We start from the raw sequence: 72,089 nt of genomic DNA, 5'->3' as shown, positions 1-72,089 counted from the left end.
AGGATGCGGTGTAAATTACAACAATTATAGTTGTAGCGGTCCAAACAACTTGTTATTTCCCGTTGCGATAACTAGGCCTGTACAGCTCAGTTGCAACAAAGCAAACAAGATCTAAATAACAATTAACAATATCACAAAACTTAACCAACATCTACATGAATCTTGAACTTTATGATTATAAAGAAAACACATTCTAATGTCTAAGATATTTTCATTTTTAAAGTGTTCTTTATATCTGACACATGAGATAATTTATAGATTAACAATTTAAAGAGTTAAAAAAAAAAATTAAAGATTATCCAACTATTAAAACTAGGAAAACGTTTCTTAAAACAAATTTAACTTAAATGAGCTTTCTATATACATTAGATGTGTTTTCTTTCTTTCTTTTTTTTTTGATACAGTAAAGGAGGCAAGCCTGGAAAGTGGAAACAGAAACAAATACAGCAAACATCAAGAAGGAAAACTAGGCTTAGGCCCGAAGCATACACCACTTTATGGGCATCTGCAGCATGTTTCCCAAATCAGGTGGCAGCTGCTTAGCAGCGAAGCTGGAAAAAAACAGAGCATTAGACGTGTTTCTCTGCCCCTCTCGGTCAAGCCGCCGGTTGTCCCCACTTCAAAGTCTTGTTTTCCCGGTAGACAATTCCATCGCACCTTTGAACGTTCCAAACCACGCTGGCTACGTTGGACAAAAACAAGAAAACAGAACGCTTCCTCCTCAGCCTACCCTCCCCCATCGCCCTATATATACTCTCATTGCCCATCCCAGAACCCCACACAAGCCTCAACCAGAGGGCCATCTTCCTGTGTATCAAAATGGCCTCCTCGACCTCCCTCCCTCTACTCTTCTTCCCCTTCCTCCTCCTCACCCTCTCCCACGCCGCCACCTTCAACGTCGTCAACCAATGTTCCTACACCGTGTGGGCTGCATGGGCAGCCACCGGCAACGTCGGCGGCGGCCAGCAGCTCAGCCAAGGCCAGACCTGGACGGTCACCATCAACGCCGGCACCACCGGTGGCCGCATCTGGGCTCGTACTGGCTGCTCCTTCGATGCCAACGGCAACGGGAACTGCCAGAGTGGCGACTGCGGCAAGCTCGCCTGCACCTCCTACGGCTCCGCACCCAACACCCTCGCGGAATTCGCCCTCAACCAGTACCAGAACCTCGACTTCAACGACATCTCCCTCGTTCAGGGCTTCAACGTGCCCATGGACTTCCGCTCCACCTCGTCGGACTGCAGCATGGATATCCAATGCACCGCCGACGTCGTTGGGCAGTGCCCCAGCGCGCTCAAAGTTGCCGGCGGCTGCGATGACCCATGTACCATCTTCAACACTCCTCAGTACTGCTGCCCTTCCGGCTCCAGCTGCGAGCCAACCACCTATTCCGAGTTCTATAAGGGCCTGTGCCCGAATGCGTTTAGCTACCCGGATGATTATGTCAACACCAGCTTCACCTGCCCCGGTGGGAGCAACTACCAGGTTACCTTCTGCCCTTGAGGCTTTGAGAGCATGGTCATCCATGCATGACGCTGTTTCGAGTATGTGATAGCTTTGGAATAAGGTGTTTGTAACCAAATTTACGAGCCATTAAACTGGCCTGTGATGCGTGCAGCATTATTGGAATTATAGAAATAATTGTTTACTGTTAGTAAATGCACTCTCCATCTTCAATATCTTATGGATGACTACAAAAATAAGAAAATGGTATAGCAAGTTGCTCTATTCGGCAATACATCTCCTCTCCAGTATGGCGCTAGCGTAATATCTGGTAAATGGACCAATTCCAGCGATCACTGGCCCCATCAGTTGCACCATCCCCTTTTGCCCTGTGGAACAAGAAATCCTGGAGTTAATGCCTAGAAGTTGATCTAACAAAGTGAATCACCACAAAATTCTTTCACCGGTCAACTGCTGGTGTATTATAAGTAGTTATACGAACTGAGAGAAACTATTTGGAAAGTTCGGAAGATAATGTCTTTTAATTTTTGAGTGAGAGACTTGGGCCGAGCGTAGTCCAATATACTAAAATAAAACAGAGTGCAAACGGTGACATTTCTGATTTCACCACCCCCGGGCCTCTTGATTCTTACTAAGGCAGAATTCATTCATGATATCTTTTAATGATTGTCAAAACTCACATATGCAAGTAATTAATATTTTAATAGATCCTTATTGAATTTGATTTAACTCTAAGACAGAATTTCCCAACATGCTGAATGGAACCTCGGGGCATAATAGCGATGGGATTGGGAGGTAATAAAAAACAATACAATTAAAACACAACAGAATCAACAACTCTCCCACCTCATGTAAACCTGTTAGGAAATAAATAATGCTGCAACAATAGAGCAATAAAAACGTTGGATAATTGTTTACTGTTAGTAAATGCGCTCCTCCATGTTCGGTATCGTATGGATGACTAATTACAGAGGGAAAAGACGAGAATACTATGGCAAGTTGCACTATCTATTCGGCAATCCATTTCCTATCAGATATGGCACTATCTAAACGTCTAGGAAATGGCCCAAGTCCAACGATCACTGACCCCATCAATCGCACCATCCCCCTTTGACATGTTGGATAAGAAATACAGGAGCAAAACGCATCGAAGCTGATCTTGCAAATTGAATCACTCCAAAATACTTTCATTAATCTATTGCTGTTCCAATATTAATTATTTACATGAACTAAGAGAAACTATTGGGAAACTCTAGAGAAGATACATCCATGTATTTTTTTTTATTTTTATGACCGAAAGACTTGGGTTGAGTCTAATCCAATTTATTAAATTAAAATAAAGTACAAACGGTTAGGCCCCTTGTTTCTTAGGTAGAATTCACTCATGAATTTTTTTATAAATTGACTAAACTCATGTATGTAAGTGATTAATATTTTAATAGATAACTTAAAGAATTAGATGGAATTACCCATATATATATATATATATATATATATATATATATATATATATATATATATATATATATAAACATCTTCCGTGTGTTACCTTCTATCATATATGGAACGTCGGGTCCCTGTTGCTTACAAACAGGTGCTCTGGCCAAGCCGAATAATATTGGATTTAGTATCCTCTGTACAGGATTATTAAGTTGGTCACGAGGAAAAATTTCATCGTGCATCAAGATTTTGGATAACCTTCGCAACAAAGTATGCTCCATTTGACGATTAGATTGCACTAATCCCAGAAGCCCATGGAGGAAGTTTCTCAGAACTTGAATTCTCTGTAAGTCAAGTTGCAATAGCTCACGTACTTAAATCAGTTGAAGTATGAAAGTGGAATTGGTGTTGTGTGGGAGGATGCAGAGAAGCATATAAGACGGTCAGTTTGGTGTTTCCAGATAATTTCCACGGACGTAGCGGTGGTTTTCCACTTCTACCAGCTATTTCTCAGCAGACCTTTCGGGACTTCCATCGAAGGACACTGTCAAGTTAGGCAAATGGATAACTTTCAAGGTTGTCTGCATCAGCAGTCCAAACACTTGGAAGACGCAAGTAGGGATGTTCACACGGATGATTTTTCTTAGCTCATAATTACCATGCGCCTTACACGCATCCAAAATTTATTTCTACATGGTGAAGATATGTACATGTTCTGAAAATGGATACAAGTGTGTCAGGTTGGATTAGGATTTGGCTTAGTCTGGAAATGCATATATTAATTGTTGGAGTTTTAATTTATGAAAAGATTTAAATTTTAAAAATAAAAAATCAATCATATTTCATATTTATCAGTTGCTTCAAAAGTTTTAAAACTTTTTGTATTTTTAGTCTAGCATCAGATTTGTGAAAGCAAGAATGAAAATCCTGTATCCTTGGTTGACAACCGTGCGCCATACTCACTGAACCTGCATCCTCGGTGTTTTTTTGGCCTGCACCTCTTTTGATGCATCAATCTTTTAATCTTAGCTGATCTAGATGTGATGTAACACATCCCATCAGGTGACGATTACAAAGGTGATAGGATGTACCTTGAAGAATCTGATAGAGGCAAGATTCAAACTTATCCAATGGATAGAAACCATGGAGGCTCTAGTGAAGGTAAGATCAATTACCGTGCTTGCCTAGCAGTCCATTGATAAAGTAGATATGATTGAGCAGGTTGCTCCCTAGCATATAGTTTTGGCATGACTACATATGAAGATGAGGTGATGGTATCCTCGAAGGTAGTTGCCCCTTGCCCTCGAAATAAGAGTAGGCTACATTGCAAGCTGGTTGAACTGTTGTTCTTCATTCACTAGTACTTAAAGATATCTAACTTTGGCAAAAGCGACTGGAGTTAACATGATTCCATCGACTTCTCTCTTAGCTACCATTTGCAAAAATCAAGTTAGTTGAGGCCCATCTCGGGCTTGTATATTGGCCTAATATTGACCAAAGCCTTATTGACTGTCTATTTGATATGATTTGCTCTTGCATTAACCTGCAGGACCTCCTTGTCTCAGCCTATAGATTCCAAAAGCTCCATAAGAAAATTTTCGGGCTCTTCCCCCTGATGAGCCTAACTCGGATTCTTCATATACTACAATACTTCCCAGTAAAATGGACTCATCTTCCATGAAGATAGGATCGATTTCTTCTTCTACAGGATATACTAGAATGTACTGTGATTTGGTGCATCAGCTTCCTTCTTTTTCAGAGCGAGACTCCCCAGGAAAGGTCATGTTTAATTAGTTCAAAGTAAGCATGGAAACAGATCTTTCAATCCATTCCACTATCGAAGCCGAAGATGCTGCATAACGATCCAAAAGTGGTCTTAGTATAGAGGCCGCTTTCTATGCCGTTGCTTCCTTAACTTCCTTCCATAGTGGTATAGTGGCAATTACATGATTATGTCACTAGAACTAATATGACAATGACTACGTATGGCTTCACTAATACTAGGGTTCCACTAATACATAGGGTTACACAATTAAGTCGGACCCATCTTGGATTCTAAGAACGACAATGATGACTCGATTGCACTAGGTCCTCCTGATTTTCCATTGCATAAGTCTAATGTGGCGGTTGTTGCAGCTACGGTTGTTGCTGCTGTTGGTTAGTGACCATCTACTATAAATTCTAGGGCAGCGGCGGTCAGCGATTGAACCTGCTGCATGAGCAGACTAAACTATTCACTGGTGGTCGACGGGTCAGGCTGTGGCTCTTGCTGGGGAGCCCTCCGAGAGCTCTATAAAAAGCCATTAGACTCCATGACTGCATCCTATTGGGCAATTGCAGTCGCTACCTAGGTTTTCTTAACTTCATAGCTGTGTGTCGTCCACTTGATCGATCAGACCTCCAAAGATAGAATCATAACCCTTCCACTAGCCCCAATCTATTGCCGCTAGGAACTAGTCCAACCTAGGCACTGAGTTGGTGGGGATCGCAAAGATCTCAGCTCGTTTGTCGTCCAGATCAGAGAAATCAGATGAGATCGTTGCATGTCTCCACGGTAATGTTCCAGTGGTTGTTGCACTCGATCAATGGTGATCCCGATGTCGAACACTCACGAGTCGGTATTGTATGATGGAGGAACGGCTTCATGCGATGCTCTGACGTAGGCTCCAACCTGAAACGGTAAAAATAAAGAAGTCCACACACTGGAGCATATTCGATGGGGATCCTTCGATGCCCAAGTCAGACACAACTCAAAAAGAATGGGAGGAGGCCTGAGATGGGAGAGAGGAAGCACAAGAGAGTCGAAAGAGAGCTTGTACGGAGGGTCTTCATAAATGCAATACATAGATAAGGATCGAAGCCCGCCGCCAAGTAATTTGGAGCTATATATATGCTAGTTGATGAGGCAATAAGTTTTTATTGGTTAGTTTGTTTCATCAGCATGGATCAATTCGGAGATAAATGATCCTAAATAGGTTGGTTTTGAATGAAAATAAATTTTTGCCTAGATTTCTTTTCCAGGCTATGAAAATCCATGAGGATCGTAGAGTCTGTCCCTGGCCTTTCAGGGAAAGGGTCCATCCAAATCCTGCCGCAGATTAGAACTCTTGCAATACATAAAGATGATGAATTTTTATTGATTGGTTTGTCTTATCAGCATGAATCAATTGTAAAATAAATGATTTTTAATTGGTTGGTTTTTTGAAAATAAATTTTTGTCCAGATTCTTTTTCCTAGGCTGTGAAAATTTTTGAGGATCTAATAATTGTCTGTCTTTTTTTCGTACAGTCAGTCCCCTGAAAGGTCCATCCAAATCCTGCCGCATATTCGAACCCTTGTAATGGTTATCCAGTTAGTGGATGGCTTAGAAATTTTTCAGATGACGTCGTTCACTCGCAGGCTTGCGCGCAGTACCATCTGAGAATAAAATGCCGTCGGCTTGCCCGTAACCTCTCTCTCTCTCTGTCTTTGTCTGCTGGCCAAATTTTTCCATGCTATAAGGACCCGCTGAGAGACGTCATGAAGATAACGCATGAAATTTTTCAAACGATGACGACAATAGTCTCCAATGCTATTGGGACACCTCCGGCTCAGAGGCATTATGGAAGACGACGCATGGCACTTTTCCAACAATGACAGGCAGTTTAGTCTCCAACCGCGTAGTGATCCCCTTCTCGGCAAGATAGCTCATATGTGAAAGCAGTAGAGTATCGCGTACTGCTCGCGCCGTGAGCTTACAGAATAACTTGACATTTATATACATAGAAAAGCCTCCTACGTACTTTAATGTAACATTAAATTCCGTTGCACTTGCGTAGACGGGAAAGCATACAAGTTGGATGATCAAGGATGATACTTGAGATCTGGGCGCGGAATGTATTTGCAGAAATTTTCTATTAGGAAGAGCATTTTTCAATGGTTGGGTTAAAAATTCTATTAAATTCATATGTTGGGCCAGTACAATGAACATGATCAAAAATATCCAAAAATAGTTTTGGAGCGAGTTGGCCTAAATTTTATAAGAAAAAAAAACTCAGTAGGTCTAGTCTGGCCTCTAATTCTGTAATTTTGCTGATTGTAATGATCCAACCCATAAATTTAATAGGATTTTCAGTCTACTCATTCAGACAGGTCCTTCCATGTGGTGCCGACTTTTGAGGTACATGCGAGGACACCATGGTCAGGCTCTGTTCATGGAAAACATCAACGTGAGTTAATTAGCATCAGATACCTGTGACTTATGAATGGGAGGATGCTGAGCTGTGGAGATGGATGGGTCATGAATTATTAACTTGCTAGTTATTTACTAAGGCTCATAATGGATCACTACATGATTTGTTCAAGAGCAAATTTGCATATATGACATCAAGAGTATCACGAGCTTTCCTTTCTTTTGCGAGAACACGGTGATTATTACTTAAGTTTGAGCTCGAAATGTATACATGACCTAACATGGTATTTCGTACAAGTATGTTACATACGGCACTCAATATTTTTTCTAAATTATTTTACAGTTTACTAAATATACTATGAAATATACTCGTTATGATATTTTTTTTAATAATTTGAGACTTTTCAATACCTCAAGCAGAAACACAAATTTAATTATTCTAAAGCCCAAAGAAAGGTCTGCAGTCCTCAATAGCTTACTCCCTGGGAGGCGTTCCCTGCTTTGGTTCTGTTCTATAGATATTAACAAAAATAAAATATAAAGATATAGATTATGTATTTTAAATATAAAGTATGGAATAAGAGAATATTTCTTACCAAATATGTTACACACAGAAATAGTTGCAGTATATGTAACAAGAAATAGTGGTTAAATTTTAATAAGTTAGAAAGTGAATTGAGCATACAAAAAATTTTAGACTCATGAATTAGGTATAGGTAAAAAAAAAATCAAGATTCAGATTTTAAGGTCTACCTCAAGATTGTGTATAGTGTTTTTTTCTTTTTTGGGCTAAAATCTCTTATCTCACACACACACACACACACACACACACACACACACACACACACATATATATATATATATATATATGCACTTAATATTCCAATCCTTATTAAAATAAAAGAAGGAGAAAAGGAAAGAAAGAGTGGAAGAAAAAGTTAGTTATGGAGGTTATTAATATCTAAGAATCATGCTTATCTAAGAGTCTGATTTTATTCAAAATCATTTATTATTGTTTTTATGATCGACATTATATCATAAAGAATAATTCAACTAGTAACATTCCAAAAATTGTTCCTATGACATTTCAAACTTTCACTTTTTCATATATTTTAAACTTTTAAAATATTTACTTATGCAATTATTGTAAAGAAAATGTATGTCATATCCATTTCCTCAAAAAAGGTATAATGTAAAGTGTGAAGCCGACCCTCTGTAAATGGCATTTAAGTTACTACATAAAATAAAAGCACAAAAAGTTTTATATGAATGAACTATGAAATATTCAATAATTTGAGAAGTACATTATATTATATAAAAATCATTCAAATAATAAAGCAAAGATACCATGCATGGAAGTCTGATTTATGAAAACAAATAAAGTTAGTAGTAAAGAATATATAGTTAGATACTAAAAATATCCGTAGTATGTTGGGTCAATTATTTTATGATTTTCTAGATTTTTTTGAATTTTTATAAGCAGCATTTTTTCATAATTTTTTATTTATAATATCCACAAGAAAGTCCAATCAGTTTTAACCACTGAAACAAAAACAGAGCAGGAAAGCTTAAATGGAATTTTTGTTGATGATTTAGTTAAAACAATTTTAGTTGGTCCATTGATATAACATATTTGGATAACTTAAATATATTTAGATAATTTTTACATATTTATATGATTTATAATCCATCTATTTTTTTTTGAATTTAGCATGTAAAAAATTTGAATTTTGTGCATACAAATTTGAATTATGTGGCTTATTTGAATTTGATTTAATATGCTTCGTTTATTTTTTTTGTGCATATATGCGATTTTTTATACAAATTTTTCTTTGTAACATACATAACTTCACAAAATGTCACGCTTTTTTTTTGTAGAAAATTTCTTTTTTAACATGTCCTAAAATGTCTCTATTTTTTTGAATTGCGGAGAGGGGTTGAGTTTTCTCTTTCTTTTCCATTTAATTGGTATATAGAGATAACGTTATAACGAGGCAATAGAATCCTCTGAGTAGGTTGTAGAAAATTCTTGATTACAACTAAGCCATGTGTCAGATTTATATTTGTCGTTTGATCAACTATATCGAGTGCATCTAGAAGATCAAGTAAGTTGGTTTCGAATGAAGATAAACTTGGCTCTTCTTGACTTTGTCCTTAGGTTGGCAATCGTCCACTCTAAGTTGAACAGGTTTGAAACCATCCTAATCCTCTCTCTTTTTTTTTCTTTTTCTTTCTTTTTTCTTTTTTTTTTCTTAGCAAAAGGAAAGAGTGGGGTGAGGAGAACCTCACCCGCGTAGCAACCCCCATTGGGTCCTCTCCCTGCTGGAGAATATTTAATGCGGGTAGAACCTTTTTTACTCATACCCTCCCCACCCGTGGTAGAGCCCCACCAGCATGGCAGCCCTGCTCTCGTGTGAGTAGTGACACTAGCACCACCTAAGTAAACGGCAGATCAGATAGCGACTCTACCGGACAAATCAAGCAGGGAGCATCCGGTCCTCATATTTAATCGATGTCCGCACATTTCGAACTTGAGCCATTCCGGTGGAATCAAAATCCCATTCCCACAGTGCTACCATCTCGGTGGTGCCTTCCTAATCATCTGGTGGACTAGAAGTGTTGTCCTGATGATCCTAATAACTAGTGCATGACTTTAATTTTATCATAGTCTTGCATACTTGCTTTGGAAGGTAATGCATGGGAGATTTTTCAACAATGACGACATTTGAATAATCTCCGGCAACGTTTTGTTCCCGTCGCCTGCATCCCAAGACTCCTTCAACAGAGTCACGAGAAAATTGGGAGGGCATGCGAGACTTATCCCTGGAAGACTTTTCCACACTTGACCTGCTTTTTGCCCGAAAGAACTTAACGAAGTCATCATTAAAAAAGATGACTACATGGCAGGGGAATAGAAAAACTCGTTCATTCATAAATGCAGCATTGCTAAATTCAGTTGTACCTACCGACAAGCACAAGCTCGCGAACAAGGTTTTTTTTTTTTTTTTTTGTCCTGATGATCCTAACCAGCATGGTTAGCCACGTAAGTGGCCACCCAATCTGCGCGCAGCTCCGACAGCTTCTCTAAACACATGCTTCACCTGGATATTCCTTTCGTCCCTCATCATCATTCAGATATCGCGAAGCAAAAAATGGTCACCAGCAGCGACCCTCAGATCTCTCTGGATCTAGGTGATGACCGTAGCCGAGTCACCCTTCAAGATGACCGACCCAACTGAGAGCACACACTGAGCATATCGAAGGCCCGCCCAGGCTGCCCTTAGCTCTGCACCAGAAATCGTGCAGTCAAATAATTGACAGCCTCCCACTGCCACGACCCTGAAGTTCGGATCCCTAATGATGAAATCCGCTCCACCGTTAGCGCCTCCATCCAGCACCGACCCATAAAAATTGACCTTGAGGAAACTACGGGGTAGGGGCATCCAGGTGAAAAACATCATACGAGGAGCTGCAGAGGCAGAATGGGAACCCCAGATATCCCAAGCTGTCCAAGGTCCTTCTAAGGAGGAAGCATGACTAATCTTTGCCGCCTGCGCCGAGGCACTCTCTGCCACAAGCCTTGGCGACTTGCTGTGCTCACCGAAGGTTTGAGCATTTCTTGCCAGCCATACCTGGAATGCTATGCAAGTCGTCCTAACCGCCTCCTGGCGTGTCAGTGGGTTGCCCGACCACCTACGAATGGTCCATAAGAATTGATCCCCCTTAGACTAACTCTTCCGCAGCAGCACCGCTGCACTCCACGCCGCCCTAGCTCATGTGCACTGAAACAGTACGTGGTCCACCGACTCATCGGCACCGCATGCCCCACACTCAAGGGGTAGCCTCAGTCCCCGTCCGCTGAGTACTGCTCTCGTCGGAAGCCGATCCCGGACGACATTCCATAAGAACAGTGTAACCCTCGAGTGGAGACCTAGGCGTCAGACCCAGGCACACTCCGGACCTAGCTCATGATCAGGCCGGAGCACTCGGAAGAGCTCTCCCACCCTAACGCCGGTACTACATGACGTGCTCCACACCTGAGTATCAGGACCACATACCTCGGAATCGGAAGAGACGGGACCCTCTCAGTTAGGTGTGTCCCAAATATTTGACCCAACCTAGCCTCATCCACAGCAGCCTTGCCAAGGTCAAGGAGGTCGCAAACCTGCAGTCCTCCACTACCTCAATATCAACCGTAGTCAACCAGAGTCTCCAAGGGAGGGCACCCACCCATGGGTCGCCAACCACATCGATACTCCGCCCATCACCTGTCAACCATATAGTATTCTCCATAACTGTTGGTAGAAATCTTGCGATCTCTCGCCACATGAATGAGCAACGATTTGTACTGTGGATCACCCCTACATTACCCGTCCGGCCATATCTGGCAGCCATGGTCTGACTCCAAAACCCCTGCAGCTCTAGCGTGAATTGAGCTGCATGTCGGGCAAACAACGCCTCGCGCCTCTCCAAAAGAGACAGCACACCAAGGCTTTCCTTACTCAACGGTAGGCAGATACTCTCCCATGCCACTAAATGCACCCCATGACCCCCTCCATACAACCCCCATAGGAAGCTTCGAAGTAGTCTCTCGATCCTCATCAGCACCATTTTCGGAACCACCGTGTTTGCCATTAGGTAGACAAGCATGGAACCTAGCACTGATCTAATCAGCGTCAATCTACCCATCATAGAGAGCGAAGACACCCTCCAGCACTCCAGTCTACTCTGAATCTTCTGCACCAGACCGGTGCACTCGGCTACCCGCAGCCTCCTACCCGTAATGGATACTCCCAGGTAGCTCCAGGTCCCATCCTATACCAGCATCTCCAGTATTCCCCGAATCTTCTGTCTGACCCTATACTCCATGCTAGGGCTGAAGGAGATGGTTGACTTCTGGAGGTTTACCTTCTGCCCTGACACTGCGTAGTACTTCGCTAATATTCTTCTAAGCACTCGTGCATCCGCTGCCAGCGCATTGACTAGGAGAAGACAATTATCTGCGAACAATAAGTATGATATAGGTCAAGACCCTGGGTCTAACTGGGTCGGGTCACGAGTCGACCCAACCCATTTGTAGCCTTATTTCTACTTAATAGGTACATAAAAATAGAGATAGATATTGAAATATTTAATCAAAAAAAAATGTATATAAAAATAATAGAAATAATGAAAGAAAAATTCTAACTTATTGCTAATGTATCTTCTTAAGTTTGAAGACTCCAAATAAAATTCTTACTATTTGGACCGTTTTTTTTTAAAATTTTTTTTTTTCATGCAGTCTTCATATTTTCCTTTTTTTTGTTTGGTTTTCTCTACAAATTTCTTTCAATTTTTACGAAATTTTGGTGAAAGCACTAACCCACTCTCTTTTTTCCGTTTAATAGGTACGGAGACATAGAGATTATTATTTTATCTTAATTATTAAATTAATAGCTTTCTACATACACAAAATAAAATAAATTAACTTTTAATGTTATCGGGGTTGTTGGAATCAGCAGTCCAAACACTTGGAACACGCAATTAGGGATGTTGGCACGGATGATTTTTCATTAGCTCATAGCCACTGATCGAATCATGTACCTGGGACTTCCAACAAAGGACACGGTCAAGATAGGCAAAAACGCTTCCTCCTCAGCCTACCCTCCCTCATCGCCCTATAAATACTCTTACTGCCCATCCCGCAACCCCACACAATCCTCAACCAGAGAGCCATCTTCCTGGGTATCAAAATGGCCTCCTCGACCTCCCTCACTATACTCTCCTCTTCTTCCCCTTCCTCCTCCTCACCCTCTCCCACGCCGCCACCTTCAACGTCGTCAACCAATGTTCCTACACCGTGTGGGCTGCATGGGCAGCCACCGGCAACGTCGGCGGCGGCCAGCAGCTCGACCAAGGCCAGACCTGGACGGTCACCGTCAACGCCGGCACCACCGGTGGCCGCATCTGGGCCCGTACTGGCTGCTCCTTCGATGCCAACGGCAACGGGAACTGCCAGAGCGGCGACTGCGGCAAGCTCGCGCGCCTGCACCTCCTACGGCTCCGCACCCAACACCCTCGCGGAATTCGCCCTAAACCAGTTCCAGAACCTCGACTTCAACGACATCTCCCTCGTTCAGGGCTTCAACGTGCCCATGGACTTCCGCTCCACCTCGTCGGACTGCAGCCAAGATATCCAATGCACCGCCGACGTCGTTGGGCAGTGCCCCAGCGAGCTTAAAGTGCCCGGCGGCTGTGATGACCCATGCACCATCTTCAACGCTCCTCAGTACTGCTGCCCTAACGGCTCCAGCTGCGAGCCAACCACCTATTCCGAGTTCTTTAAGAGGCTGTGCCGGAATGCGTTTAGCTACCCAGATGATTATGTGAACACCAGCTTCACCTGCCCCGGTGGGAGCAACTACCAGGTTACCTTCTGCCCTTGAGGCTTTGAGAGCATGGTGATCCATGCATGACGCTGTTTCGAGTATGTGATAGCTTTGGAATAAGGTGTTTGTAACCAAATTTACGAGCCATTAAACTGGCCTGTGATGCATGCAGCATTATTGGAATTATAGAAATAATTGTTCACTGTTAGTAAATGCACTTCTCCATCTTCAATATCTTATGGATGACTACAAAAATAAGAAAATGGTAGAGCAAGTTGCTCTATTCGGCAATACATTTTCTCTCCAGTATGGCACTAGCGTAATATCTGGTAAATGGACCCACTCCAGCGATCACTGACCCCATCAATTGCACCATCCCCTTTTGACCTGTGGAACAAGAAATCCTGGAGTTAACGCCTAGAAGTTGATCTAACAAAGTGAATCACAACAAAATTCTTTCACTCGTCAACTGCTGTTGTATTATAAGTATTTATACGAACAGAGAGAAACCATTTGGAAAGTCCGGAAGATGATGTTTTTTAATTTTTGAGTGAGAGGCTTGGGCCGAGCGTAGTCCAATATACTAAAATAAAACAGAGTGCAAACGGTGACATTTCACCACCCCCCAGCACCTTGATTAATTCTTACTAAGGCAGAATTCATTCATTATATTTTTTTAATGATTGTCTAAACTCATATATGCAAGTAATTAATATTTTAGTAGATCCTTGTTGAATTTGATTTAACTCTAGGACAGAATTTTCCAACATGCTGAATGGAACCTCGGGGCATAATAGTGATGGGATTGGGAGGTAATAACAAACAACGCAATTAAAACACAACAGAATCAACAACTCTCCCACCTTGTATAAACATGTTAAGAAACAAATAACTAGAGCTAATCCATTTAATATATATATCATAGATATTCACAAATACCTAGCTGATCAAATTATCAAAAACACAAAAGCAACACTAAATTTTACGCCGAAAATTAAACCTCCCCAATGTGGAGAGTATAAACCACGGGACCGTAGTCCACCCAAAAACTTTCACTATTAACCAAGAATGGGTATTACAATCTGTTCTCTCTAGCTAAAACTAGAGATATATATCACTACATAATTTCAAGAATAATATTCTTGGCAAACATCAACAATAAGAGAGAAAAAAATGAGAAGATCTCACATGAACAGTAGTTACATTTTTGCAGAATCTCTTTATGCTGGAAGATTGAAAATAGCAATCACATCGTATAAATTGAAGAACCACGTGTTTGAGCCTACTGTCAAAATTTTAACTCAATCGGACCTCGGATTGCCTTCCAATCGTCGTTTGATCAAAACTGCGCATAGTGAACTAATTCTACTCCTTCTCCGCTGCCGCCTTCTTTTTTTTTACGAAGACTCCTCACGCTGTCTGCCTTCTCAACATAAAAACTGTCCTAATGGGCCTCACATTTTGGGATGGGCTAAAAATAACATTTTAGCCCAACTAACATGGGCTAAAAATAATTAATTGAGCCCACATTTGTTGGGCTAAGTCTTCTCCAATATAGGAGGGACAACCCAACAAATCTCACCCTCCCAACTATGTGGAGGGATTCACCATCCCAGTGATCAATCGACATGTCTGTCCTATGTCTATTGTTAACCTGAATTAGCATACAATAAACAACACCTAAGTCCACAAAAAAGATTATTTCTTGCTTGTTATATATAAATTCTTTAATATCACAGTTGATTTTGGAAGCTAACCATCTTCTCTTGGAAGGTGACTCAGCGACAATGATTGATAGGATAAATTGACATAGCCGACATTTGGATGGATTATGCATCTTCACACAACTTAACGGGCCTACCTGGGACTTCTAACAAAGGACACGGTCAACTTAAGCAAATGGAAAACGTTCTGGGTTGTTGGAATCACCAGTCCAAACACGCAAGTAGGGATGTTGAAACGAATGATTTTTTATTAGCTCATAACCACTGATCGAATCATGTGCCTTACATTTGTCCATCACTTATTGCCTCATGATGAAGATATGTACACGTACTGCAAATGGCTACAGGAGTGTCAGTGCCAGCCGCCTGTGGTTCCCACTTAAAGTCAAGTCCATCGTATCTTTTCGTTTTCTCGGTAGACAATTCCATCCTATCTTTGAACATCGCCAACCACGCTGGCTACGTTGGACAAAGAAAACAAAAAAAACAAAACGCTTCCTCCTCAGCCTACCCTCCCCCACCGCCCTATAAATACTCTTACTGCCCATCCCACAACCCCACACAATCCTCAACCAGAGAGCCATCTTCCTGGGTATCAAAATGGCCTCTTCGACCTCCCTTACTCTCTTCTTCTTCCCTTTCCTCCTCCTCACCCTCTCCCACGCCGCCACCTTCGACGTCGTCAACCAATGTTCCTACACCGTGTGGGCTGCATGGGCAGCCACCGGCAACGTCGGCGACGGCCGGAAGCTCGACAAAGGCCAGACCTGGAATTTCACCGTTAAAGCCGGCACCGCTGGTGGCCGCATCTGGGCCCGTACTGGCTGCTCCTTCAGTGCCAACGGCAACGGGAAGTGCGAGACCGGCGACTGCGGCAAGCTCGCCTGCACCTCCTACGGCTCCCCGCCCAACACCCTCGCGGAATTCGCCCTCAACCAGAAGTCCCCACCTTACTACACCAACCGCGACTTCAACGACATCTCCCTCGTTCAGGGTTTCAACGTGCCCATGGACTTCCGCTCCACCTCGTCGAGCTGCAGCATGGATATCCAATGCACCGCCGACGTCGTTGGGAAGTGCCCCAGCAAGCTCAAAGTAACCGGCGGCTGCGATGACCCATGCACCATCTTCAAGACTGCTCAGTACTGCTGCCCGTCCGGCTCAAGCTGCGATCCAACTACCTATTCCAAGTTCTTTAAGAGCCTGTGCCCGAATGCGTATAGCTACCCGGATGATTATAACAACACCCAATTCTCCTGCCCCGGTGGGACCAACTATAAGGTCACCTTCTGCCCTTGAGGCTTTGAGAGCTTGGTGATCCATGCATGCATGACGCTGTTTGGAGTATGTGATAGCTTTGGAATAAGGTGGTTGTAACCAGATTTACAGCCCATTTCACAGGCCTGTAATGCAGCAGTAATAGAGTAATAAAAACGTTGCATAATTGTTTGCTGTTAGTAAATGCGCTCCTCCATGTTCGATATCGTATAGATGACTAATTACAAAGGAAAAAGAAGAGAATACTGTGGCAACTTTCACTATCTATTCGGCAATCCATTTCCTATCAGATATGGCACTGGCTAACTCCAACGATCACTGACCCCATCAATCGCACCATCCCCTAGCCTTTTGACATGTTGGATAAGAAATACAGGAGCAAAATGCATCGAAGCTGATCTTGCAAATTGAATCACTACAAAATTCTTTCATTAATCTGTTGCTGTTCTATTATTAATTATTTACATGAACTAAGAGAAACTATTCGGAAACTCTAGAAGATACATCCATGTATTTTATTTTATTTTTTATGACTGAAAGACTTGGCTTGAGTCTAATCCAATTTTATTGAATTAAAATATAGTACAAACGGTCAGTCAAGGTTACATTAACCAATAGGGGTGAAATTTAACCACCCACAGGTCCCTTGTTTCTTAGGTAGAATTCATTCATGAAATTTTTTATGATTGGCTAAACTCATGTATGTAAGTGATTAATATTTTAATAGATAACTTAAAGAATTAGATGGAATTTCTCTACATGCTACATTGAACCTCGCTCGGAGCACAATAGTTATCCATGTATATATATATATATAACATCTTCCGTGTGTCACCTTCTATCAGATATAGTACGTCGGCATCCCTGTTGCTTACAAACAGGTGCTCTAGCCCAGCCGAATAATATTAAATTTAGTGTCCTCGGTACAGGATTATTAATAAGTTCGTCCCAAGGAAAAATTTCATCGTGTACCAAGATTTTGGATAACCTTCGCAACAAAGTCCACTCGATTTGACGATTAGATTGGACTAACTCCCAGAAGCCTGGCCATGGAGGAAGTTTCTGATCAGAACTTGAATTCTCTTTAAGTCAAGTTGCAATAGGTTACGTACTCAAATCAATTTAGATTAAAGTATGCAGGTGGAATTGGTGTTATGTGGGAGGATGCAGAGAGGCCCCTATTGGTGTTATCTTGCAATAGGTCCAGCTTCACTGGACCGGGGCCCAAGCCCTATTCATTGAGGGAACCACCTTAACGGTCCCTCGAATAAGAACGAGGGCATAAGAGAAGCCGTAGACTTTCTCTTGTCCCCTCTCACACCTGCCTCTCTCTCTCTCTCTCTCTCTCTCACTCACTCACTGTCCCACTCCCACGCACTCTCTCTATCTAAATTTCACACGCTAGCTCTCTCTCTCTCTCTCTCTCCTATGCTCTTTCTCTCTTACTCTCTTCTTCTTCTCCTCCTTTTCTTTCTTTTTCTCTCTTTATATCTCACAGCTAGCCCCAGAGGTGATTGAATCGGCATCCAAAATATTCCCAAAGTACATAAAACTCTATTGTCCGTTGGAGTAAAGAAAGACAGCCATCATAAGACGTCTAAATAGGTCTAGGCCGAAAATATATAATTATCAATCTGATAATAACTGCAAAACACTTGCCAATGAACGTGTGTACTAGAGAATAAATAGCATCAATTATCAAAATCATTGGGAGTGGAATCCAGACACAGTGGCAACTGTCAAAGTGGACAATTATTATCTATTAGTATAAGTAAGTGAAAACTATACCTTATATAGATCCCTTCGACAATTCAAATCAAGAATTATAATTTATCTTAGTTCTTAATCTATCAGTAGTTTCTACTCTAGGAGTAGCTGTAACTTAAAATCTCTACTACTGCAGTCCAATGCTACGCCTCTATTTCTATTGGGATATATTTCTTTCAAGAAGTAATGTGACGGTGGTGAAAGTCTTTGAAGGTCCAGACACCTAGTTCCTTGCTACTCTTTGTCCTAGATCTCTTCAATTATCATCATGTCGGCTGATTCGACGTCGTTTGCATGCCATGCACCCACCATAACTTTGCCACCCAACTTGTGTGGACAAGTTCTCTAGCATGCCCGTTTCGTAGGTAGTGCGAGGGTGACTACACGGTGACAAATAGGTGAAACATTGACAAATTGTGATTATAGCTACCTAAGAGGTTAAGTGTTGATTTAAAGGCTAATCGTACGTGTTCTATATCATTCTTGTTACTAAGAAAAGTCATCAGCCTAATATAGGGGGTAAAGACCTAAGCAGTATCAGTGGTTATCAAGAAGTCAGGATGTCAGCAATGGAGATAAATAGTTCAAAAACTAAAATTGACTTTAGCAAATTTCAAGGGAAAGTGATCAAAATGGTGTTAATTAATCGAAGATCTCAGGTGTCAGTGTTAGAGAGAGACAATTGTTTAGATCCAGAGAAGGGACCTTTTCTGTGTTCAATGATCAACATTTTCATTTTCATCCCTTCTGCTAATTTTGTTATTTCTTTTTATCCTCTAGCTTTTATCCTTCATCCTCAATAGCATAGCGCTGTAGCTATGGCTTCCATCTCTAGGAAGGCAGCATCAAATAGCGGAAGTCCCTATAGATTAAGATGAGACATCGGAACGTACTACCATTTATCCTTTTTGGTTGGAACATCCAAGATACGCCGACGCATCTATGAAATCCAACTATTAATTGTTCCCCCTCTCCCACACTAAGGGCGGTCAGGCCTTATCCCAGCATCGTGGAAATAGAACCTGAGCGAGGAATGGTTAGGAAGGGAACGGAGGAGTTTGAGAGGTCAAGACATGTCGAGAAGGGGAGTGGTTGTGACTCAAACTGCACTAACTCGCCAACTTGGATGCAAGGCAAGTTGCTGCACTATAAAAAAAATTAAACATTAGTGACGCTTTTTACTGCCTATACCTGTGCTTATTAGCATCATTAGTTTTATTAGGGACGTTCTATAAAACGTCACAAAAGCGTTGACTATATGAGCGTTAAAAAAAAAATTGTAATTGCCGACGCTTACAAGCGTCCGCTAATAGCAACGCTTAATCGCTTCGCTAGTTAGCCACGCTACAAAGCATCGCTAATATTTTTTATAACAATGCTTTAAAGCGTCGTTATAATTATTTTTTTGGAAAAATATTTAAAATTTTTTTAAAACTCTGTATGTATATATATGCTAAAATAATCTCTAAATATGCCCCTTATAATATCTTCTCATACAAGATTTCTTTCTGTGTTACTGGATCCAAAACTAGAGGTGTGTTCTAAATAGGAGGGTTGATTACATGGAGTCGGCAATATGGACTCTCCATGAAATATCCATTCAGTGTAACCCTTTAGAAAACTATTGTACACAAATGTTCTTCAATAGTTTTTGGAGTGAGAGAAGAACTATTTACACATTTTCGATATGGATATAAAATCTTTTCTTTTATGTTAGATTTCTCATAAGCAAATTTAATAAAATTCTGAACTCCATCCAAATATTCGGCACCGGATCTCGACTTATTTATCCTATTTTTATCCATTCTATTAGAATATTGTTTAAACTGCAACTTATCTAAAAAAGATAAATAAAATTAGGGTATAAAGAAGGATGGCGTAAAATTTATTCAATAAAAAGATCAAAGAAGTGGATGCTAATGAACACGTGGCCGGAGAAAGATACATTGTTCAACCAAACATATGGATTCAAGTGTATACTTAAAAATTATACAAAAGAAGTGTTCTTTAATGGTAGTCAAAGATGTTTAGAATTCGTAATTAAATAGGTGCACTTGAGACAACTAGTTGTTGGGGATTTAAAAACATAAGAAAAACTAATGCCATTTTTACCGAATATAACTGCATTTAGGAAGAAAATAAGGAACTCTAATGGGTTGATACTTTGACTTAAAAGTTAGACAAGGTTCTATTATAATTTTGGGTTCAGGTTGGGTCTTTGGCATGAAAGAACATTTGATATTCTTTCGCCTGTGGGACCGTCCGATGGGGATGAGCATGTTGAGATTGGGGCGGATGGGGAAACAGAGTCGAAACTGAAGAGAGCCGTTAAGGCCAATATGCATGATTAATCAGAGTAGCACAACAATCAAAAAAAAAAAAAAAAACATAAGATAAGATAAGATAAGAAAAAGTGAATCATTAATCAACACAATGGAACCTCATTCTCTAATGGTGTTTGAATAAGCTAATCAGAGGCTCGAATCAATAATGGTATCAAGACTACAAAATCCACAAGAAATAAAAAATGAACTGCAGATATTTAATTCTTTTGGAAAATAAAATATAAGAAAGAAAAGAAGAACAACAGTCATCTTAGTACTGAAAACAAGAAAGCTCTCTGATAAAAAAGTTGGCATTGAACAAATTATGGATTCAAGAAACTGAGCAAACTAAATCTTCGGTTCATTGAACCAAATCAACAGAAAGGGACCAAAGGGTACAGCACAAATCCGAAAAGGAGAGCAAGGAACATTAAGAAGCATGAGCTGAACAACTCCCCAAGCTTCTCCGGGACAAAATCCTCGGTGCTCGGCCCTTGACATGAGGCCTTCACCAAAAATATCACCAAGGAGGTCAGTTGGTCGGTCGGCACCAGAGAGAAAGGAAGAGGAGAAAGATATCTGCAACGGATGGAGACGGAGCTCGATAGGAGGATTGGGGTTGGTCGGTCGGCGCCGGAGAGAAGAAAAAGAAAGTTAGGACTAGTGGGAAATGAGGGCTAGTGGGTCGCGTATTAGGGTTCTTTAATGGGGTGTTAGCCTCCAACGATGCTCATAAGCGTCGTCTTAGGTCCTTGCCTTCTGACGATACTTAGAAATGTCGTCTTAGGTCCTAGGCTTCCGACGATGCTTATAAGTGTTTTCTTAGATTAGTGTTTAGGCGGAGTTCAGTGGAAGTTAGTATTAAGAAAGTGTCTAGTGTGTAGAATTCTAACAAAGCTTTTAAGCGTCGTTTGCTCCTTTTCCTCATTCTATTTTTTTGGCCTCCAACGATACTTATAAATGTCGTCTTACAATTTAATTTCAACGATGCTAATTAGTGATGTCATAGTTTCATCCCTGCAGACACTACTTAAAAGTGTCGACAAATTTTGACGCCGAAGACAAAATTACCGACGCTTCTACCTAACATGAACATGTATATGTCGGCATTCTTCCCTTTTTCTGGAGTGCTGCATCTCAACCTAATGCTGCAACTTGAGTCATTGTAGCCCGACATTTTGTAGCGCTCCAAAACCTTTGAGTGGCCTAGTGGCAGAAAACTATGAGCCCCCCAAAAAAAATAGTTATACTGTAAAAATATTCACACATATGTTGAACTATTTGATTACAAAGAACATGTATTATAATCTCTAAGATATTTTTTATTGGAAAAAGGTTCTATATATTCATGCTTATACAAAATAATAAATCTCCTGCTACACTTTGGGAATTCACATGCATTTGCCATTAGTCCAATGATCTCCCTTGATGGCAACACGAGAAAATATATAGTTTTAATACTTTAAGGGGTTCAACAAAATTACAAAATTATCAAACCATTATTATTAGGGAACTTTTTTCTTAAAACAAGTTTAAATTTATTAGATCACCAAAAATAATCATTAATAAAAATTAAACTTAAATGAGCTTTTTATACCCGTTGCACGTGTTGAAAATGCCAATCTTAGAGACGCCGATGTACCGCGAGGACATTACCCTTCATTTCTCCGCTCCTCCCGCCCCAGCCGCCCGTGGTCCCCACCTAAAGTCAAGTCCATCCCATCTTTGACTATTACAAACTGCACCTGCTGCACTGGTTAATTAATATAAAAAAAAGTGTTACCCTAAAAAATGATCCGGCCTTATCAGTTGGATCCAGAAAGATTCAAGGAGTAACGGATGCAACCATTCTTTGCTCCAAGATATCTGTACAATATTGAGGAATAGAGAAGCCTTTCAGAACAAGCATATTTTTCGAGAAACCAATAGAGCTGCAAATTGAGTGGCTGCTTATATGGCCAGTAGTACTATATAGGTTGGAGATAGAAGTTATTTTGGGCACTCCGAAGCATTTTACTTTATGACTTTATTAGATGTACGGTATAAAAACTCCTACCGCCCGCCCCCAGCACCCCACACAATCCTCAACCAGAAAGCCATCTTCCTGGGTATCAAAATGGCCTCCTCGACCTCCCTCACTCTCCTCTTCTTTCCCTTCCTCCTCCTCACCCTCTCCCACGCCGCCACCTTCGACGTCGTCAATCAATGTTCCTACACCGTGTGGGCTGCATGGGCAGACACCAGTAACCTCGGCGGCGGCCAGCAGCTCAGCAAGGGCCAGACCTGGACGGTCACCGTCAATCCGGGCACCCCCCGTGCCCGCATCTGGGCCCGGACTGGCTGCTCCTTCGATGCCAACGGCAACGGGAAGTGCCAGACCGGCGACTGCGGCAAGCTCGCCTGCACCTCCTACGGCTCCCCACCCAACACCCTCGCAGAATTCGCCCTCAACCAGAACTCCCCACCTTACTACACCAACCTCGATTTCATCGACATCTCCCTCGTTCAGGGCTTCAACGTGCCCATGGACTTCCGCTCCACCTCGTCGGACTGCAGCCAAGATATCCAATGCACCGCCGACGTCGTTGGGCAGTGCCCCAGCGACCTCAAAGTAGCCGGCGGCTGCGACGACCCATGCACCATCTTCAAGACTGCTCAATACTGCTGCCCTTCCGGCTCCAGCTGCGAGCCAACCACCTATTCCAAGTTCTTTAAGAGCCTGTGCCCGAAAGCGTACAGCTACCCGAAAGATGATGCAACCAGCACCTTCACCTGCCCCGGTGGGACCAACTACCAGGTCACCTTCTGCCCTTGAGGCTTTGAGAGCTTGGTGATCCATGCATGACGCTGTTTGGAGTATGTGATAGCTTTGGAATAAGGTGATTGTAACCAGATTTACAGCCCATTTCACAGGCCTGTAATTCAGCAGTAATAGAGTAATAAAAACGTTGGATAATTGTTTACTGTTAGTAAATGCGCTCCTCCATGTTCGATATCGTATAGATGACTAATTACAAAGGAAAAAGAAGAGAATACTGTGGCAAGTTGCACTATCTATTCCGCAGTCCATTTCCTATCAGATATGGCACTGGCTGACTCCAACGATCACTGACCCCATCAATCGCACCATCCCTTTTTGACATGTTGGATAAGAAATTGAATCACTACAAAATTCTTTCATTAATCTATTGCTGTTCTAATATTAATTATTTACATGAACTAAGAGAAACTATTTGGAAACTCTAGAAGATAAATCCATGTATTTTATTTTTTATTTTTTATGAAAGACTTGGGTTGAGTCTAACCCAATTTATTAAATTAAAATAAAGTAGAAATGGTCAGGCCCCTTGTTTGTTAGGTAGAATTCACTCATGAAATTTTTTATGATTGACCGAACTCATGTATGTAAGTGATTAATATTTTAATAGATAACTTAAAAAATTAGATGGAATTATCCATATATATACATATATAAAAACATCTTCCGTGTGTTACCTTCTATCATATATAGTATGTCGGAGTCCCTGTTGCTTACAAACAGGTTCTCCGGCCAAGCAGAATAATATTGGATTTAGTATCCTCGGTACAGGATATTAACCTTCGCAACAAGATTTTGGATAACCTTCGCAACAAAGTCCGCTCCATTTGACGATTAGATTGGACTAACTCCCAGAAACCCGTGGAGGAAGTTTCCCAGAACTTGAATTCTCTGTAAGTCAAGTTGCAATAGGTTACGTACTTAAATCAGTTTAGATTGAAGTATGCAAGTAAAATTGGTGTTATGTGGGAGGATGCAGAGAAGCGTATGAGGCGGCTAGTTTGGTGTTTCCAGATAATTTCGAAGGACGTAGCGGTGGTTAATTTTCCACTTCTACCAGCTATTTCTCAGCAGGCCTGCCCGGAAATTCGATCCATCGAAGGACACGATCAAGTTAGGCAAATGGAGAACTTTCAAGGTTGCCTGCATCAGCAGTCCAAACACTTTGAAGACGCAAGTAGGGATGTTCACACGGATGATTTTTCTTAGCTCATAACTACCGATTGAATGATGCGCCTTACATGCATCCAAAATTTATTTCTACGTGATGAAGATATGTATATGTTCTAAAAATGGCTACAAGTGTGTCAGGTTGGATTAGGATTTGGCTTAGTCCAGAAATGCATATATTAATTGTTGGAGTTTTAATTTATGAAAAGATTTAAATTTTAAAAATAAAAATCAATCTTATTTCCTTAACTTCCTTCCATAGTGGTATAATGGCAATTACACGATCATGTCGCTAGAACCAATATGACAATGACTATATAAGGCTTCACTAATACTAGGTTCCACTAATACGTGGGGTTACACAATTAAGTCGGATCCATCTTGGACTCTAAAGACGAGAATGATGACTTGATTGCACTAGGTCCTCCTGATTTCCCATTGCACAAGTCTGATATAGTGGTTGTTGCGGCTATGGTTGCTGCTGCTGTTGGTTAGCGACCATCTACTGTAGGTTCTGGGCAGCTGTAGTCAGTAATTGAACCTGCTGCATGAGCAGACAAAACTGTTCATCGATGATTGACGGGTCAAGCTGTGGCTTCTGCTGAGGAGGAGCCCTCCGAGAGCCCTATAAAGAGCCATTAGATTCCAGGGTCGCATCCTATTGGGTGATGCGGTTGCTGCCTAGGTTTTCTTAACTTCATAGCTGTGTGTCGTCCGCTTGATCGATCAGGCATCCAAAGATAGGATCAGAATCCTTCCTCTAGCTCCATTTTTTTGCCGCTAGAAACTATTCTGACCTAGGCACTGAGTTGGTGGGAATCGCAGAGATCTCAGCTCGTTTGTCATCCAGATCGAAGAAATCAGATAGGATCGTTGCATGTCTCCACGGTAATATTCCAATGGCTGTTGCACTCAATCAATGTTGATCCCGATGTTGAACACATACGAGTCAGTATTGGATGGTGGAGGAACGGCTTCAAGCGGTGCTCTGACACAGGCTCCGACTTGAAACAACAAGAATAAAGAAGTCCACACACTGGAGCATATTCGATAGGGATCCTCCAATGCCCAAGTCAGACACAACTCGAAAAAAAAGGGAGGAGGCTTGAGATGGGAGAGAGGCAGTGTAAGAAAGTCGGAAGGAAACTTACACGGAGGGTCCTCGGAAATGCAATACATAAACGAGGATCGAAGCTCGTCGCCAAGTAATTTGGAGCGCTATACGCTTGTTGATGGGGCAACAAACTGCGTATCTCATTCGTAAATTAAATCTCGTCCATATTTCTCGGTCGTCGAATGCTCTAAGTATCGCATTTGTTAGGGAACAGCTAGCGAATATGGCTAAGTTGTTGCCAGTTATAGGAAGAGTTTAAAATATAGAGAACTCTCTGTTTATCTTTTGGGTCGACCATATATATGGCAAATTTTGAATAATCAGTCTTTGGCTAGGTGATGAGTTTTTATTGATTGGTTTGTTTCATCTGCATAAATCAATTTGAAGGTAAATCATCCTAAATAGGTTGGTTTTAAATGAAAATAAATTTTTGCCTAGCTTCCTTTTCCAGGCTATGAAAATCCACGAGGATCGTAGAGTCTGTCCCTGGCCTTTCATGGAAAGGGTCCATCCAAAATCCAAATCCTACGGAAGATTGGAACTCTTGTAATGGATGAAGATGACGAGTTTTTTTTGGTTGATTTGTCTTATCAGCATGGATTAATGCCAAGATCAATCATTCTAAATTGGTTGGCTTTGAATGAAAATAAATTTTTATCTAGATTCCTTTTCCCAGGCTACGAAAATCTACGAGGATCCAACAAGTGACTGTCTATCTCCTACAGTATGCCTCCCTGGCCTTTCATATGGAGAGCGTCGATCCAAATCCTGCCGCAGAATGGAACTCTTGCAATGGTTATCCAGTTAGTGGATGGCCCAGAAATTTGACGTCGTTCACACGCAGTCCTGCAATACCGTCCGAACGCAATTAAATGCTGTCCGCTTGACCGCACCCTCTCTCCCTGTAGGCCAGATAATTCCATTCTACAGGGACAAGCTGAGAGACGTCATGAAGATAACGCATGGCATTTTTCAAACAATGACGACAATTTAGCCTCTAGATGCTATCGGGACACCTCCGGCTCGGAGGCAGTATGGAAGATGACGGATTGGCATTTTTCCAACAATGACAGACAGTATGAAAGCAGTAGAGTATACCGTACTGCTAGCGCCGTGAGCTTACAGAATCACTTGACATTTATATACATAGAAAAGCTTCCTACATATAAGTTGGATGATCAAGATAATACTTAAAGAGTTCTGGGCGCTGAATGAATTTGCAGAAATTTTCTATTAGAAATAGCTTATTTCAATGATTGAGTTGAATATTCCATTAAATTGGTATATATGTTGGGCGGTACAGTTAGCATAATCATAATATTACCGATTGGATTAGATTTATTATATTCATAAATATCCAAAATCAATTTTCCAGTGAGTTGGCCTGAATTTTATTAAAAAAAAAAAAAGATCTCAGTAGGTCTAGGCCAGCATGTAATTCCATAATTTTATAGATTGTACTAATTCAACCAATAAATTTAATAGAATTTTCAGCCTAATTATTCAAACAGATTCTTAGATGTGGTTCTACTAGCAGGCCGACTTTTGAAGTTCATGCGAGGACACCATGGTCAAGCTTTGTGCATGGACAACGGCTATGCGAGTTAGCATTAGACGCCTGTAACATACGAATGGGAGGATGCTGACTTGTAGAGATGGATGGGTCATGAATTATTAACTTGCTGGTATTTACTTGAGCTCATTATAGATCAGTACATGATTTGTTCAAGAGTAAATTTGCATATATGGCATCAAGAGTATCACGAGTTGTTCTTTCTTTTGCGAGAATACGGTGATTATTTACTTAAGTTTGAGCTGGAAGGACGTTTGTTGAGCAACTTATGAGTTCAAAATGGATACATGACCTGACAATATATTTCATACAAGTATATTACATACGGCACTCAATATTTTTTCTAAATTATTTTACAGTTTACTAAATATACTATGAAATATATTCGTTTTGATATTTTTTTTGGTAATTTGAGACTTTTCAATACCTCAAGCAGAAACACATATTTAATTATTCTAAAACCCAAAGAAAGGTGTGCAATCCTTAATTGCTTACTCCCTTGGAGGCTTTTCCCGCTTTGGTTCAGTACTATAGATATGAACAAAAATAAAATATATAGTATGGAAGAAGAGAATATTTCTTACCAAATATGTTACACGGAGAAATGGTTGTAGTATATGTAACAAGAAATAGTGGTTAAATTTTAATAAGTTAGAAAGTGAATTGAACATACAAAAAAAATTAGACTCATGAAATAGGTATAGGTGAAGAAAAAAAAAATCAAGATTGGGCTAAAATCTCTTATCATATATATATATATGCACTTAATATTCCAATCCTTATTAAAATAAAAGAAGGAGAAAAAGAAAGAAAGAGTGGAAAAAAAAGCTAGCTATATATGGAGGTTATTAATATCTAAAAATCATGGTTATCTAAGAGTTTGATTCTATTCAAAATCATTTATTATTTGTTTTTATGATCGACATATCATAAAGAATAATTCAACTAGCAACATTCCAAAAATTGTTCCTATGACATTTCCAACTTTCACATTTTCATATATTTTAAAATTTTGAAATATTTACTTAGGTAATTATGGTAAAGAAAATGTGATGTCATATCCATTTCCCCCTAAAAGGTATAATGTAAAGTGTGAAGCTGATCCTCTATAAATGGCATTTAAGTTACTACATAAAATAAAAGCACAAAAAGTTATAAACGAATGAACTATGAAATATTCAATAATTTGAGAAGTATATTATATTATATAAAAATCATTCAAATAATAAAGTAAATCACCACAAAGAACTACCAGAAAATAAATTATATGTAAACTTAATATAACCATAATATCACGGTACAATCTCTTAAAAGAAGTTATTGAACTTTAAAAATAATTACAAATATGCTAAGAAATGACATTACCTTTAAGTAATAATACAAATGAGTTAGGCTTCGATCACGATCAAGTCAAACCCACTTCATCTTTAACTCTCCTCTGATAAAGATATACCATGCATGGAAGTATGATTCATGAAAACAAATAAAGTTAATAGTAAAGAATATATAGGCAGATACTAAAAATATCCGTAGTACGTTGGGTCAATTATTTTATGATTTTATAGAACTTTTTGAATTTTTATAAGCAGCATTTTTTCATAATTTTTTCTTTATAATATCCACAAGAAAGTCCAATCAGTTTTAACCTCTGAAACAAAAACAGAGCAGGAAAGTGTACATGGAATTTTTGTTCATGATTTAGTTAAAACAAATTTATCTGGTCTATAGATATAACATATTCGGATAACTTTAATATATTTAGATAATTTTTACATTTTTATATCATTTATAATCCATCTATTTTTTTTTTGAATTTAGCATGTAAAAATTTGAATTTTGTGGCTCATTTGAATTTGATTTAATATGCTTCGTTTATTTTTTTGTGCATATATGCGATTTTTTATACAAATTTTTTTTTTTTGACATGACTTCCAAAAATGTCTCTATTTTTATATAATTTTATGTAGTTTTTTGTGTAAAATTTCTTTTCTAACATGACTTTCAAAAATATCTTTTTTTTATTTTTTTTGAATTGTGGAGAGGGGTCGAGTTTTCTCTTTCTTTTTCATTTAATAGGTATAGAGATAAAGTTATAACGAGGCATTAGAATCCTTTGGGCAGGTTGTTGAAAATTCTTAATGACAACTAAGCCATGCGTCAGATTTATATTTGCCGTTCAACTACGTACATCGAGTGCATCTAGGAGATCAAGTAAGTTGGTTTCAAATTAATGAAGATAAGCTTGGCTCTTCTTGACTCATTCTTTAGGTTGCCAACCATCCACTCTAAGTTGAACAGGTTAGAAACCTTCCTAATCCTCCAGCGGACTAGAAGTGTTGTCATGATGATCCTAACAACTAGTGCATAACTTTAATTTTATCATGGTCTTGCATACTTACTTTGGAAGGTAACGCATGGAAGATTTTTCAACAATGACGACATTTTAATAATCTCCGGCAGCGTTTTGTTCCCGTAGTCTGCATTCCAAGACTCCTTCAACAAAGTGACGAGAAAATTGGGAAGGCACACAAGACTTATCCCTGGAAGACTTTTCCACACTTGACCTGCTTTTTCCCCGAGAGAACTTACGAAGCCATCATGAAAAAGGATAACTACATGGCAGGGGGGATAGAAAAACTCGTTCATTCGCAAACGCAGCGTTTTTAAATTCCGTTGTACCTACCGTCAAGCACGAGCCCGCGAGCAAGTGGTGGTTTTACTGGACTGGTTCTTTTAGCAAGCCGACGTTGGGCCATCATCCAAGGACATCATGGTCAGTGTTGCCGCTAAAATCCGAGATCTATTAAGATGACCGACTCCTGAGGCAAGATTGAAGTCAGCTGCAATCCAAATTAAAATGCCCCATACAGATGGATGATGGTGAAGTGGCTGACTAGGCTCTAAGATGCAAATCTGACCTAAAATAGAAATTTTCTTAGTGAAGATTTTTCTGTGGGAGAATCCTCTAATGCTCAAATTAGTTGAATTCTAAAAAACAGTGGGAGAGAGAGAGTGTTTCTAAAAATAAAGTGGAGTCGAGAGAATGGCTAACCTAAGGATTCTTCGATTTTTCTTATATAAAGAATAAGTTTGGTGTCCGTTACCAAGATTAATGAGACATGCGATAAATATATGGTCACGGCTCTTCACAACATCTAGTTATTGCACAGTAATGGCTTTTCGAGTTATGCATATGATAATAATGCTTTAATTAGGTAGTTTTGGGTGAGCTGGCGTAACCATCACCGAGATAGTGACCATAATCTTGATAGGCATTACTTACTTTCTAATGGTCTTTAATGAGACACGTGAACTCTCAATTAGGAGCGATATTGCACTTCGGCTAGTATTGAGGTAAAGTAGAGGTGAGGAACTTCAATCTACTCCGAGATCATGTTGGCAAATATTCACCATATCAGCTAGGTTATTGGGCGCATGGAAACGTCCATGGAAGAATTGGCACCAGCGATCTAGACGCTTTGCACAAACACTACGTACTTAAGATGCAAAGCCTACAATAGGTGCAGATATGAGCACGTCCACGTTAGAAGAGGCGTGTAAAACCAGAAATATATTTGTCAAGCTCATTGTGAGGAAGAAATGTGAACAAGGCCCAAGATGGTCTTCCCCCTGCACCATTATCACAGAATTATTGTACGGTTGATCAAATGTGCCATGGAACATTTTCACCCTGACAACAATTTCCAATGAATTGAGACTTTAAAATCCTTCAAATATATATTATCATTATCAATGTTTAAATTCCTAAAACAAAAAAAAAATAGAAAAAACACTCACGAGCAAGAAATATCCCCTTTGTAGATTAGATGAGACCCTTATATAGTGGTTCGGTTAGTTTAATCATTTGGAAGGAGGTCATTGTTTGGACAAGCTAAAATTGCTTCTTATTTTTAATAAAATAATATGGCATGACGTATAGAGAGTAGAGATGTAAACAGATAATAAATTATAATTTCTCTTCTTGATATTAAAAAAACAATACCTGTGTGAAAAAACAAATAACCAACGAATGTTGTCAAACAATATGTTCTACAAAATTAAATTATATTAATGTAACATGGTAAGTTTAATTACGTATTATGTTACATATATACCTCAATGATCTGAATATTGTGAAATCCTATCCAAATTTATAGTTTGGAAAGTGATTTGTAAGTTGTAACTTTAGTCTTATAGGCTGTTGGCATGCAAGGCACGTAGGTGATACAAGAGTCCAAGTGAAAGCCTTCATCTGTATCTCGTTCGCTCCTTGTCAGCTATCAAGTTCCAATCTTTGAACTTTCTCAGCGTGCCAAGATTCCCAAGCGATCATAGTGCAACGTGGGCAAAATCATATCTCATACAACTCTCTTCTTCCTCCTATAAATACCCCCTTCCTCTCCCAGGAAACAACACAACACAGCACACACCATAGACCTCCACTAGCTCTCTTCGTTATCCCAAAATGGCCTCCCCAACCTCACCCCCTCTCCTCCTCCTCCTCTTCTTCCCCTTCCTCCTCTTCACCCTCTCCCACGCCGCCACCTTCAACATCGTCAACAACTGCCCCTACACCGTATGGGCTGCCGCGGTCCCCGGCGGAGGTCGCCGGCTCGACCGCGGCCAGTCCTGGAACATCAACGTCAACCCCAAAACCACCGGGGGCCGCGTCTGGGCCCGCACCGGCTGCTCGTTCGACGGCAACGGCAACGGGCACTGCCAGACCGGTGACTGCGGTGGTAAACTCGCCTGCACGGCCTACGGCGCCCCGCCCAACACCCTCGCCGAATTCGGCCTCAACCAGTTCCAGAACCTCGACTTCATCGACATCTCCAACGTCGACGGCTTCAACGTGCCGATGGACTTCAGCCCCACCGGCGGCTGCAGCAGGGGCATCCGGTGCACGGCCGACATCGTCGGGCAGTGCCCCAACGAGCTCAAGGCTCCCGGTGGCTGCAACAACCCGTGCACCGTCTTCAAGACTAATGAGTACTGCTGCACCTCCGGGAGCTGCGGGCCAACCAAGTTCTCCAAGTACTTTAAGGACAGATGCCCGGATGCGTACAGCTACCCCAAGGACGATCAGACCAGCACCTTCACTTGCCCCGGGGGGACCAACTATAAGGTTACCTTCTGCCCTTGAGGTCCTGCTTTCCTCCATGCAAGCGAAGTTCCAAGAATATATATATATAGACTCTTGGGAGGCTGGGAGCTAGTAAACTGCTAATTACTATTCTGTAATAAATTAAGTGAATGTGAGCTCCATAAGCTTGCGAGATTGAAATAATTAAATAATAAGAGGTCCACCGCAGAACGTGCCATTACTTTTAAAACAGTTCACTTTTAATGGCTGTCGCGCTCTATGGCCTGCTTCACGCGAGGTCAAGCGATTTCCCATGGGCTGTTGGTTTTGTCGCATCTTATACGTTTGCTCCAATTTTTTAATTTGAGCAAAATACATAGAAAAAAAGAAAGAAAGAACATAACCGGTCAATGAAGAAATCGGCTATCAATTTACTGAGAAGGCAAAAAAAAAAAAATTAACATCCAATTAATCTTTTCTTTGATAGGAATTTAACACATATGTACTAGATAAAACAATTATGATTGCACACCGTTTGCTCCAATCTTTTCTTTGATAGGAATTTAATATAATATCTACTCGATAAAACAATTATGATTGATGAAATCAGTGGCACCCATCAAATGCGCTATCGTTCGTATAAATGAACCATGCGCATTGCATGGTTTGGAATAATAATTTCCATGGTGCGTGGATATCTTGGGTGGTGGAAAGTCCTTTTCACGTCTTGGATTTAGGAAAAACACTACAATATTACCCACACGGTGCACGAGGTATTTCTTTTCTAATTTCATCAAATATGAATTATTTCAAATTAAGTACTCTTTTCCAAATAAAATGTATACTTGAAGTCGGTTGTTTAAGCTCACATAATTCTAATGTTAAAAAAATTATAGATTAAAAAACAACATAATATAAAAGACTATTCAGTTCAAATGATATTAAACTTATAAATTTTATTTGAATAAGAAAATAAAGTATTATTGGTGGCGCCCAGTATTCTCGATTGGAAAATGAAGTCAAATTGTTTAAGTGGTATGGTGGTAGAAAGTAACAATCATTTTTGTCTCTTTTTTTTCAGTGAGGTGTTTTCTTATAATTTTTGGTCTCGGATTTGTTTATAATTTACTTGCATATCTTGAAACAATATTTTCATCATCAATTGTTTCAGAATGCACATTATTCAGCAGAACAGGATCACTAATTATTTTCTTCCCAAATATCTTTTTTCTTCGTGGTCCTATCCACAACGGCACTTTCATCTTTATTATCTTCAATCTGTGAAAAGAATGTGTAATTATCAAGTATTAAGAAAAAATATATAAACATAATCATCTATAAACAGAAGTATAGGAATATATGAGTCACGATAGATTTTTCTTGATTTTTATTGCCTTCTAACTCCTCATATGCATCATTGGAAAACACTTTAAGCATAGTATAGGACTTTATCCTCCCTCTTCAAGATTGTATTCATCAACATTAATTTGGAGTATATATATTTTTTCTACGTTTTTTTTTGATATTTAAGAAAATGCCAAAACCATCATCTTTCTGTATGAAGAAAAATGCATAACATGGTATCATCATCCAAACAATAGAACGAACTAGACATAAAATATATGTTGCACAAATCTTATCCATACATAATTCTATTTACGAAAGAGCAGAACCAAATAAAATATTTAGAAATATAACTAAGAATAAAAAATTGTAGGGTAAGAATAAAAAATATTATTTCTTTAACTGACATGAGTAAGAGATATTTTATTTCTTTTCGTGCTCTAATAGATATATATTTATCTTTTATCTAAAATGAAAAATATATGTTAGGACTGGTGGTCCATGGAATTTATTTAACTAATATCATAAATGTTTAGAAAATATTACAGAAAAGATACATGCATTAATAACATGAATTAAATGATAAAGTTACTCTGATTAAGAAATAACCTTACTAAAATCTCAGTGCCTCTGCGTCGCCCCCTTATAAGGAATTTTTCTTTTGTCATATTATTTCTCTTTATGTCGCATGAATGTACTTATGGCATGATGGGCTTCGTGATGGATATGGTTCTGATACAGTAACTCTCTTGACATTTGGAACTATTTTTTTGGCATAAAGACTTCAATTTTTATTTATTTGAATTGACGCGAACTCTTAATTTATTTTTCCTTCCCTTCTATTCCTCCTCGTATCCTGTCCATCACGAAATCTACCCACATTCATTCCTTGCTTTTTCCCTTTCAAATCACAAGATCACCATCTTTCCCACTATAATCCTCTCCTTCTCTTTTCTAACCCCACTCTTCATTTCTTATTCTAATGTGTTCAACTCTCTATCGCTGTCCAAAACGATGTGTCTCGTCCTATTCTTGCCTTCTCTTCTAGCCACTACAACTAGCCATGGGCAGCGATCCAAGTGGTGGAAGAGAAGGGAACGGGAAGAAAAAGGGGTGGTGTGGCGGCCGGAGGAGAACTAAGCCGGGAACGACACTGTCTCTTCAGTCTCTCGTCTCCTCACTCTTCTGCTTCGGTCTATGCTTTTTTAAATTCGATCTGGTCAACAAAGGGTGGTGTGATTTTGATCTTTTCCGATTAAATTTGGATTTTCTCTGGTATTGTTTTTTTCTTGGTCCTTAATGGAAGACTCTCGGCACAACAAATGTTTTCTCTCCGAGAGATGTTTCTATTCTAATTGTCAGAATCATGCACAATCTCAATCATTATATTATGTACGATCTTGGATATCACTGTTGTCACATATTACATGCACAATCTTAGTATATCAACTTAGAGCAATCTCCAAAATTATGAGATCTAATTGTTATGTTCAAATTTAGTATTTATACCAAATAATAAGATTTTATTCTTGTATTATATTATATATAGTCTCTAGTATCTTTCCTATGATCATATGATTTTATTATTTTATTCTACTATATCCGGTCCGATCTCTCAGGCTCAACTTATATATAAAGCACTAGTGCTATCTAGTCCCTGGTACCTTTCCTCTTCACATTTTCATTGTTCGATTGATGAGGTATTACGTTTTAGCTCCAACCCATCTCATTCCTAATTCTTTATGAGTTATCATTGATTTTATTGTTCTGTGTCTTATTCAAGATATCCATCCTACTATCACTTTTTTCCGAGCTTGTGTTACTCTGAAGAGGCATCTACCAAAAAAAATTGGTAGTACTTTTTTTTTTGGAAGGGCCGTCAAAAAACTTCCTTCTCTATCAATGGATGGAAAGAGAGATTTTTTTTTTTATTTCTTCCGAGCAGCTATAGTGCTTCGGACCCTCTGTGGAAACCTCAAAGATTGTTGAACTGAACTCTGGGGTTATCAGATAATGATCAACAATCACTCAAAATTATTCTTGGATCCAAAGTTCCACTTTTGCGAGATTTGTTTTCTGAGCAAACTTTGACCAACGTTGGTCTAAGCCTAGCCAATCCAAGAAAAGTTATAAATGAATGAACCATGAAATATTCAATAATTTGAGAAGTACATTATATTATATAAAAATCATTCAAATAATAAAGCAAATCTCCACAAAGAACTACCAGAAAATAAATTATATGTAAACTTAATATAACCATAATATCACGGTACGATCTCTTAAAAGAAGTTATTGAACTTTAAAAATAATTACAAATATGTTATAAATGACATTACTTTTAAGTAATAATACAAATGAGTTAGGCTTCGATCGCAATCAAGTCAAAACCACTTCATCTTTAACTCTCCTCTAACAAAGATATACCATGCATGGAAGTCTGATTCATGAAAACAAATAAAGTTAGTAGTAAAGAATATATAGGTGGACACTAAAAATATCCGTAGTACGTTGGGTCAATTATTTTATGATTTTCTAGATTTTTTTTGAATTTTTTTAAGTAGCATTTTTTCATAATTTTTTCTTTATAATATCCACAAGAAAGTTCAACCAGTTTTAACCTCTGAAACAAAAATGGAGCAGGAAAGTTTAAATGGAATTTTTGTTCATGATTTAGTTAAAACAAATTTAGTTGGTCCATTGATATAACATATTTGGATAACTTTAATATATTTAGATAATTTTTACATATTTATATGATTTATAATCCATCAATTTTTTTTTGAATTTAGTATGTAAAAATTTGAATTTTGTACATAAAATTTTGAATTTTATGGCTCATTTGAATTTGATTAAATATGCTTTGTTTATTTTTGTGTGCATATATGCAATTTTTCATATAAATTTTTCTTTCTAACATATATAACTTCACAAAATGTCACATTTTTTCTAGAACATTTCTTTTTTGACATGACTTCCAAAAATGTCTCTATTTTTATATAATTTTGTGTAATTTTTTATGCAAAATTTCTTTTCCAACATGACTTTCAAAAATCTCTAATTTTTTTAATATTTTTTAATTCTTTTTGAATTGTGGAGAGGGGCCGAGTTTTCTCTTTCTTTTCCATTTAATAGGTATAGAGATGAGGTTAAAAGGAGGCATTAGAATTCTCTGGGCAAGTCGTAGAAAATTTATTAATTCCAACAAAGCCATGTGTCAGATTTATATTTGCTGTTCAAGTGTATCGAGTGCATCTAGGAGATCAAGTAAGTTGGTTTCAAATGAAGATAAACTTGGCTCTTCTTGACTCTTGTCTTTAGGTTGGCAACGGTCCACTCTAAGTTGAACAGGTTAGAAACCTTCCTAATCCTCCGGCGGACTAGAAGTGTTGTCATGATGATCCTAACAACTAGTGCATGACTTTAATTTTATCATAGTCTTGCATACTTACTTTGGAAGGTAACGCATGGGAGATTTTTCAACAATGACGACATCTTAATAATCTCCGGCAACGTTTTGCTCCCGTCGTCTGCATCCCAAGACTCCTATAACAGAGTCAAGAGAAAATTCTGAGGGCATGCAAGACTTATCCCTGGAAGACTTTTCCACACTTGACCTGCTTTTTGCCCAAAAGAACTTACGAAGTCATCATGAACAAGGATAACTTACATGGCAGGGGGATGGAAAAACTCGTTCATTCATAAATGCAGCATTGCTAAATTCCGCTGTACCTACCGAGGGGCACGAGCCCGCGAGCAAGTGGTGGTTTTACTGGACTAGTTTTCTTAGCAAGCTGACGTTGGGCCATCATCCAAGGACACAATGGTCAATAGATCGGCCGACTCCGGAGTTAAGATTGTAGTCAACTGCTATCCGAAGTAAAATGCCTCGTGCTGATGGATGATGGTAAACTGGCTGACTAGGCTCCTAAGATACAAATTTGTCCTAAACTAAAAATTTTTTTACCGGAGATTTTCCTACAGAGAATCCTTCCATGCTCAGGTTAGTTGAACTCCAAAAAACTATGGAAGAGAGAGAGAGAGAGTTTCTAAAGAAAAAATGGAGTAGAGAGAATGACTTACCTAAGAATCCTCCGATTTTCTCTATGGTTAGTGTCGACATGCAATAAATGTATAAACGGCTCTTCACAACATCTAATAATTATGAATATGATCATTATTGCAAAACACTTGCCAATGAACGTGTGTACTAGAGAATAAATAGCATCAATTATCAAAATCATTGGGAGTGGAAGCCAGACACAGTGGCAACCGTCAAAGTGGACAATTATTATCTATTAGTATAAATGAGTGAAAACTATACCTTATATAGATCCCTTCGACAATTCAAATCAAGAATTATAATTTATCTTAGTTCTTAATCTACCAGTAGTTTCTACTCTAGGAGTAGCTATAACTTAAAATTTCTACTACTGCAGTCCAATGTTACACCTCTATTTCTATTGGGATATATTTCTTTCAAGAAGTGGCATGACGATGGTGAAAGTCTTTGAAGGTCCAGGCATCTAGATCCTTACTAGTCTTTGTCCTCTCTTCAATTATCATCATGTCGGCTGATTCGATGTCGTTTGCATGCCCTGCACCCCCCATAATTTTGCCACCCAACTTGTGTGGACAAGTTCTCTAGCATGCCTGTTCCTTAGGTGGTGCGAGAGTGGCTTCACAGTGACAAATAGGTGAAACATTGACAAATTATGATTATAGCTACCTAAGAGGTTAAGCGTTAATTCAAAGGCTAATCGTGTTCTATATCATTCTTGTTACTAAGAAAAGTCATCAGCCTAATATAGGGGTAAAGACCTAAGCAGTATCAGTGGTTATCAAGAAGTCAGGATGTCAGAAATGGAGATAAATAGTTCAAAAACTAAAATTGACTTTAGCAAACTTCAAGGGAAAGTGATCAAAATGGTGTTAATCGAAGATGTCAGGTGTCAGTGTTAGAGAAAGCAGACAATTGTTTAGATCCAGAGAAGGGACCTTTTCTCTATTCAATGATCAACATTTTCATTTTCATCCCTTCTGCTAATTTTGTTATTGCTTTTTATCCTCTAGCTTTTATCCTTTATCCTCAATAGCATAGCGTTGTAGCTATCGCTTCCATCTCTAGGAAGGCAGTATCTAATAGCGGAAGTCCCTATAGATTAGCGACGCTTTTTATTGTCTATACCGATGTTTATAAGCATTATTAGTTTTATTGGTGATGTCTTATAAAGCGTCGCAAAAGCGTCGACTATATGAACGTTGCAAAAAAAAATTGCCGGTGCTTGGAGAAAGCATCGCTAATATTTTTTATAACAACGCTTTAAAACGTCGTTATAATTAATTTTTTTTGAAAAAATTATTTAAAAATTTTAAAACTCTGTATATATATACATGCTAAAAGCATCTCTAAGTATGCCCCTTATATCATCTTCTCATACAAGATTTCTTTCTATGTTACTGGATCCAAAACTAGAGGTGTGCTCTAAATAGGAGAGTTGGTTGCATGGAGTCGGCAATATGGACTCTTCATGAAATACCCATTCAGTATAACCCTTTAGAAAACTATTGTACACAAATATTCTTCAATAGTTTTTGGAACGAGAGAAGAACTATTTACATATTTTCGATATGGGCATAAAATCTTTTCTTTTATATTAGATTTCTCATAAGCAAATTTAATAAAATTCTGAACTTCATCCAAATATTCGGCACCGGATCTCCACTTATTTATCCAACTTTTATCCATTCTATTAGAATATTGATTAAACTACAACTTATCTAAAAAAGATAAATAAAATTAGGGTATAAAGAAGGATGGCATAAAATTTATTCAATAAAAAGACCAAAGAAGAGGATGTTAATGAATACGTGGCTAGAGAAAGATACATTGTTCAACCAAACATATGGATTCAAGTGTATACTTAAAAATTATACAAAAGAAGTGTTCTTTAATGGTAGTCAAAGATGTTTAGAATTCGTAATTAAATAGGTGCACTTGAGACAACTACTTGTTGGGGGATTTAAAAACATAAGAAAAACTAATGCCATTTTTACAGCATATAACTGCATTTAGGAAGAAAATAAGGAACTCTAATGGGTTGATACTTTTGACTTAAAAGTCAGACAAGGCTCCATTATAATTTTGGGTTCAGGTTGGGTCCTTGGCATGAAAGAACATTTGATATTCTTTCGCCTGTGGGACCGTCCGATGGGGATGGGCATGTTGAGATTGGGGCGGATGGGGAAACAGAGTCGAAACTGAAGAGACCCGTTAAGGCCAATATGTATTATAATCTCTAAGATATTTTTTTATTGGAAAAAGGTTCTATAAATTCATGCTTATACAAAATAATAAATCTCCTGCTACACTTTGGGATATCACATGCATTTGTCATTAGTCCAATGATCTCCCATGATGGCAACACGAGAAAATATATAGTTTTAATACTTTAAAAGGTTCAACAAAATTACAAAATTATCCAACCATTATTATTAGGGAACTTTTTTCTTAAAACAAGTTTAAATTTATTAGATCACCAAAAATAATCATTAATAAAAATTAAATTTTAACCTTCTTGTATTAGATCCGATCCAATCCGAATGACTGGTTGGGTAAAAAATTGTAGGCATGGACCAAGTTCTCCAAGTACTTTAAGGACAGATGCCCGGATGCGTACAGCTACCCCAAGGACGATCAGACCAGCACCTTCACTTGCCCCGGGGGGACCAACTATAAGGTTACCTTCTGCCCTTGAGGTCCTGCTTTCCTCCATGCAAGCGAAGTTCCAAGAATATATATATATGGACTCTTGGGAGGCTGGGAGCTAGTAAACTGCTAATTACTATTCTGTAATAAATTAAGTGAATGTGAGCTCCATAAGCTTGCGAGATTGAAATAATTAAATAATAAGAGGTGCACCGCAGAACGTGCCATTACTTTTAAAACAGTTCACTTTTAATGGCTGTCGCGCTCTATGGCCTGCTTTACGCGAGGTCAAGCGATTTCCCATGGGCTGTTGGTTTTGTCGCATCTTATACGTTTGCTCCAATTTTTTAATTTGAGCAAAATACTTAGAAAAAAAGAAAGAAAGAACAAAACCGGTCAATGAAGAAATCGGCTATCAATTTACTGAGAAGGCAAAAAAAAAAAATTAACATCCAATTAATCTTTTCTTTGATAGGAATTTAACACATATGTACTAGATAAAACAATTATGATTGCACACCGTTTGCTCCAATCTTTTCTTTGATAGGAATTTAATATAATATCTACTCGATAAAACAATTATGATTGATGAAATCAGTGGCACCCATCAAATGCGCTATCGTTCGTATAAATGAACCATGCGCATTGCATGGTTTGGAATAATAATTTCCATGGTGCGTGGATATCTTGGGTGGTGGAAAGTCCTTTTCACGTCTTGGATTTAGGAAAAACACTACAATATTACCCACACGGTGCACGAGGTATTTCTTTTCTAATTTCATCAAATATGAATTATTTCAAATTAAGCACCCTGTTCCAAATAAAATGTATACTTGAAGTCGGTTGTTTAAGCTCGCATAATTCTAAAGTTAAAAAATTTATAGATTAAAAAACAACATAATATAGAAGACCATTCAGTTCAAATGATATGAAAAGAAATGGTCAGGGCTATGCAGGTGCCCATTGAAAAGAATTAATCTGTTGTGAGCTTGCCATGCCAACGACCTTGTTGAAGATGCTTTTACTTCAGTCATCCGGGTAAATGTCGAACTGCGATACTGTGTCGATTCCCAACTTCAATATTTGATCATTTCTTCTTCTTCTTTTCTTTTTTGCAGGATGCCCACAATGTAAGTTTCATGTATGATAAGCTATTCGAGTAACTGTGGATCACAGTAATTCTTCCATCAATTAATCCTACATGCATTAAACCCAATACAGTGTAGATCTCCCCAAGAAAATCACATAGTTCCATTTCAAAGTCGACAATTATTTGTTTATAGTAATTCTGGTTAGATTCCATATTTTGTCTAAGGAAATATTTGAATAACATAATCTTGATTTTTGGTAATGTTGAGATATATGGAAACACTCCATATATCTTCTTCCTTTGTACCTTTAGACTTGTGTACTTTTGTACTTCTGTACTCTTATACTTTTGTACTTGTATATTTTTGTGCTTCTGTACTTCACCTCCTTTGAACTTACTATACTCCCTATAAAAGAGTCATTCTTTGTACATATTAGAGTAACTGAGATATACATAACTCTCTCAATTCTTTTCGCTTTCTCCTTTTCTTCATAGTATCATAGCTGCTAGAATTTTGGTGCCTCCACAAGCTTCTCCTTTCATGAGAGTTCATCCTAGCCTTGCTTGGTTTTTCCCTCTCCTCTCACAGTTCCCGAAGCTCTTCATGTCCTTTTGAAGCAGTTCGAAGATCGATCTCGGCAATCCAACACCGTAAGGCTATTCACCCAACACCGATCTTCAATCCGGCAAAATTTTACGTCCAACCGTCGCCTCACGCGTCTACCACTCCAGATCCAGGCAAACCTCATGCATGGCACTCTTCCCACGCACGCCTCACCTCAATCTTAGCTACATCATCCTCCACGTAAGTCTTTGACTATTGACTTTGACTTTTGGGCCTCTCTTTTCGCAACAATTATGGCTTCCCAAAACGATGTTACTCATCCTATTGAGATCATTTTGGATGGGACCAACTACAATCTATGGGTTTCCACTATGACGGTTTTTCTCAAAGGAAGAAAACTATGATGTTACGTCTCTGGGGGACTTCCTAAGCCTGAGAAGACCTCGTCTGAATCCACCATAGAGTATGCGACCTGCTTGGAGGAATGGGAAAGCAATCAGTATAAGATTCTCTCATGGTTCATCAACACTTCAGTTCCTTCCATTCACAGCCTCCTTCCAAAGCTCGGAAGCACTAAAGTTGTGTGGGACTTCTTGGCGAACCGATACAACTGCACCAACGACGCATCACTCCAGTTTCAGATCGAGACCAAGCTCTACCAGATGCGTCAGGAACCAAGTCAATCTATAACTGATTTCTATTCTTAAGTCACTAATCTTTGGGATCAATTGGCTACTGCATAACCACAGCTGCATTGTACCACCGACATAGAGCTCTTCGCTCAATATCGTGATTGTAGTTAGCTCATGCACTTCATGATGGCTCTACGAGATGATTTTGAATCTATTCGGGCCTTCCTTCTCCATCGTGCACCATTTTCTACCATAGACATCGTAGTTACAGAACTAATCTCTGAAAAGAATCGCTGCCCTACAATGAAGTTGCAGTCTATTAAGATTGTTATGGCTGCTGCTCCCAAGCCTTCCTCCAATCATTCTGCACCACAGCCCAATCATTCTCCAATCTTTCAAAAAGCACTTCTGCAAATATTGCAAAGAAGATGGTCATGTAGTCCAATATTGCCTAAAGTTGCAAAAAAAAAGGCTCACGAGTCTCGAGGTGCCCTCCGACATGCTACTGCAGTTGCTTCAACTACCTTATCTGCTTCTTAGTCTTCTTCTTAAACCAATGTGCTTACTACAACTGAAATTGAGGCTTTAATCCACCAAGTTTTGACTCGCGCCCTATCTATCACCACGGGTAAATCCTTCTGGTTTATAGATTCAGCCTGTTGTAATCATATGACATTTGATCTCATTCTCTTTCCTACGAAAACAGTCCTCAGGCCTAACCACATTATTTACACTGCTAATGGTTCTCATTTACCTGTTAGCCATATTAGATCAATTTCTACTTCTAATCTCACAATTGGTAATATATATTTGTTACCTAAGTTGTCTTTGAACCTTCTGTCAGTTGGCCAACTTTGTGAGTTGGGTTTCGAACTTCATTTTACTAATCGGGGTTGCAGGACCCACGAACGAGTCAGTTAATTGGGACGGGCCATAAGATTGGATATTTGTTTGAGCTAGATCACTTGCAGATCCCTCCCACAGTGTCTCCAACTATCGTTGCTCTCACCACCTCCTCCAGTCTTTGGCATTCTCGCCTCGGTCATACCTCATTGCCTCGCATCCAATTGTTAGCTTCCAATGGTTACCTTGGATCAGTAGATTTTACTAAATTTGATTGTCTTTCTTGTCAATTAGGCAAACAAACTCATTTACCTTTTAATACCAACGACTCATTTTCTCTTGCTCCTTTTCATCTTGTTCATTCTGATATTTGGGGACCAACTCCAATTTCCACTGAAGGGGGATCCCACTACTTTGTCATTTTTGTGGATGATTATTCTCGTAACCCATGAATTTATCTTTTGTATAGGCGTTCTGAATTATTTGACACTTACAAAAAATTTTATAAAATGGTGCAAACTCAATTCTCTTGTACCATTAAAATTTTCCAATCAGATAACGCTATGGAATATAACGAAAAATCTTTTCTTGAGTTCTTGCAGCAAAATGGCACTGTCTCTCATCGCTCTTGTCCCTACACCTTCCAACAGAATGGACGAGAAAAATGTAAACATCGTCACATCTTGGACACGATAAGAATATTGCTCATCTCTGCCTCTCTTCTTAAACATTTTTGGGGTGAAGCTCCTCTCACCGTTGTCTATACTATCAATCGTGTCCCATCACCCACCATTTACAATAAAACTCCCTTCAAGCTTTTACATGGTAAACTCCCTGACTATAGCGCTCTTCAAGTTTTTAGTTGTGTTTGCTTTGTTCTCCTTCCCCCACATGAACGCACCAAGTTGGAGTCTCGTTCCCAGCTTTGTTGCTTCCTTGGTTATGGCATTGAACACAAGGGATACCGTTGTTATGATCCCGTAACCAAGCGCCTTCAGCTCTCTCGTCATGTGGACTTTTGGGAACACAAATTCTTTAGCAGTGTCTCCTCTTTTCCTTCAGCCTACTCCAGTAACTCGCCCATATTCACTGATCCATTTATTAATTTGTTTTCCGAGTCCACTAACCATTTTGCAAGTGATTCAAGCTCTTTAAGTGATTTGTTTTCGGCCGCTCCCAATAACTCTAACATGTCCGTCAATCATCATGTGGCATCACATGCCCTTGAGTCACCCTAGGACCAACCAACTCCACCTGAGCCCTCCCAAACTGTCGAACCCCACCATTCTAGTCGAGTAAGTGCACCTCCTCCACATTTGGAGATTACCATTGTTTTTCTTCCCTTGCCACTCTTAGCCTCGCACATATCGTGAGGCTAGTGCTGACCTTCTTTGGCAAAAGGCTATGTCCAAAGAATTAGATACCTTTACCAAAACTCATACGTGGGATCTGGTGGATGTACCTCCTGAAAAGTCTGTGGTGGACTGTATGTGGACGTACAAGATTAAGACTAAAGCAGATGGATCATTTGAACAATGCAAGGCCTGTCTTGTTGCGAAGGGCTTCACTCAAGAGTATGGTATTAATTATGAGGAGACATTTGCTCCTCTTGCTAGACTTACCTCTATTAGATCTTTGATTGTAGTTGTTGCAATTCAGCATTAGCAGTTATTTCAGATGGATGTCAAAAATGCCTTCCTCAATGGTGATCTTATAGAGGAAATCTATATGAAGCCTTCTCCTGGCTATGAGCACCTTCCTCACAAAGTCTGTTGTCTTGGTCATGCTCTCTATGGTCTTAAGCAAGCTCCACGGACTTGGTTTACCAAGTTTAGCTCTGTGATTGCACAACAGGAATTTGTACCCAGTTCCTATGACTCCGCATTATTCCTCCTATGACTGATGTCGGCACCATCATTGTCCTTCTCTATGTGGATAATATGCTCATTACAGATGATAACGCCACTGGCATTCGAGCTCTTCAGGACTATCTTAGTCAGCAATTTGAGATGGACTTGAGTACTCTCCATTACTTTCTCGGCATTAAGGTAACCTCCTCCTCATATGGCTATTATCTCTCTCAGGCCAAATACGCTTCAGATCTTATTTCCATAGCAGGCTTGACAGATAGTAAGATGGCTAGCACTCCATTAGAGTATAACGCCCGACTTAATCTCACTAATGGTGTGCCTCTGCCTGCTGTCACTCTCTACAGACAGCTGGTTGGCATTCTTATCTATTTTACAGTTACACGGCCAGACATTGCATATGCAGTCCACATAGTTAGTCAGTTCATGCACCAACCTCATTCTCTCCATTATGCCGCTGTCCTTCGAATTCTGCGTTATATTAAGGAGACTTTCTTTCATGGTCTACACTAATCTCAGTCTTCCTTTGACCTGCGGGCCTACTCTGACGCGGACTGGGCTGGTAACCTTACCGATTGTCGTTCAACTACTGGCTACTGCTTCTTACTAGAGTCTTCTCTCAATTTCTGGTAGAGTAAGAAGCAGACAGTTGTTACCAGTTCCACCACTGAGGCTGAGTATCGCGCAGTTGCTGATGCAACTTTTGAGCTCTTATGGCTTCGCTGACTACTGACTGACATAGATGTTCCTTCACTGTGACAATCAGAGTGTCATTCAGATTGTTCATAATGATATCTTCCATGAGCGCACCAAACATATTGAGATTGATTAATTGCCACTTTATTCGGCAACATCTCAACGATGGCATTCTCCACTTACGACCCGTTACTTCTGCAGATCAGCTTGTTGATATCTTTACGAAGTCTCACCCACCAGGTCGTCTCAGTGAACTTACCAGCAAACTCGAGTTAGTTTCTACGTTACCACCTTAAGTTGAAGGTGGATGTTGAGATATATGGAAACACTCTATATATCTCCTTTCTTTATACCTTTGTACTTGTATACTTTTGTACTTCTATGCTCTTATACTTTCGTACTTGTATACTTTTATACTTCTATACTTACTTTCTTTGAACTTACTCCCTTTGGCCTCACTCCCTATAAAAAGGCCATTCTTTGAACAGATCAGAACAACTGAGATATACATAACTTTCTTAATTCTTTCTTCTTTCTCCTTTTTTTTTGGGGTAAATATTTCTATATCATATTTTTTATTTTGGGTAAGCACTAAGCAATGCATAAAATTTTGTAAAGTAACAAATCATAATTAAGCTATTTCTTTTGCCGGGAAATTATGGAATATAATAAATCACCCATGATATGCTCGGATACACTGAATATAATAAATCACCCAAGATATGCTCGGATACTCTCCAACGAGTTTATTCTTCCTTGTATAAATACCATCCACAGCCAACGTCGTAGAGATACAGAAATGGCATCCGCAATTGTAGCCAACCTCACTATTCTCTCTTTTCTCTTCCTCTCGGCCTCTACATCCCATGATATGCTCGGATACACTGAATATAATAAATCACCCAAGATATGCTCGGATACTCTCCAACGAGTTTATTCTTCCTTGTATAAATACCGTCCATAGCCAACGTCGTAGAGATACAGAAATGGCATCCGCAATGGTAGCCAACCTCACTATTCTCTCTTTTCTCTTCCTCTCGGCCTCTACATTCATAGATGCAACCACCACCAACGCCACCAATCCACATGCCTTCATCCAGTGCTTCCTCAATAGCACTAGCTCTAGTAACTCCACCTCCAAACTCCTGCACATCCCAAGCACCACTTCCTACGCCGATGTCTTCAACTCCTCCATCAGAAATATAAGGTCCATTACCCCTAATGCCACAATGCCGGCCATCATCTTGACACCCACCAATGCCTCCCATGTTCAAGCTGCGGTCAAATGTGGCAAGGCCCAAGGCCTCCGCATTAGAGTCCGGAGCGGTGGCCATGACTACGAGGGACTATCTTCCGTCTCATCTGGCGATCCCTTCATCCTCCTCGACCTTATCAACTTTGCATCGGTCGCGGTTGACGCAACTGATGGCACCGCATGGGTTGGAGCTGGTGCAACAATCGGCGAGTTGTACTACCACATCAATGTTGGGGCCAAGAACCAAACTGCCGGGTTCCCCGCGAGCATTTGCCACACCGTCGGCGTCAGTGGGCTGTTGAGTGGAGGTGGGATTGGGACCATGATGAGAAAGTACGGGACCTCCGCCGACAATATCGTCGACGCAGTCGTCGTAGATGCCAGTGGCACGCTCTTGGATCGAAAGTCCATGGGTGAGGATCTCTTCTGGGCCATTAGAGGAGGAGGTGCAAGCAGCTTTGGTATAGTCCTCTCATTCAAGATCAATTTAGTCTACGTTCCCCCCACGGTCACTGTTTTTCAGGTTCAGAAAACCCTAAGTGAGGATGTAACTAAGCTAGTCGGGAGGTGGCAGAAAGTGGCACCGAGGCTTGATGACAATCTTTTCATTAGAGTTCTTGTTAATGCCATCGGCAACAAGGAGAAGGGGAACCGCACGATCCAGGCTTCGTTCCAGTCTTTGTTCCTCGGCGGGCGCCAGGAGCTCCTCTCCATCCTTGACAAGAGCTTTCCTGAGTTGGGAGTGGAGGCCAAAGACTGCACTGAGATGAGCTGGATGAACTCTACTCTCTACTTCGCAAAAGCCCCTAAGTTGGACCCTACCTTCTTGTTGAATAGGAACCCATATTCCAACAGCTCCTTCAAGGCCAAGTCAGACTTTGTGAAGAAGCCTATCCCTGCAGAGGGTCTGGAGAAGATCTGGAAGTTCTTATTAGAAGCAGTGGATGATTCTGTACAAATGGTTATGGATCCTTTGGGAGCGAGGATGGATGAGATAGAAGAGACTGCCATTCCTTTTCCTCATAGGAAGGGGAACTTGTACAATATCCAGCACTACTTGGGTTGGCCTACGAACGAGGATAGCCAGAAGCATTTGGATTGGATGAAGAGCTTTTATAATTTCTTGGCTCCTTATGTTTCTAAGAGTCCAAGAGCTGCCTACTTAAATTACAGGGATATAGACCTGGGCAGGAATGAGAAAGGTAAGACAAGCTACCGTAAAGCTACTGAATGGGGGCAAAGGTACTTCTTGAACAACTTTAAAAGATTGGCACAAGTGAAGGCTAAAGTTGATCCAGATAACTACTTCCAGCACGAACAAAGCATTCCACCATATTCTATAAATTAATTAGATCATTTTCTGCAAACTGAAGAGTTTTTTTGTATCTCTCAATAAAATAAATAAGATGGGTGAGCAACATTTTCTTGTTCTGATTTTGATTCATCATGTAATGCACACACCAATCCAACCCATTACAACTCTTGAAAAACCAAAGATCAATGGTGCATGATACTGAAATCTCGCACCATCCTCGCTGCCTTCACCATTTTCCACCATGTCAATGGCGTAGAAAATTGAAGCTAAAGGAATTATTGAGACCATATGTTTGAGGTAAAAGGCCACCTACAATTCATCTATTGCTTGTAAATTTATAGTACACAAGGTCAAAGATAGAGAAGAAAAAAAAATAAAGAATAATTTACAAATAAGGTATACTTTCCTAGACTACAACATAGTGGAAAGGAAAGTTTTTGAATAGCTGCACAATATGCAAGAATTCCTTAGTCAACTTGATGCTCTATGATTCTTGGGTTGCATGATTCTAGTCAACTTGATGCTCTATGATTCTTGGGTTGCATGATTCTCACTAATGAGAAAAAAATTTGAATAGTTGCACAATATGTTAGAATTCCTTAGTCAACATTATGCTCCATTATTCTTGGGCTAATGATTCTTGCCAATGTGGAAAGTTCTTGAATAGTTGCACAATATGCAAGAATTCTTTGGTCAGTGTGATGGTCCATGATCCTTGAGCTCCATGGTTGAAAGGAATGATTTTCGCCAATATACCTCCGCGAGATAGGGGATCCATCAGATACACCTATCTTTGGAATGAAGAAAGGTGAATCATTGCCACGATAGAGGTATGGTGAGCACAATGGCAAACTGGTCTTGAGTAGACACATGAGAGACTTTTAAAAAACCTTTGGAAACTTTCTCCTACACAAAATAGCAATCTATAGCAATCTGTTTCATCCTGGAGTGAAACATGCATGGGATTAGCACATACATACGTGATGCCAATATTATCACAATAAATTATCATGTAAGTGGGAATGGAGAGATCTAATTGTATAGAAGAGACTAAACCCAAGCTAATTCCAAGATCGTGGTAGCAACATCTTAATACTCAGACTTAGTAGATGAGCGAGTAGCAGACCGTTGCTTTCATGAACACCATAAAATAGGATTGCTTCCCAAGTACACGATGTAATCCATGGTAGATTTGTGATCATCTTGCCATCCGCCCAATCAGCGTTGGAGTAGGCATAAAGGAATGGAGAAGAATGTTGCCTAAGCAGTAAGCCATGATAAGTGATTCTCTTGAGATATCGAAACACATATTTGATGGCACTCCAATAAGTTTCCAAGGGTTGATAGATGAATCGAAATGATTTGTTGACTACAAACGGAATATTACGTCGAGTGAAAAAAAGATATTGAAGAGCACCAACAACTTATCTATATTTAGTAGCTTCAATGCAGGGAGAACCATCTAAGAGAACCAGTTGTAAGCAAAGGAGCAGCAACTTTCTTAGCTCCCAGCATATAGGTATGATCAAGTAAATCTCAGATATACTTGTATTGAGTGAGAAAAGGATCAAAGGATATAAGTATAACTTCAACACCCAAATAATAATGAATGTACCCTTGTTCTTTTTGAGAGAATTTTTTTAAATGAGCTTGAACAAACTTGTGCAAAAAAGAGTTATTACTATAGGTGAGTATTAAATCATCCACATAGACAAGAAAATATGCAGTAATGCCACCATGAAAATAAATAAATAGGAAAAAATCAAACTTTGATTGAATAAAGTGATACTCAATAACGAAGGAGCTAAAAGCGTGATACCATGCTCGAGGGGCCTGTCTGGATGACTAGCTTAAGGACCATGGCACTTTTGATGATTGGAAGGATGGGTATTATTGGTTCGATTATGACTAACCTTGTTATGGTGATGGTAAGTATTTGATTTTTTTTGTATAGTTGGCAGTGGCTATAGGAACTTCACATCTAACTTTCTCTCTCTTCAAATACTACTCAAATTCAATGAGTTGGTCATAGAGTTCTTCAAAGGCATTGGGAGTCACTTGAGCTCTAAGTGCAACATAAATCTCCTTAAATTTCAGGCCTAGGTCATTGAGAGTATGAAGAATCAAGTCATCCTCATCAATTGAAGTATTAACAAGAGCAAGTTCATCGGCACTAACTTTCATAAATTGTAGGTATTCAACCATTAAGTGAGTATCATGCTTAGTGAGCATTAGACACTCCTTAAGACTCATAACACATAAGCGTGTCTTGTTTGCAAAGAGCGTACTAGCTTCTGCTATGCTTCACAGGAGGTCTCTGCAAAGGTGATGAGAGCCCTGACTGAGTCAGAAGTGGAGGCTATTGTTGCATGAAGCAGCAATTTGTCCTAACAAAGTCAATAAAAATAAGCTGGATTTGGGCTCCTTTTTCAATCACTGACAGCTGTCATGGGTGGAGGGGATATGGTTCTGATGCACCATGATTCTTGGGCTGCATGATCCTCCATGATGCCTTTTCTCTATTTGCAACCCAAACCACAGTTTTCCCGGTATGTTGTTGTACCAAATTCCGAGATAATAAGTGCAAAGATACTTACCAGGATTGAACAAGCCTAATGCAAAAACTCCACCAGCAGAGTCTATATAGTCTGGTTCATCAAGATAGATTCTCCGGTATGTGTTTTATGGCATGTACTAGCTCATGAGATGATAACAATGATAAGAAAGTAGAAACTAGGAGAACTAAAAAAGTTAAAAGGATCATGGCAATACTATAGTGACTTTAAAATTGCTGGTACTCCTTAAGGACTGACCTATTGGCCAAGTTTCAGAAAAACAAACAGATGGACACCTGATCTTTGAGCTTCAAATCTACTATCTAAACATGATGTGAAGAATTTTCTTCTATGAAATTTGTTTAAAGCAAATGCTGTGAAGAATCAGGTGCAGATTCATTTATTAATAGGTCGCTGAAAGGAAGTAACCATACAGCTTCCTATTTCAAACCCTCTCATAAACTAATCCTCTCCCGTCCATGTCAAGAAAGCTGCATTACTTTTAGTCCCAGTATAAATAATCAGAAAAATAGAAATATAGTAGAATTTATCGAGATAAAAAGGGATACGACACCACGAATATTGCTTAACTTGAGGGGGGGGGAATGCCCAGTAGGACTCCTTTGATTGATTTACCAGCCTTCACACCAAAATTTAAATATTATTCTGTTATCTTAATTAAACAAAAAGAGAGAAAAAATGAACTCAAAAGAGAATATACTATCAAAATGACACCAATACAAATAAAATTTTATTCTAATGACCTTTACTAGACGGTCTGACCCACGAATATCCCTTGTTGAATTATTGCTCCCTAATCGCTGTGATGGTTCTTTTTGTATTTGTGACCTCCCAGATTAAGGTATAAAATAAGTGCCCATGTATAAAATAGACACTAAATCAACTAAAGATCGTTACCCATAACCAAAAGGAAAACTTTAATTTAATTTTTGTTTCATTGTTCAGTACTCCATCTAATAAATAGCATAGCATTCTAGAAAACAAGTGATCCTGTTGAGAAAATAATTTTTGTTCAGTGGACAATTTTTTGGATTAACTGTTGCTTATAACAATAATTATTTTTGTAAAAAAAATTATCAAAACGCTTGTTACAATTAAGCTAGAATAAAACCCCGGAGAACAGGATTAGAGGCGAGTGGAGCGTGTCGAGCATAAAAAGCAAGGTGAGGCTTGGTGTCAAAAACCTAGAATTCGGCAAGCAACAATGGTTTATGGAGGGACATCCGTGCTCTCAAGTAGTCAAGTGGTGGCGCCTGAGCAATGTTAATGGAGGAAAAGCTGGTGCGGGATATTTATAATATGTTATCTTAATGAACTATTGGTGTTTATAAGAAGGCAATAGAAAGCTTTTGACATAAAGCCATGTGCCAGCTGAGAGGCCTGCCATGAGATGAGATTCAAAGTAATACGGTGGAGGAATAACTAGCTAAGCAGTAGTACTTTTAACTAGGTCTTGGAGTAAGAAAGTAAATATGAATTTTTAAAGGCTACTTAGGGATAACTAGTTTCTTACCTTGCTTCCAAAGGCTCCCATCGTCTCTCAGATTCATCGAGACACTCACCTGCCAAAACCTACCAAACTTGCCATTGCCGATCCCTGGAATCAAAGATATCCCTTATCTTTAAGTAGAGTTGTATACAATCCAGCATGAAGAATAATTTTAGAGCAACCACAAGTTAACATGTTCTTATGAACGTCTTTTATTGATTGATGATAAAAGGACAAGCTCCTTATAGCTCCAAAGGCCTCAGCTTCCCTTTCCCATTCTTATCTTATGCTGCTTTAATAATAGAATATGTACAGACTCTGTAACCAGGATGCAAAGAATTTCGAGAATACCAACTTTGAACATAAAATTGAAATAAAATTCCAAGTCTCTGCAGCAATTACATCTTCCACGGATCAAAGAGGTAAACAAAAAGATGGCCTTATGCGCTACACGACACCACTACGAGAAATTGTGTTGAAGTTACTTCGGCAAACTGGCAACGCAAGCAGAACATTGCAACAAGTATACCAGTATACAAACAGTTGCAAAAACCAACGCAAGACTATTGACCATGCAAGTCATCTGGTTCTGAAGAATAAAGATCTTTACAGAAGAAAAGATTCGACAGAATTGCTGGTGGCTTGATTACAATTAATGCAACAAGATACGACAGCCAAATAACACTGCAGATTTTGCCATTCATATTAATGCAAAACCGAGAACGGCATTCAGAGTAATCCAGAATACATCTCTCTCCAGATTCACTCCTGTCAAAGTCAAACTAATGAGTTCAAAATGACATCTTCACCTCTCATGCGGTATAATGATTTGATGTAGCAAAATTTATTTGCACTTCAAGAATGTTTAGCTTCTGCAAGACTTGTCAGTGCGTTGAGTCTAGAGGAGAGCAGTGGAGGTAAAATGCACTCCAAGAGAATTGGCCTTAGAAATGTTTTGTATGGCACTGAAAGAAAATTCCTTTACCAAAATCGTATCCAAATAAGCACAATTTTCACCAGGCCCCCACACCCATGCCATAAGAACTTGATCAATCCTGTAGTTGGGTGCCCCTTGAACCAAAATCAGTAGAACTTTCATTTATACCAATTAATCAACTGAGATCCCATCGGAATGACGTAGCAAGTATGATCTCAATGAAAGCAGAGATTTAGACTACAATAAGTTCAACCAATAATCTTCAGCGTGTCGAAGGGCAAGAAGGAATGCTGCTCCAAATTAAGGATCATGCATTGGAGACAGAGACTGGCATGACGTGACCAATTGTTTGCATAATCAATATGGAAAGAAAAATCATCTTCCCTGCTCATTAGCTTATCTAAAGAGTTCAAATGAAATTGCCTGTTGTTCCATGCTTAGATGAGAAAACCACTTCTTTACTTGCGTGACATAACCATATTCAGTAGCATCTTGTGAAAGTTCTGGGTGTCCATCAACAATTTCTTCAAAATTGAATGGAAGAAGATTTAGCAAAGCACCAACAGCTGAAAATTGAGTGGGGATACTCCTTTTTTGGGTAAGGCTTGCATCTAGAATCCTGGACAAACTACATCTCAGCTCTGCAACTCCAATCTGGAGATAGCCACCATCATCGATGCCAAATCTGGCAAACAGAAACGAATGGAATGAGCATTTAAGACTGTAAAATTCCAAAGCATCATAAACTTTAACATAAAGCAAGCAAGGAAAAAGAGATTGATCACCAATTGGCAATAAATTACAGAAATAAAAACAAGAAACAACAATTTTCAATCTGAAACATTTGGTGTCTCCGCATCAGAATCATGTGGAATAATAGGCAGCATTTAGACCTCTAAGAATATATACAACTAAGTTATTTAGCCAACAAGCACAAACTTTATCATCCATCCCTAGGAGTGGAAATAGGTTGGCCAGCTCAAGTTCATATATCAGGTGGCTATGGGCCAGACACAAACACCTCTTGACCTGTGAGAAGGTTAGAAGTGCCCCATCCGAACATGTCCCAGGGTCAATCCAGCTGACTTGGACCTAACCCATATGGATAGTCAAAAAAATGCTGTCCATTTTTTTCTTTTCTTTTTTTTTATAAAAAAAAAAAGGCTGTTCTGGACAGCTGACTGCACCAATAAAAACTATTCATTATATATTTAAGAGAAAATAGTCAAACATTTTTTTTGCCGTTTTGGACAGCTGACAGTCAAACCATGCAGTTCACATGGAGCTAAAATTTTTAGAAGGAAAAATATAGCCAAACCTGCCGTTCATATCGCTCTTCTTTGAAACTATATTATATAGAAATTTTCTATCTACATTCCCATGACACGACAGTTTGAGAACTGTTGATCCAAACCCGATCAACCCACTGGTGGGTCTGGGTCAGCTTATACCGCCGGACCCACAAATGCAACACGTCAGGTTATGCAGGTAGAGTCGAGGTTAGGTCCGGTCAGACAAACAAGTCTAGGTCAAGATTATGTCAAAGTCCCACATGACTTGTAAAACAGATGCCATGAGTTTATTAGCTAGAGCCAGTCCTCCTCCCAACAGCTTAAACTTTTAGGTTGCGAGTCCGTGACAAATTGTATCAGAACCGGGTCCATTGCATGTCATAATATTTATTAGTCATGTGGACCTCTCATTGGGGGATACCAAGATCGAGGAGGACCTTGTAGGGTCGAGTAGGGCCGATAGGCCCTCCTCTCTCGTGTAGGAGAGGACCATGAAAAGTGTGTCATGAGATTAGACTGGGGAGATTGTCATAGTCCCACATTAACTAATAAAAGGGATGGCACATGGGTTTATTAGCCTAGGCAGGTCCTCCTCCCAACAACTTAAGGTTTTGGACCTGTGAGTCAATGATAATTACCACGCCTATCCCTCTCTCACCCATCTCCCCTTCCAGTCTTTAGGCATGTAGATACACATTAAACCTACTTCCCAACCCATAGTAGAGGGTAAATTATGAACTAAAGAACAGAAATCTGCTGATATTAATGCAAGGATAGAGGAAAGAAGGAAAAGGAAGCACTGGAAGGGATCGTGATGGAAACCCTCATTTTTCTTTTTCCACCTCTAGTTTATTTTCTACAAACATAACACAAGTAGGAACCATGTACATACAAACAATAGGCATTTCCATTATTCATCACTATCGTTTCTCTTGAATATGCAAACATGTGAACATAAGATGTAACGTATAGCAGAAATCAATTTAAAATTTTGAAAACCAGGTCCTGCAAAATTGAGACATACCTTCCCAGCTGACCTACTAATACAAAAAGAGCAGCTAAAAACTCCTCAGACTTGCAGAACTCCAGCATATTTACAATATGAGACACGATTTTGTCGTATGTCCAGTCCCATCTCTAAGTAACAAACACAGCAAAGGAATTAGTCAGAATAATGTTATTCACCAGACATCAGCAAAGAAATAGGAACCAGCAACTTGAATCAGATATCTACAGCATGTTTAATGCAGAGAATTTAGATAATATGAAGAAATAACTTGGAGAAAAGTTATATTCGGCAGTGCAAGCTGAAAGCAGTCAAAGACAACTTGACAACCCATGTCTGTGTATTTGCATTAAAACCCAAAGGTTAAATTTAAAATTAAATTAAAAAAAACACCAACTGGTACGTGATCTGTTGTATTTATGCAACATCTCCATTAGTTTAGATTGAACATTGAATGCTAAAAAGCTGGACAAGTCTATGCTAGTGCAACCACATAACATGATTAGTACTGTGTTCCCAAGTTTTTTCTGTGTATTGGGAAGTTGGGGTCTTTCCTTATTCATTAGTGCACGCATGTTGATATGCAAGTGTGCATGTACATTTTCTTTCATTTCCTTATTTTTGGTTTTTTTTTTTGCAGGGGTGGGGAGTGGGGGCAAGGATTCGTTCTAGGAAATAGACCAATAGAAAGCGAGAGAGCTAACTGTAAGGTAAAGTTCATACCATGTAGCACCCAATCAGCTCCACCAAAGAAATTATATCTGTAAAGTAGCAAAAAGAGCTCTCAGGAAAACAATCAGACCGATCAGCAGCGAGCTTTCCAAACTTGTATATACTGCAAGATCCAACGCACTCAGTTTTCAGTCCACTGACTTTAGTTTTACTGACTGTCCCTCCATCATTTCTCTCAGAGCATGACTGGAATGTGCCGATTGAAGCAGTTGATTTTTTTCCATCCAGATGATTGATATTACCAGCCAAGGCATAAAATTGTAGCTCATCCAAAAGCGAACAAGCAAAATTATCCATACAAAATTCATCCATAGCAAATGGGCATTGCTCGCAGGGAGGAAAGATAAGCATATGTTGTGTTGAATGGAGACAAGAAGCAGAATGTGCAGATTCATTCCCATGCTCAACTAGTGAAACCACCAATCTAATAGCATTTAGAAGAAACTGACAGTCGTCCAGATTAAAAAATTTCTCGCCACATACAAAAGCAAAAACATGCAGCGCCAATAGAATCCAGGAAATATCATTTCTACACGTTCGAAGAATTCTGTAAGACAACTCCAGAACAATGCCAATGCAACCTACTGCAGCAGAAATAGATGCAAATATGACACAACCAGCAATAATTTGATCAACTGTTGCATCTCTAGTAGACACACAAAGACCGCTCCCATTTAACTGATGAAATTCCTGTGATGAGAAACATGCCGACAAAGGCTCGAGCAGCCTGTCAGTGTACAACAGAACTTTTCTATTAATGAGAAAATCCTCAATTAGCTCAACAAGAATGTTCAGTTGGCATATTTCTAGAATTAACCATCTTGCCTCCCCATTTGATAACACTGCAAGAAGAGCACATGTTAGTTCTTCCAAGTGTGTTGATGACATAAAAGTAACAGCAACATTGCATATATTAATGCTACAGCATTTACTCGAAAGAATAAAAAGGTGCTAGCACAACTGGAGAGTTGACTCAGTCAACTGAACATGGAGATGAAAAGAAAAATAACAGCCTTCCATAATTCCTGCTACAAGGAACAGTTCTAATTTTCCTCTTGCCTTTTTCGACAATTATTTTTTTACGACAATTAATTGCACCTCGGTTAATGGATGCCCAGCCCTCATAATGCTGCAATAGGTTTCTAGTTAACCAAGCCCTTGCACCATTTTCATACTGTGAATTTCTTAAATAAATTTAAGTTCTACAATTGTCCAAAGAATCAGACACATATACACTAAAAAGGAATGGCACGTTGTACAATGAACTTGTATAATGACCTTCATTAGATGTTCATAGATCCTTTACTAGATGCTCCATTTGTTGATCACTTTGAATAGTTGACCTAATTTCACTTTTGATATACAGAGCATTTCATGCGACTAAAAGTTAGGACAAGACCTTGTTCTTCTGTTGGATAGCATAAAGTAAACAATAAAGATAGAAAAAAAATGACAAGTTACAGATGGCTCATTTCTTAAATAATAATGTTCCAGTTATAGGACAAAAACACCACCAAAAAAGAAGTTACAGGACAAAAATATGCAATTGATACAGAAGATGCATGAAAAGCTGTTATACTGCAGGAAGAGACATGGAACACAATGCAGCTCGACACTGAAAAAATTGTAAAATACTTATTCGGGACAAGCATTTGTAATGATCTAGTTGAAACAAATCACCATGATATTCGATGAACTCATGCTATAAAAGTAATAGAAGTTTCCAACATTCAAAAAACATGAAATGAGAAGTTAGGTGAAACCTTTATTAATCTCTTCTGCAAAAGAACCAGAAGGTAGTAGAAATTCTCCACTCCTGGTGCATCTTGAATTTGCCGACAGTGTACCAGAAATATTGCACAATAATAATGAAAAGAAAACAGCAGCCTTCTCTCTGAAACAACAAGAATAAATTCTTCTTAAATATATGTAGACTCTCAAGCTGATTTGTTTAAAAAAACACTCTTCAATAAGAAAAACAAATAATTAACTAATGGCCAAGATTTAACAGATAAGGGCTGCTTAGTTGCTAAGTTCTATGGAAAGAAGACCTCATACACTTATATCTAAATCTTAAGGTTTGCTAACACATATGGTTGAGAAGATCCAAATGAGATTTTAGTTAAATCAAGTTTTGGTTTTAATATATATATATATATGACAGATGCAGGGAGCCATGTTTTTCTCAAGAATAGTTTCTTCTAAAATAAAATCCCACCCTTCTTAGAGACCAGATCTACATCTCTCAATCACATCCTCATATCAAAAGAAGGCCAGACTATCACCTCACTCCTCCATTACCCCTCTACTCTTCCCCTCGATCCACCTCTCCTCTTCCTCCACTTTTTCTATCCATCCTTTTGTCTTCCTCTTCTTCATTCTTATAACGAAACAACTAAATAAAACAAGTTTTAGTCGTACTAAAACATGTATGGTTTTTACAACACTGACAAACTAAACCGCCAAGGACCTCCAAAAGAATGATGTCATTAAATCACTTACTTAGGTAAAAGTTCAGGATCCATAGCTATAGCACGAAGCACTTGGGTGTCCATGCAGCCTTGAGATATAACGGTCTTGCTATATTGTGATATCCTTGTTTTGCTGCAATCATCCATATTTGAGAACACAACAAAATACTTGGGAATTTTCTCCAGTTCAAGTCCATCACTCTCTGCACATAGATCACGGATCTTCCTGATGGTGGACATAGGCATTGATTCAGAAGCTTCCGTCTTTGTAGCACATTCTGAGACCAGTAAATTACCATGTTGCTCAGATTTCTCAGCTTCAAAACTTTTATCTATTTTAAAGGAAAATATCAGTGTCTGATTCAAATTAATGAATACCCCAAGCACAAATGAAAAAATGGGTAAGAAAATGTTTGCATTATACTTACCAAGCATTTCACCACTTTGAGAAACAATTGCACCATCATGTTTTTCTCCTTTGCCTTCAATATGAATTTCTGTGGAAGTTGTAACTGTGGCATGAGTCAATCCATGGGTTCCATTTGGTACATTCACTAGTTCCCTTGATAAATTATGTATCTTTGGAATAGAATTATGCATATAACAATTCTCACATAATTGCTCGGAATGCAATGTGAATTTTGGAAAGCTACAGCTTGTGCTTCCTGAGAGCAATGATTTGTCAGACCCTCCTGACACTGCTTCCTCAGATACCTTTGAATCAGAAATGGTATTAGGACCTAGTTGGCCATGAACAAGGTGCTTGAACTCCCGATGGTCCTTTAGCCCCATGATAGGCAGCGCATCACTAGCCTTCTGCACTGAGTCGCCAGATTTACTGACATTATATGTTGGTTCAACATCCATGTTACTATCATTTTCAAGGAAGGAAGGATTATGTTCAATATTACACAGCATATCATGGTGCTTGAAATCACCATCTGTTACAATTGTACCATGAATTCTTACTTCTTCAGATGAATGACTTAAGACTGGATTATCATTCAATGACAGTTCCTGCAAATGAGGGGCTTTCTGTTTCACAGTGTTGGAACTAATCTCCAACTCGATGACATCAAAGGTATGGAATGGCAAGGAATTACTTCTTTCAGTCTCAAAACTCTTCAAAGTTCCCTCTATCAGAAAATGAGAGTCATCCTGTACACATAGTTTGAGGCTAGCAGACTCAATTTCAGGCAAAGTGGGTGAAAGAGGCATCTCTATTGCAGCTCTATACCTTCTTTCATCAGTATCGCTATCCAGATCAAGTAGCTTCATATAATCCCCACATATCATCTTCTCAAAAGAAATTAAATCAGCCTGCTTACTGCAAACAGCATTAGATGGCTCTTCCCTGCATACAGCATTCTCTTTCATCTGAAAAGGTTTTGCCATTTCACGGAGGGCGCATGGAACCCTACTGTCTTCTGTTTCATACTTTTCTGCTTGCTTCTGAATGTCATTTTGATTCAAGTATAGTACATCATTCTTCTGCTGCTTACGTAGCATTTTGTTACTCCTGTGTTTGCAGGATTTTTTACTGCGATCATTATGATTTTTGGCACAAAACCCCTTTCTGTCATCCAAGTACTCTGAGATCCCAGAATTTTCCACGCCTGAAGGGATATTACCTTTTCTGTTCAAAAGATATTTTAACTCAGATAGTTTCTCTCCTATCTTCAAATGCAACTGACCATCCTCAGAATATAACCATGCAACAGATTCTAGAGCATCTTGGATCCTTCTTTTTTTTCTGCGACTATTAGACGCCTGATCCACTACACTTACTGCAGATGAATTCAGGCATGCATTTATTACATTTCTTTGGACAGACGTTCTATTGTTATTCTCTGTCACCACCCCAATATTTTCTGTTTGCCTAGTTTTAGCCACTCCACCAGACAGTCTCAGAATGGATGATCTCTGATTGGAGCTCTTCTCTGCTACTTCGGTTGATGCAGTGGCAAATAATGCATCCTTTCCCTGTGAGCCCATGAACTTGCTATCAGAAAAAGATGTTGCAGTGGAACATACGGCAGAACTTTGTGACTTGATTCTGACAGAACCTCCAACTGGAGGCTCCAATTCAGAACTAATACCTGAGGTTGGCCGGGTACAGCTTCCTCTAGATAACTGTAGGCGAGGGCATTCCCTGGCAGAACAAGGGTGATTAAGTGAATTTGTATAGCATATCTCTGGCAAGCTAAAATCACTTTGCGAGTTAAAATTGCATGGTTGGGGACCCAAAAGGTTGTTCTGCAAGTTGCAGCCCCATAGCTCTGGAGATTCGCCGTTCTGCATAACAAGTTCATGAGTGCTTGAAAGTTAATAAAACAGAAAAGGATCACCAAAGCATTTTGTTACTAAAAATTTAATAAATATTTCGAGCAAAATGAGAAAGACATAAAATTATTAAATGCATTTGCAGGCAGAGTCTGGATAAAGCATGGATATGGGTGTGGCAGGCAGCAGAATAAAAGAAGCTTGAATTGCAAGGCTGGAGTATCATCTTGGGGGCAAAACATCTCATGCACCAAAACATGACTAATCAGGCTTGTTGAAGAATTTTATGACAATGTCACGTAGATACTCTCCAGCTTTCTGCAAAAGAGTAAAAGAGCATCACCTAGATGCTGCACTCTCAAAAATGAGTTATCTCAATCTCCTGATGTACAGTTCATGAGAAAAAGCTGAGTTAACAACTATCATGGCTGTTTTCCCAGGGGTAACTAAGGTCAAAGTTTGGAAAAACTGAGCTTATGTCATCAGTTTTTGTCTTCTAATTCAAGAAAAAGAGAGAGAGAGAGAGACTGCCAAGATGACTGTAAAGTTTAAAGAAATTCATCATAGCTATTATATTAGTAAGACGTAAAAATTATATATCAGCATATATACTATTTTCATTATCTTCATTCAGGCTGACAATGTGTCTTAAATTTGCAAAATTATCGTTTCCTATGCAATATTCTTTGGCATTATAAAAGAAGATTTAGAAGCATGCCTGATTAATAAGAGAATCTTGTTCATTTCATGTTCTCCATCACATGATCAAATTTTTGCATGGAAGAGTAGCTTTCATAATTTAATTGTGCAGACCTATGCATCCATAATATTCCTGTGAATTTGACACCTACTAACGAACAATTACTTGTGGCAACTAATGCTAAGGTTACCTCTAGATAGGCAAAATTGTCATTGTTCAGGTAGTGCATATGACAAATAAAGATATTAGATACAAACCTTTGCCAGGCTATCTGTACCTTCCATGCTGCATGATAGGAAGTCGTAAAGGACATTAAAGCGGCAAGACATTTGCATGAAATCCTGTTTTAAGAGAGAAAGCTCTTTCCTTATAAACCTATTTTCTGCTTTCTCTAGTTTATTCATTCTTTTAGCATGCTTTACTTGCTTCTTTTTTAGCTTGAGTTGCTCTCTTAGAAGCTTGACATCTGCAGTTTTGATGTTTGTTCCGCCATTAGATCTTTTATCTCCAAAACATGAACAACCCCTTACATCTCTTCCGGTAGATAAAATCTCCTCGACTTTCCTCTGTAATTCTTCACTCCTTTGCTTCTCCTTCTCCAGCCTCTGGGACAAATTATCTGCCCTGTATTTTTCACCCATTGCCTTTTTCCTTTCTACTTCCATGAGCCTTCTCTGTTCTTCTGCTTTTGTCCTCTCCATATCAGCACGTTCCCTTTCTCTGTTTATCTTCTGTTTCTCAGCTTCAACCTTTTTATTTGCATCATCTGCTTTGGAGATCTCCACAATCAACTTCTCTCTTGCTTCATTAGCTTCCATCTTTAGTTTTTCAAGGCAAAGCCTGTATTCATCAGCTTTGTTCCTTGCAATCTCTACATGTTTCTTTACTTCTTCTACCTTGCTTTTCTCCACTTCCACAAATTTCCATGCTTCAGCAGCTTTTTTCTTCTCCACCTCAGCCTTCTTCTTCTCAGAATTGCTTCGCTTTTTCTCTTCATCTAAAAGTTCCTTGAGCCTTCCTACTTCTCCCTCTGCCTCCAAAATGCGAATCAGGCCACTTTCATCATCAGCCTCACTTCTCGAACTTCCACTTTTCTGACAGGAGGACATCTCAGCCTTCAAGTCATGCATTTCTTTCTCCAACTGATTTCTAATAGTGGACTCCTTTTCTTTTGCTTCTTTCTCTCGCCCTGTCCGTGCCCGCTCCTCTTCATAAGCTGCATTAGAATTCTCATCTGAGTTTAGAAGACCTCAAGGCATAATGACATAAAAGACAATTATTGAACTGAATTCCTATGAGAACAGAAACCAGATCATGATAATACATGTTTATTCATAAAATTAAAAAAAATCTCTCTAAGAAAATGCTAATACAAGGGTTTTCCTAAAAAATAATTAAAACAAAAAATTGTTATAAGATGTGATTTTAAGGTGATGACTCTAGGGGACATGACGAGAGTCCTGACACCTGGGGTGATGGTTATGCTAGGGTAAAATAGACCAATGAGTACAGATGAGATGAAAATGAAGACAGAGGAAAACGAATAGAAGGCAAGGGAGATATATTGGGGTGATCTCAACCTAAATAAAACTTTTGGCTGAATCCTAAGTGGAATAGACCACAGTGGCATTATGGGCTCCATGAAACACCAAAAACACAAACATATTGAAGGGAATCACTCCACTTTGCCAATCCTCCTTAACAAGGGAGCATAATCAGACCTGCTTTCTATGAATTATGAACTCCCTCTGTCACAACCTTACAAATTTATAAGCCTGAAAAAGGTGATATTACCCACCTTATTAGTTTGCTTAATCTAAGAGAAGTCCTTTGGTTGTCTAACAGTTTTTCACGTAATGTCCCATTATTGTTTTTGTGCCTAGCCCACCGAAATGTTGCACAATCTCTTAACATCTTGTGGGTAAAAATATAGCAACAGAACATGCTGCTGCTTAGGGCTTTCGTCTCCTTAACCAACCACGAATATGCAGCATGAACTTTAAACTGTCGATTTCATGATCGGTTCGACCCAAAGGGGTAAGAATATGTTATAACAGTATCAATTCAAAAACAATTTAGGGATTCAAATTCTTCAGATTTATTTATGGTAGCTATCTAGACTCGTCATTTCTCCTGATTTAATTCAACCAATAAATTAACCTTCAACCATGAACTACGAAGCACAGTGATCCACAAATCTGTCGAGAAAATAACAATGCAGCAAATAATGCCTATGGGAGAGGGAGAATCCACTATCGAATCTGTGATTCTTAGCCTTACCCTTCTTGAGATTCTGATTCTCGTTCAGGAGCTTATTCGTTTCGTTCTCGAGGAGCTTCACGGCCTGCCGGAGAGCATTCCTCTTCTCTTCCAGCTTCTGATACCGTTTCTTGATCTGAAACAAAGAAACACCGCACAACAATCGTCACCATGGATCAGAAACATAAAAGATTCAAAAATTCGGCGGAGAACTGACGAAAGAGAAGGGATCTGAATCTTACCTCCGCGCAGCACGGATTCAGGGGTTCGGGTTCTAACGCTATGTCGGCCGCCATGGGAGAAGAGATGATGGATAGCAGCGAGTTTGGGGGATTAGGGTTTCGAAGGCATGGCCAAGAGACGATTAGGGTTTCAGCGCTGCGCGGTGGGAGACGCCGCCGTTGCTACTGAGTGATGGTTTTGCATTGAAGCGGAATAAAACCCTTCTAAACCCTTCGCACGCGTAAAAATAATATGCCACCGCCCAGGCTTGAGTAACCGCCTTTAAGACGCGCGTGAGTCTGATGGAGATGCGCCCTAATGCGGCGTTCCGTGATCTAAATCGGATCGCCAAAAACTTTTATTTTAAAACAATTTGATCCTCGATATCTCAAATCATCATATTCATTTATTATATTTTAATAATTTAACGACATCACATTTCATAAAAATTCAAAATCACTAGACACATATATCCAACAAACCTTAGTATATTTCATAAAATATATTTAATAATTATATAAAAATATATTATAATAAATGATTAATATATTAATTATTAATATATTTTATAAAAATGTATTTATTGATCTTATAAATCATTAATTCTATAAAAATATATTAATCAATATTATAGAATTAATATTTTTATTTATGCTTATAATATATTATTATTTTAATAATAATATTTATTTTGATTAGAAAAATAAGATAAATAGGAGTAATATATTAAATAATTTCAATGTATAAATATAAAGTACAATATATATATTTATTATATTTTAAAATTATAAATGAATAATAATTATAATGACAATAATATGAATAATTATATATTATAATATAATATATACTATAAATACAATATATATAATATCAATATAATATAATATGTAAGGTTTTTTTGCATGGATACCCTTCTAAATATCGGATTTTGCATGAATACCCTTCCAAAATTGATATTTGCATGTATACCCTCGTAAAATACTTGTTTTGCTATTCTACCATTTTTTTATTCTTATTTTTGCATACGTACCTATGTCATCTAATGCCGTTAAAAAATTAACGGTTTCAAGTTAAAATGACTAAAAGATCCTTAATAGGTAGGCATGCAAATAGAAACATTTATAAGGGTATACAAGCAAATAGTAACTTTACAAGGATATTCATGCAATTTGTTATATTTAGAAGGGTGTGTATGCAAAAAAGAATTCTAATAGAATAATAGATGGAAAGAATTTAGATACATTAATTAATGTGATAGCCTTCATAATCCTGTATTTATTAGTTACTATCTTCTCTCTGGGCCTTGGAAGAAACTTTATCATGAGCATCCTCTCCATAAAACACTTTGGAATAGAAATAATTGTTCAAAACCTATTTGCACCAATGCAGAGCATCATGTCAGGGATTCTTATACATGAAGAAATGCACCTTCCCTCTTTCCTTATTCGGGAGTCTGATGGTCATGTTACAATCTAGTGGGCAATTGCACAATCAAATTGGATTTACTCTAAATCTTGCGTCTGAAAGATGACATATCTACTAAAGACAACGATTCCATTTTCCTAAGACCATTCCAGACACACAAAAACAAGAAAGTATCATTCCAACCATTTCTAACTCCCATATAAAAATCACGACAGCGTTCTTCAATAGTAAAATGAGAACTGAATCACTTGAAAGCAAATAGCAAGCAAGTTTGTTATGTTACTAGTCAAGAATGAACAATGTGGTATTCGCAGGATCCCTAAACTTGAAGGCCAGCTTCTTCAAGAACCTAGGCTTGTCATCTCCTCCATACGCGATCGAAATGGCCTTCTTCAAACCCCGGGCATTTGGGCTGCCCACCTCCTTTTAACTCCGTTAGAACAACCATTATATTAGGGATATTTGTACAATAACATAGTTTTACAAGGGTATACATGCAAATATCAATTTTGAAAGGGTATTCAAGCAAAATCCGATATTTAAAAGGATATCCATACAAAAAACCCTAATATATAATACTAATATAATATATTAGGTATTGATATCCTAATTTTTTTTATTTGAGAGCATTTTGTCCCTAAATTTTAGCTCAAAATCATAGGATGATTTTGGATACCCAACCTCAAGGACTAGTTTTATACCATTGGGTTAGACAATGATTTGAGATCACTACCTATATTGTTCTCTTACTTCAACTCAAATTCATAGCAATTTCTATTTGATTGTGTTTATGATTGTACTATTTACATGCACCCAACCTGAGTTATAAGAAAAACAAACTTGGCTAAGCTTTTGAAAAAACAAACTTGATTTAAAGTTTGATTTATACTATTATGATGATAAATAACCATCATCATAAGAGAGAGATAAAAAAGATGGACAAATGGTTATCTGGATTATCAAATAAAAATTAATAGTCCATGTAGATTGATAAATTTTATATAGATCAATAAAGTCGCCATAGTATTTTATATTATGTAAAAACTGTAAATAGAATTAGATTTTTCCTAATAGACATGGTAGAGACAAGTTAATTCGTGTTCCTTTTGTTAGTTAAAATCATGGTTAAGATTATTTTCTTTTTAATTAGTTCTATTTAAGACTATTGTATGGAGATTGATTGGATCTTGGTCATGTGCAGGTAAATATTTGAAAAAGGATCCAAAGTTTGAGAATCAATGTGGTTGGAATATCTTGATGTATACCATGATATTTTGCAATTAATTTCTTAAATGCATGTAATACTTAAAGAATGATAAGCTAATATCTAAAAAAATTATTTAAAATTTCTAATTTAATATTAAATTAAATCTATGTACATAGAATGATAAATATGAAGAGAGTAAGATTAACTTAAAGTTAAGCACATGATCTTAAATGTTCCATAACTTTGTAATAACTTATGATCTTATAGTTTTGAGTGATGCTTAATAATAGTTAACATATGGTTGTGCAATTTAATATTTTTGTTTATTTTTATTTTTATTTTTATTTTATACAGCAGCGACTCACACTAGTCAAGCATAAGTGTAACCAATAAAGTCAGAAAAAGAGTATATGATGGAGAGAAGAAGGAACAGATTCGTGATTCTTCCAAAGAATCTCTTCTGAATGATGTGCAGCATAGGAAGCGACCCAGTCCACCGCGTTGTTTCCCTCTCGATAGAAGTAAGAGACCCAGAAGGAACCAAACTCTTTCCCGAGCCCGCATATGTCCTGAAGTAGTGGTGTCGGTCATCGCAGTTGAGCTGGCCTCAAATTGTTTAAGTCTGGGCCACACATGTAGATCGAGACTAGAAGATTAATTTCAACACAAAGTTTCGCTTGGACCTGCCAAAAGTTTTTTTCGTTTTAGGCTTCGGGCAGGGTTCAACATGATGCCCGAACCTGACCCAATTAAGCTTGACTAGGCCCAAAGCCTGTGCCTGACTTGGCTAAGGCCAACTGGTCCCAATGTCAAGGCCCGACCCGACTAAGCGCAACAGTTCTGAGGTCTGGCCCGAATCAAATCACTACGAGAAGAGCAAATAAATTTTTGTGCATAGATAGATGAGGAACTTCTTCGCTATTTAGCAAATAACAATTAGTATTTCAAGGACAAACCCATCTTCTTCTTGTTAGGAAATCATCAATCATGCAATTCCCTCCAAGAAAGAAACCACCAATCTGTCAAATGCTGTTGAAGATGCAGAGTTATTGAAAATTAGTAAGAAAAATATAGAGCCGTTGGAAACTAATAAGAAAGATGCAGAGTTGTTGGAAACAAATCATCCATCATGCAATTCTCTTCAAAAAAGAAAACCACCAATCTGTCAAATGTTATGAAGATGCAGAGTTATTGAAAACCAATAAGGAAGATATAGAGCCATTGGAAACCAATAAAGAAGATGCAGAATTGTTGGAAACAAAGAAGAAATCTTTCCAACGTTCTAATTGAGCTATTAAAATTCTTGTAATTATTTTTCTTCCTATTATATTGTTGTAAGGTTTTCTATTTATAGTCAAATACAATCACCTCAAATCAAGGAGAGTTTCACCCAAAAAACTACTAGATAAATCTTTCTTCATGGTATCAGAGCTAGATTATTGCTAATGCTCTTAAAAAAAACACCATCTGATCCACAAAAACCCACTCTTCTGCTCAATTTAGTATAACTCACCTCCATAGCTTCTCCAACAATTGCTATCGGTAACTTTGTTACCCTCCACCTAAAAATAGATAACTATCCTCTCTGAAGGGAGCAAATTCTAATCCTTGCTGCAAGCCAAGATTTGCTTGGCTATCTCGATGGGGACACACCAGAACTCATGCGAACTATTGCTAGGTCAGGATCATCCAACACTAGCTCCATTCCCAACCCCGAACATGCCAAGTGGAAGAAGAATGATCTTCTTTTAAGAGGGTGGATCATTGGAAGCTTAACTGAAGAAGCCTTCGGTCTTATTATTGGACAGCAATTAGCTGCCAAAGTCTAGAGCGCTCTTCAAGAGGCGTATGCCCAACCTTCTTAGGAGAGGCAATTTATGCTTCTACATTAGTTGAATTCTCTTCACAAAACTTCTGAGATGGCACTTGATGATTATATTTGTGAGTTTAAGCGAATTTTCGATAGTTTGCTGCTATGGGGTGACCTATCTCTGACAAAGAAAAGATTTTTTCTCTCTTAAATGGCTTAGGTACTCAATATGAACCTTTTGTTTCTTCTATGCTTAAACCACCTACTCCATCCTATGGTGAGATAATTCCTTTACTTCAAGCCTTCAAAATTCGTACTAACATCAACAAACACCACTCTTATAGCTATGCTGCATTTTTTAGTTAGCATAACGAAGGCAACAAAAACAAAGGTGCATTTCGTGGTCATAGAAAAAATTATTCAGGCAAAGGTAGAGGACCCACTCGTTCAAATAAGCCTGCAAACCATAATGCTGCTCCACCAACCAAACCTACTGGATTCAAGACCTCGGGTCACTCCTCCAATGCAACTGTTCGTTGTCAAATTTGTAAAAGGCATGGACATGAAGCCCTTGTGTGCTGGTTTCGCTATGATCAGTCTGATGATGACACTCCAAATCAAGAGGCGTTTGCTGCTTTGCAAATTCGTGATTCTTTGGAAGACTAGGAGTGGACAACTGACACTGGAGCATCATCTCACATGACGTCAAATGCTGGTATGTTGCGTAATCTCAAACCTTATACAGGCACTGATCATGTGATGGTTAGTAATGGTATGATGTTATCTATTACGCATATTGGCCAAGCTGTTTTGCATCATAAATCACATACTTTTATTCTTGACAATGTCTTGATTGTTCCAGATTTAGAACAACATCTTTTATCTATCGGACAACTAACTAGTGATTATCCTATAAATTGTAAATTTGATGATTTTGGCTTTGCTATTAAGGAAAGGTTGACAAACAGGATCCTTTTTAGAGGAATCAAGAGGGGTAATTTGTACACAATCAAGACATCGCTAGAGGCCCACTTTTTTATACATTTTCAGGCGGTGAACAGTGAAGTTTGGCACCGACGAGTTGGCCATCCACAAGTTATTGTTGTTCAAGCTTTGCATTCCAAAGGACTTCTTCGATTGCGAGGAAAAAATAAATTTTGGGTTTGTGAAAGTTGTCAGTTAGGCAAACTTAGCAAATTACCGTTTTTACCTTGCTTGGATAATGACTATAATCTATTTGAAAAATTTCATTGTGATCTTTGGGGACCTGCGCCTATTAGTTCTAATGATAATTTTTTATACTATGCTTGTCTTGTTAATGATCACAATAGGTAAATGTGGCTTGTTTCCTTGCAAAAAAAATCTGAATTCTTTAACTATTTTCGTGCCTTTGTTGCTTATATTGAGAGACAATTTTTCCGTAAGAACAAAATTTTGTAAAGTGATGGCGGGGGTGAGTTTGTTAGCAACGCTCTCACTAATTATTTGCAGGAGCTTGGTATAGTCCATCAATTGTCATTTCCACACACCCCGGAACAAAATGGTCTCGTTGAACATTGCCCCCGAACCATACGTGAGCTTGGCCTTACTATGCTATATCACTATGGTATGCCAAAAATATTTTGGGTGGAAGTCTTTTCCACTGCTACCTTTTTAATTAATCGCTTACCATCTCTTGCAAATTATAGTGAATCTCCTTTTTATAAAGTCTATGGCAAACATCATGATTATAAATCCTTTAGAGTTTTCGGCTTTAAATGTTATCCTTACACCTAGCACACTAAATCTAATAAGTTTGATCCCAAAACTGTGCCATGCGTTTTTATGGGTTACAACCAAAAACATAAAGGATATAAATATTTTTCTCCTCAATCAGGAAAAATATTTGTCTCTAGACATGTGGTGTTTGATGAAGAGACTTTTTCTTACAAAAACCAAAGCACACTTCATCTAACCTCCCACGACACACAAAATATTACATCCTTTTCAGATTGGCTTGATGAGCGGCCCCCTATGCCTACATCTGCATCCCCTATGATGTCTCCAATCGAAGCACCCTCACACATTATCGAGCTTCCCACTTTGGAAGTAATAGCCAACCCAGGCACAAATAATACTATGCTAGAGAGTCCTTCTATCCTTATGGATCACTTCTCTGAGGTGCCATTTAGTCCTCTTATGGCATTGGCTCCTAGCATGTCTTCAAAAAACATTCATCCCATAGTCACACGGTGTAAGGCAGGTGTTTCTAAATCCAATCCCAAGTACGTCCATCTTCATAGTGTTACATCTATTCCTCAGAACTAAAAACTATTAAAACTTCTTTAAAAACATGAGAGATGGGTCAATGCTATGAAAGATGAATTAAATGCTCTAAGTAAAAATGGAACCTGGAGTTTAGTCCCTCGAGAGCCTAACATGCATGTAATTGGCAACAAATGGGTTTACAAATCTAAACTTAATTCTGATGGTACCTTACAACGCCTAAAGGCTCGTTTAGTTGCAAAAAGGTATCATCAAGTTGATGGCATCAATTACCATGAGACTTTTTCTCCGATAATCAAACAAAGTACCATAAGATTTGTGCTCTCTATTGCTCTTTCAAAAAATTGGGACATTCGACGAGTTGATGTTAAAAATGCTTTCTTACATGGTTCTGTCCAAAAAACTATTTTTATAGAACAACCTCCTGGTTTCACTGATTCTCACTTTTCAAATCATGTTTGTAAATTACACAAAGTGTTATATGGTCTCAAACAAGCACCACATGCATGGTTTGCTCGTTTTAGCTTATTTTTGACCAAATTTGGCTTCTTCTATAGCATTGCTAACCCTTCACTCCTTATTTACAAAAAATAGAGGGACACTTTATTTACAAAATCCTATCCTTTTACAAAATTTTATTTTTGATCTTCATAAAGAATTCGATATGAAAGATCTTGAATTTCTTCATTACTTTCTTGGTATTCAAATCACATGTACTCCTAATAGTTTGCTCTTGTCACAGTCTAAGTATGCTTTAGACATTCTTCAGCGAGCTCAAATGGAGGGGTGTAAGCCGATGAA

General features: G+C 38.7%; 2 protein-coding genes and 5 pseudogenes across 5 annotated transcripts; 6 read left to right on the top strand and 1 right to left on the bottom strand.

The window, feature by feature from the left end:
* The first annotated feature begins 756 nt into the window (after positions 1–756).
* LOC103709833 (protein P21 pseudogene) lies at positions 757–1,659 on the top strand (annotated as a pseudogene). The gene has a single exon (XR_015975990.2). The product of XR_015975990.2 is annotated as a protein P21 pseudogene (transcript).
* An 11,112-nt stretch (positions 1,660–12,771) lies between these two features.
* Positions 12,772–13,656, top strand: LOC120104068 (protein P21 pseudogene; annotated as a pseudogene).
* A 2,051-nt stretch (positions 13,657–15,707) lies between these two features.
* LOC103709831 (protein P21 pseudogene) lies at positions 15,708–16,629 on the top strand (annotated as a pseudogene). The gene has a single exon (XR_015975981.2). The product of XR_015975981.2 is annotated as a protein P21 pseudogene (transcript).
* A 5,965-nt stretch (positions 16,630–22,594) lies between these two features.
* On the top strand, positions 22,595–23,510 carry LOC103709834 (thaumatin-like protein 1 pseudogene; annotated as a pseudogene).
* An 8,102-nt stretch (positions 23,511–31,612) lies between these two features.
* LOC120109343 (thaumatin-like protein) lies at positions 31,613–32,544 on the top strand. The gene has a single exon (XM_088717298.2). It carries the CDS (start codon positions 31,677–31,679, stop codon positions 32,352–32,354), a length of 678 nt encoding a protein of 225 aa, XP_088573424.1. The 5' UTR covers positions 31,613–31,676; the 3' UTR covers positions 32,355–32,544.
* Positions 32,545–46,767: 14,223 nt separating this feature from the next.
* LOC103709856 (monolignol oxidoreductase AtBBE-like 15 pseudogene) lies at positions 46,768–48,695 on the top strand (annotated as a pseudogene).
* Positions 48,696–52,872: 4,177 nt separating this feature from the next.
* Positions 52,873–64,835, bottom strand: MEE22 (maternal effect embryo arrest 22). 2 transcript variants are annotated; one of them, XM_008795350.4, is made up of 9 exons: positions 64,599–64,835; positions 64,378–64,492; positions 62,355–63,313; positions 59,543–61,409; positions 59,146–59,446; positions 58,407–58,537; positions 56,635–57,485; positions 55,930–56,042; positions 52,873–54,298 (listed from the first exon to the last, which is right to left on the bottom strand). In XM_008795350.4, the coding sequence occupies exons 1-9, from the start codon at positions 64,650–64,652 to the stop codon at positions 54,010–54,012; spliced, it is 4,680 nt and encodes a 1,559-aa protein (XP_008793572.3). In that variant the 5' UTR covers positions 64,653–64,835; the 3' UTR covers positions 52,873–54,009. The 2 variants fall into 2 exon arrangements, with proteins under 2 accessions (XP_008793572.3, XP_088573433.1); XM_088717307.1 differs by having other exon boundaries at positions 59,146–59,392.
* Positions 64,836–72,089: the final 7,254 nt, after the last annotated feature.

This window comes from Phoenix dactylifera, chromosome 1 (assembly GCF_051530095.1).
Source record: "Phoenix dactylifera cultivar Ajwa chromosome 1, Ajwa_hap1_PhDact_Kaust_v1.1, whole genome shotgun sequence".
NCBI classification, from domain to species: Eukaryota; Viridiplantae; Streptophyta; class Magnoliopsida; order Arecales; family Arecaceae; genus Phoenix; species Phoenix dactylifera.
The sequence above is the reverse complement of the archived record's forward strand: the minus strand, read 5'-3'. Positions and strand labels throughout refer to the sequence as shown.

Bases quoted from the DNA above. Each gene is read 5' to 3' on its own strand.
- LOC120109343 (XM_088717298.2), top strand. From the start codon at position 31,677: ATGGCCTCCCCAACCTCACCCCCTCTCCTCCTCCTCCTCTTCTTCCCC.
- MEE22 (XM_008795350.4), bottom strand. From the start codon at position 64,652: ATGGCGGCCGACATAGCGTTAGAACCCGAACCCCTGAATCCGTGCTGC. The intron at 63,314-64,377 runs GTAAGGCTAAGA...ATTCTAATGCAG, and splicing joins GAATCAGAATCTCAAGAAGG to CTTATGAAGAGGAGCGGGCA. The intron at 57,486-58,406 runs GTTTCACCTAAC...CTCTTCTTGCAG, and splicing joins TGCAGAAGAGATTAATAAAG to TGTTATCAAATGGGGAGGCA.